At 42.2% G+C, this 72,089-nt stretch overlaps 1 protein-coding gene across 2 annotated transcripts; it reads left to right on the top strand.

The window, feature by feature from the left end:
- Window positions 1-31,080: 31,080 nt before the first annotated feature.
- CES4A (carboxylesterase 4A) lies at window positions 31,081-64,367 on the top strand. 2 transcript variants are annotated; one of them, XM_027847604.1, is made up of 14 exons: window positions 31,081-31,190; window positions 35,843-36,038; window positions 36,425-36,566; window positions 40,862-40,995; window positions 41,236-41,389; window positions 42,308-42,412; window positions 44,321-44,425; window positions 46,292-46,327; window positions 48,450-48,590; window positions 50,553-50,633; window positions 52,461-52,629; window positions 56,053-56,184; window positions 63,043-63,115; window positions 63,780-64,367. In XM_027847604.1, the coding sequence occupies exons 1-14, from the start codon at window positions 31,142-31,144 to the stop codon at window positions 63,838-63,840; spliced, it is 1,578 nt and encodes a 525-aa protein (XP_027703405.1). In that variant the 5' UTR covers window positions 31,081-31,141; the 3' UTR covers window positions 63,841-64,367. The 2 variants fall into 2 exon arrangements, with proteins under 2 accessions (XP_027703405.1, XP_027703403.1); XM_027847602.1 differs by having other exon boundaries at window positions 63,202-64,367.
- Window positions 64,368-72,089: the final 7,722 nt, after the last annotated feature.

The raw sequence follows: 72,089 nt of genomic DNA, 5'->3' as shown, positions 1-72,089 counted from the left end.
TTAATAGTACTTTATAGCCAGCTTTCTCAAAATAAAGATAAAATTGTCTTAATTATTTTTATTACTTATTACATCTTAATTAATTTACTAACTTTTTAATTACTTATGTATTTAATTGTGTACAAAGAGTGCAAATGAGGTGTTGACAGCTTGAATATGTAGAATCTAAACATGGTGGAGATAGACATCTGGGGCCAAATGTTGGAGATTTCTTTAACTGGGGATGTGATGAGCAATGTGGGTAGGAGGATCTTATGGTGATGATTCTTATTAATAACTTGAATTAATAAACTGCTTAAAATAGCAGGAAAAGGAATCCACATGGATTTGAAGTTCACCCTGAGCTCATTGCTTGCAGTAGCCAGGTGACTTTTGAAATGGGGCCCCTGGCAGCCTTCATAGTGAAGAGGAGGGGGTGGACAGGTAAGTGACCAAATGAAATGTTTTGCCCTGAGCCCTCACAACGGAAAGGCAGATGCATGGTCTGGGAGAAATAGCTAATCCCTGTTTTGGAGGAGGAGCCACATTTCAGGGCAGCCACGTGGCATCGTAGTATATAGAGCACCAGGCCTGAAGTCAGAAGACACCTCTTCCTGAGTTCAAATCTGACCTCAGACACTTACTAGCTGTGTGACCCTGGGCAAGTCACTTAACCCACTTGGCATGAGTTTCCTCATTTGCAAAATGAGCTAGAGAAGGAAATGGCAAAACACTCTATTGTCTTCGCCAAGAAAATCCCACATAGGGTCATGAAGAATCGGACGTGACTGAACCACGACAAAGTCAAGTCCAACCTTTGTCCTCCACAGCGACCAACTATTGTGGTTTCTCAGTTTATGACCCTCCGGTCAGCCATCCACAAACAATGGCCCAAAGCCTCCGCCTGGCAGGAACCCTACTCCCAGCTCAGCATCCTTTCACATTAGCCTCTTGACCCCTTGCCATAATGGACACGTCACTTTGAGCTAATGCTTCCAGAAGGCTGAGAAGGTAGAACCTGGACACATGTACCTCTCAAAAGGTCATGAATTAGTGGAACTTAGTGCTGGAGAGGTCTTTTGAAATCATTTAGTCCTGCTCTCCTCTTTTTTCAGAGGAAAAAATGAGGCTCCTAGAGGGGAAATGACTAATCCAAGGTCACACAAGGCAGCAAGTTAAGAAATAGTACCAGAATTGGAACCTAAATCCTCTGACTCCAAAGCAACTCAGCACTATATTCTTCATTAGACCCGCTGCCTCATGTCTATTGGATTTCCACAGTCTTAAGGTCCCAGATATAGGAAAGCATTTATATAGCACCTACTGTGTGCCAGGCACTGTGCTTAAGCACTTTACAAATATTATCTCATTTGATCCTCACAACAATCCTGTGACACAGGTACCGCTAACATTCCCATTTTAAAGTTGAGCAACTGAGGCAGTTAGAGGTTAAGTAATTTGCCCAGGATCACACAGCTGTCTGTCTGAGGCTGGACTTTAACTCCCCTCTTCCTGACTTCCATATCCATGGCACCCCCCAGCTGCCTACAAAAATGTGCTTCTTTTTATGCCTATAATGCAGCTTCTCAACAGGGGAATTGGTGTGGAGTTATGGAAAGAGCCTGATATGTAGAGCCAATAGACCTGAGTTCTAGTCTCACATCTGACATTCAGAACTTGTGTGATCTTGGCAAACCATTTCCTCTTTTTGGCAAAAACTATTTCCACTTTCTGGCAGAAACCATTTACTCAGTTTCCTCCTCTGGAATGTGAAGAGATTGAACCAGAGACAAGTTCTCTTTCAGCCCTATGGCCTCTGATCCTAGATCAAGGATTCATAACCTTTTCAAGTATCTCTTTTTATCAACAAAAATTTTCTCAAATCATTGATGAGATAGAGATTGAATTATCAGTGTTTGTTGAATGAGAAAACACAGAACAGCCTAAAAGTTCCTGTGAATTCAACAAAGCATTGAAGTCGATTTGTGTATGATCACTGAGAAAGCAAATTTGATCCCTCACAAAATCTGAGAATAAACAACTCACAGAAACTCAGAGAGTAAACATCCCAAGAGGGACCAAAAGTAAATCCAGAAGAAAAAAAAGGACTTTTCCATTTGGGCACAAATGAAATATCAATCACATAAAACCACAGACTCAAAGCCAATTATTCACACTACGTAATTTGTTGGAGATAAATGACAATAAAATTTTTGAGTGCATACATATTGCACCCATTGCAATACCCCCATAGCCGGGGAACCAACATTCAGATCAAATTTGATGGCGGTTGGGATCTGATGTGTCCACTAGAGGGCGGTGGGATCTTGCAAATCAAGCTCGAGAAACAATAGGAAAATAGACTTTGGGTCAGAGATACGACATGTGCAGACAGGATACCTACAGACAATGGAACTTCTTTGAAAGTAACAGAGATGCCACGTATACAAGCTACAATCATCACCATCATCATCATCATCATCATCACCATCACCTTTGTCTCCCCCAAGGGAACATCACACAGTAGATTCTTCAGATATCCCTCTCCACTTTCATGGTGCCCATAATCTTGGCAAGAAGAAAATCCCTGAGAGAATATAGGCTCCTTGAAGGCAGGGACGGTTTTTCATTTTGCTCTTTTATCCTCAACAGCACTCTTAATAGGAATGTATGGGATTGAGATCACACATACACAAAATAGAAAAATCAGGGGCTATGCAAAGAAAAGAGCATTGGATCTGGAGTTTAAAAAAAAGGACTTTGCTCTCCAAATCACAGCTCTTCAGTTTACTATATATAAGATCCTGCATATGTCACTTCACCAATCTATGCCTTGGTTTCTTCCTCTGTAAAATGAGGATAATAGACTCTATCCTGTCTTCTTCATAGGATTGTTAAAATAATCAATAACCCAGAAGCTGAATGACTTACCCAAATTCAAAGAAATATATATTTATGGTATATAAACTCATCTGAGTTCTTGACAGTTGTCTTACTCTGATTTTATTAACTCCCTATCTCATTCACCATTCATCTGATCCAAACCTCTCCTCTCCAATTTCCCCAACCCCACCTCAAACCCCACACTTACAGCAAATAATCTCGCTTCTTACTCCATGGAGAAGAGGGGAGCCTTCTGATGTGAGCTTTCTCAAGCCCCTTCCTCCATTCCCCATATCTTTTCAGTAGCACCATCCATTCTGCCCCGTTTTCCTGTAGTCATAGAAAATGAGAAATTCCCACTACCTACACTCTTGGTCCCATGGCTTCCTAGTCTAGCTCCAGCAGTCATGGCCTCTGTTTTCTTTGATGCCCAGCACATGGGGTTGAGGAGGGCAGTTTGGATAAGGAGCATCTCTCAACCCACTCCCTTCAGGGAAAGTGGGCACAATTGCTTTTTCCTGACCATGCTTATCTCCACTAACTAGAGGCTGGCTCAGGCTTGACCTTCTCCTGAGGTTTCAAACCCCCTTATCTCAGGGGAGGCAGAGAAAAACTCAGTGGCCCAAGGTGAAAAGTGACTTGTCTGCTTGGAAATAAAGAGATTAGCTCACACGAGTTTTAGTCTAGGGCAGTGTTCTCAAAATTTTTGGTGTCAGGACCCCTTTGCCTTTCTGAAAATTATTGAGGACCCCAAAGAGATTTTGCTTATGTGGGTTCTATCTATTGCTATTTATCATATTTTAAATTTAAATGGGTACATTAAATTTTATATTTGTTAATTCATTTAAAATATTACTAATATAATATAGAAGTGTTAATATTACTTACATAATATTAATGTGTTGGTATTATCAATATAATATGAGGTGTTATTGATATGTTAATAATATATTTCAAATTAAATAATATATAAGTATAACTGCACAATAATAAATAGTGTAATATATTACATATTAAATAATCCATTACATATTAAAATAGCATTTTAATTAAAACCACTGTATTTTCCAAGAGTAATAGAGGTGGTACAATGGATACAACTCTGGGCCTGGAGTCAGGAAGATCTGAGTTCAAATTCAGCCTCAGATACTTACTTGTTATGTGACTCTGGGAAAGTCACTTAACACTGTTTGCTTAGTTTCCTCATCTGTACAATGAGCTAGAGAAGGAAATGGCAAACCACTCCAATATTTTTGCCAAGAAAACCCCAAATAGGGTCATGAAGAGTCGGATACAACTGAACAACAACAAACATTTTCCAAAGTAAAAAAAAATTAGCAAGAAGTGGCATTATGTTATATATTTTTGCAAATCTCTTTAATGTTTGCTTTAATAGAAGCCAGCTGGATTGTCCTATCTGCTTTTGCTTCGGTCTATTGCAATCTGTTATTTTGGTTGACGTATGTGAAGAAAATCTGGCTTCACACAGATATGTAGTTGGAAAAAGGAGGAACATTTAATAGGCAAATAATATCTAAATATTATTATGAAAATAATTGTGACCTTGCAGACCTCCCCACAAAGGGTCTTGGAGTGTGTGAGGACCACCCTTTGACAACTTCTGGTCTAAGGCAAAGGTCCCAGGTCTACGTGAGTTCTTTGCTCTGCCAAGCTAGTGTAATGGGGCCTGGCCAATGGGAGCTCCATCCTCAAACTGTTCACCATGTCCTGCCTCTTGCCAGGCCATGTGGAAGAGGCTGGAGAGCCTGCTTCCATAATGGAAGGACCTGTTCTCTGTAATTACTTCTAGTTTGGTAATCATAAGGTGAAGATATGGATTGTAGATTGTCTGCCATGACAGAACTGGGATGCATTCAAAAGGGACCAACTGTCCAGAGCATGTCTCCGTCTCTTTCTATTTCCTGCCTAGATTTAGGTGAGGGTGGAGTCAAGGAATGCTTCAAGACTTTGAGTGGGGAGAGAGACCTCAGTCCTTTTTCTCCTCACCCAGACTTATAACTTGTGGTTCCCACAAACACATGGCCCCAGTGTTGCCTCTGTCTGTTGTGTCTCTTCTGTTCTGTTTTCAGGTGAAAGAGAATTAGAGATGGCTATCACCTTATGTACTTTCAAGGTCAGGAGATCGAGACACTTGAAATCCACAAGGTGGAGTCTATACTAGGATTTTCAGGAAGCCAAATGGGAAGGATTAAAGTTCTGAGTGACCTATTAGAGTTAAACCATCTTTGATTGAAGTCAGCTAAGAGGAAGCTACAGCAATTCACCCATCAGCGATGCCAAATTAAGAAGAGAGTTAGGTGGGGCAAATGTTACATAGAAATTGCTTTCAGTATGAGCCCACCCTCCCCAGGGACTGTGATGGTATAAGGGATAGAGTACCCCAAGGTCTTGGGGGGAAATGCTTTGTAGCTTCTCTTCTTGCTAGATCTTTGCTGTCAATATCCCTTTATAAAAGCCAACTGATACCCATTGGTTAAATTAAACTGGGATGCTAATTACTAGTAAACACACTGAAATGGAGACTCGAGATAATCCAATTAGAGAAAGGCATTCCCACCCCTTGAGGGGTACCATTAGAACCCTGAGGGGGAGATGTAACTAGTCTTGTTCAGAGATCAGACCCATCTGTGAAAGTAAGAGTTGGGATGCAATGCTCAGAGTTTTATATGGGCTTCACTAGATAGCTTTATACATGTATATACATATATAGTAAAAAGAAGAAGAAAAGAAAAGAAAAAAGAAAGAAAAGAAAAAATACATATTGTAAATAATGTTTAAAAAAATACTCTGAGACTCAAGGCATTCTGTTGATTGCCAAACTGAGAAGGCGGCCTCCCTGGCAGATGAATTTAGTTTAATCAATTATCCACAGGTTTTCATACTTTCCCTCCCCTCCCCCTCATTATACTCTCTATGGCAAAAAAATAGGAAGTAGGGATGAAATTAATCTCAGCTTTATCTAGTAAACCCTCTATTAAAAATGTAAATATCCAGTATGTCAAATTCAAAACCCAGGATCTGAGTGGCACACCTGGAGTCAAGAAGACTTATCTTTATGAGTTCAAATCTGACTTTAGATACTTACTAGCTGTGTGACTCTGGGCAAGTCACTTCATCCTGTTTGCCTCAGTTTCCTCATCTGTAAAATGAGCTGGAGAAGGAAATGGCAAACCACTCCAGAATCTTTGCCAAGAAAACCCCAAAATGGGGTCCCAAAGAGTTGGCTAAGGACTGAACAGCAAAAGTTAAACAGAGAAACGTGTCATCCATTGTATGCAGCAATCAAAACAAAGGAGAAACAGAAAGTGCTATAAATTCACCATTATTCTAGCGGTTTCTACTGAATAGCCGTAAGTTAATCATTCCCTGCTGGATTCTTTTAACAAGACAGTAAGGAAGGAAGAAGGTGCCAACCTCCATAGGGCTTAGAGTCAGTCTCCTGGAAAATGTCATCCATACACTGCTGGCTATTCCTGTCACCATGCTCTCCCTCAGAGGTTTGTTTTGTTTTGGGGGTTTGTTTTTTTTTTTCAAATTGCCACTGTAATGGAAAACTTCTCCTTCCAGTTCCAATCCCAGGATAGTTTTGCATTAAGAAATATAACTCCTAGGGTTTTAGCAATGTAGGCCACCTCCCAAGGCAGCCAGCCCAATCCTTACTGGTATGCTGGTTAGTATATGCATCTTCATTCATTCCCTGTCTGCTAGCTCCTTCCCATCATCTGTCTACTGTGAGAGTCAGGTAAGGGTTAAGTTTCCACAAAGATAGAATAGTTCTGGGAATATGAAGTAACCAAGTTGTTTCAAAGTAGAAAGAAACAGTTGAACTGTAGGTGGGCTTAGCCAATAAGTAAGTTGGTAGTTTCAACAAAAATCCAAATTTAGGATAAGGTCTGATCCCACCAAAGGGCTCAAAATGGCTACTGCACATGCTTAATTAGCTGATATAATATTAACTGACACACCCTGCATAAAATTAGAGCCTCATTAACAGATCATGGGACGCACGACCAGGGATGGGTAACATGTTAAAAAAAACATTAAGGATGGGGCCGTAAAGGGAAGATTGTAACCTAGAAGAAAGTTGGCCAACCAGCTCTCTGATGGGAGGGTTTGCGCCAGATTAACAGTATAAGGCTTCTCTCGCTTCTGTACTCAGTGCTCACTCCTCCTTGAAGGAGAGTACAGCTCGCTTCTGGCCAGAAACATAAACACCTCCTTAAGATTCTCCTGTAATAAATTTTGCTGCTTTGACATTCACCATTTATCAAGCGTGTTTCTAACACTACAAACATGCTTAGATCTTCTCAATCCTCAAAAGCCTTCCTTGGATTTTTCTGGCTAAAGGTGTTCTGGAGCCATATCCCAAAAGCCAATGGTTAAATTTTCAGTGTAAGCATTTATGCCTTGGAAATCAATAAACATTATAAATAAGGGCTTAATTTCTTGTTTTGTTGGTTGTCTAGTCTTAAGAATGTGATAGAGAAAATGCTAATGCAGATTAAACTTAAAATGCATGCACTCCATCAATTGCAGAAGAGCTGAGCAAGTTGTAGTATATGAATGTAATGGAATACTATCGTGCTATAAGAAATGGTGAGCAGGCAGATTTCAGAAAAACCTAGAAAGATTTACATGAACTGATGTTGAGTGAAGTGAGCAGAACTAGGAGAACATTGTACATGATAACAGCAACATTGTGGGATGATCAACTATGATAAAATTAGCTCTTCTCAGCAATGCAATGATTCAAGGCAATTCCAAGACTCGTGATGTCTACATCAAGTCCTGTTGATTCTGCCTCCACATTTCTTGTAAACACACTCTCCTCTACTCCTCATTCAAATCACCGTAACATACGTCATCCCTACCAGCTGCCTGGACAGAGGCAATAGCCTCCGAATCCATCTTCCCACCTCCATTTCCTCCGTCTTGTATCCTTGATACATCAGCCAGACTGATCTTTCTTAGGCATGAATCTGATGCTTTCACTCCTGTGCTCTAAAATCCTCATTAGATCATTTGCCTGGTAAGAGCCTCCCCGATCTGGTACCAACTTATTTCTCCAGCCTTATCTCATATTAACCCTCCTGTGCAAACCCTATGCTTCAGATAAACTAGACTGCTCTGTGCCCCTTCAAACACACCCTGTGCCCTCCCATTTTTTCATATGCTGTTCCTAATGCTTGAAATGTTCTCCCTCTCTTTCTTCATCTGTTGAATTTTTATCTCTCAACTCATGCCACCTCCTCTAAGAAGTCTTCACTGATTTTACCACGCTCACTTGTAACTACTTCCTTCTCTCTGTAGAACTCACACAGCAGTTTATTGTTACAAACTTGTGATGTGTTTATCACTTAATATTTTGTTTCATAATTATCTGTTTCCATCTGAATCACCTCACTAGACTGTGAGCTCCATGATCACAAAGACAGTGTCCTATTTAATTCAATTCACTTCTCCACTTTTTAAGGGTCAGCTCTGTGCATGGCACTGTTGGGCACTGGAGATATAAAGACAAAAACAAGACAATCCTTGTTCTCAAAAAGCTTACATTCTATTCCAAGGATGCAACTACACAAATGTGTACTTAAATAGCAAGTCTTCCCAGGTTTTTCTGAAACTATCCCCTTTCTCATTTCTTACAGCACAAAACCATTCCATCACTTTCATATACCACAACTTGTTTAGTCATTCCCCAAGTGAAGGCACTCCCTTATTTTCCAATTGTCTGCCACCACCAAAAGGGCTGCAATAAATATTTTTGTCCTTTCCTTCTTTCTTTGATTTCTTTGGAGTATAGACCTAGTAGCAGTATCACGGGGTCAATGGGTACATGTAGTTTAATAGCCATGAGGGCATTGTTCCAAATTGCTTCGCAGAATGGCTAGACCAGTTCACAACTCTGCCAACAATGCATTCCTCATTCAAATCACCGTAACATACGTCATCCCTACCAGCTGCCTGGACAGAGGCAATAGCCTCCGAATCCATCTTCCCACCTCCATTTCCTCCGTCTTGTATCCTTGATACATCAGCCAGACTGATCTTTCTTAGGCATGAATCTGATGCTTTCACTCCTATGCTCTAAAATCCTCATTAGATCATTTGCCTGGTAATGCATTAATGTGCCTGTTTCCCCACAGCTATTTCAGCATTTGTTATTTCTCGTTTTTGTCAACTTCGCCAGTCTGGTGGGTGTAAGGTACATCCCCAGTGATTATCATAGTGCCTGCACATAAAAGGCATTTAACAAATGTTTATTGACTTACTGATTAACCTGAATAAGTCACTAAACCTCACAGTCTCAATTTTCTCATCTGTAAAGTGGGGATAAAAATAACATCTACTTTATAGGGTTGTTGTGAAGATTGAGATAGTATTCATAAAGTGTTTTACAAACCTTAAAGTTCTATATAAATGCTAGCTACTGTGTTTGTTACTTTTCATATTTCCCATTGCACATAGTAGGTACTTAATAAATTATTATCGAATTTAACATGTTAGTCACAAAAGGCAGACAGTCAGCCTACAAGTATGATGAGACCCAATGTGGAAAGCTACAATTTTTTCAAAGGAAATTCCCCAGCCATCATGAGAAGAACCCCTTAAATCCTGGTTGGGACATGTCACAAAAGTATTGTAGCAATGATAGGGGATTCATATGAAGAAAAAGAACCCCAGAGAATCTGCTTCTGATTTCTTATGCTCCCTGAAAATACAACCAGAAGTCTTGAGACTTGAGTGTGTGGAGGGATTATTTGGACAATTGGTTGTATAAGAAGTGCACAGGACATCTATGTCAGGTTACTTGATACTGGAACGAGGTTTAGGAGTTATGATTCCCATCTGGAAAATAGAAATGGGACCTGGGGTGGGGGATGCCTCTGACCCTAAAGAACTGAATCCTGGACCATCATAATTTCCTTTCTATCTTGGCTCATAGGACCCAGACAGCATTGTGAGGATCAAATGAGGTAATATTTATAAAGTGCTTAGCATAGTGCCTGGCACATAGTAAGTACCATATAAATGCTACTTTTTGTTATTAGCATTATGATAATGAACTATAGATAAAGTCTTGCCATGCTAAACAGCATATTGTAAGTGACAATTGTAGTCCCATCATTTTAGAAGGGCAATTGAAGTACATACCACTGTAATTTACACAGAAGCTAGGTTTTTGTGGACTAAGTAAAGATAACCCATATTTGGGTTATATCATAATGAACTTGAAGTTACCCTCAGAAGTCACAGGAGTCAGTAAAATAGTTACCAAGGATTTGGTGTGTCCAGAATGGAAAATAACTCTGGAGTCTCAGTGTTGATTCAAACATTTTAAAATATTGGTAAAACATTTTAGGCAGCTAACTGGGCCTCACCATCTTGATATCTGTGCTGGTCGGGCAGTGCACTCTCCTTCTAACAGGAGCAGGCTGCCAGGGTCATACTCACCAGTCCTCGGAGCCCACCCGGATAAACATAGAGACAAGCCCATCGGGAGGTGCAAGCACTCAAACTTTATTCAGAGGCCATCACAGCAAGGCCAAGCAGGAAAGCAAGAGCAGGAGCAAGAGAGCGAGCTCCGACCCCTACCGCCCCTTATATACCTTCCTAGCCCCTCCTCCTCAGCCCGCCTACTAGTGATTGATTGTAGGATCAGATACCAGAAGGGGATGTCTGGGGTTAGCGCTGTACCAAGGGAGAGGACGTGACAAAGGAAGCTAGGCCCGGATACTGGAAGGAGACATCTGGGGTTAGCGTTGCACCTAGGGAGAGGACTAGACAAAGGGAGCTCGTTCTCTGCCGTCCCATTCCCACGTGGCACAACCCCCTGCCTCAGGAGCACATGCTCCGGCTACTTCCTAATATCCTGTTCCTACCCCAGTTCACCACAACTCCACATGGCACAGCCCCCTGCCTCGGGAGCGTAAGCTGCGGTTACTTCCTAATATCCTGTCCCTGCCCCATCTTGCCACAACCCCCATGTGGCACGTAGCCAACATCAGACAATCCCTCACAGATACCGTGACAGTTCACACCTCCTTTGTATAAACTTACAAGAAAATAAAGGCCAGTGATGACTGAGAGAAATTTTTAAAAAGCATTGAACCCTTTATGGAGCAAGAAAAATTGAACTTTGATGATTGTCCAAAGTCTGAGGAATGGAAATATAATCTGAGGAAGAAATTGTGAGATCTAGTGTTTTTCTACATGAGTGGGATATGAAGTGTGTCCAAGCAGCAACGTACACAATTCACCTCAATGATTCCAACTTTTTTGAGCTTTCTGAAAATTATACGTTCTTAATGAATTTGAAGGATTCAGAGAAACATGGGAAGATCTATTTGAACTGATGCAGAGGAATATAAGCGAAATCTAAAAAAAAAATACTCGCAATGACTACAACAATGTAAATGGAAAGATAACAAAAAGAAATTGAACTCTAAGTCATTGAATAATCAAGGAATAATGAACAAATAGTTCCCAAAAGAACTGCACGGCATTCACAACCACATGGAAAATGCTCCAACTCAGTAATAATAAGAAAAATGCAAATAAAAACAACCCTGAGGTTTCACCTCATACCCTGCAAATTGCCAAAAATGACCAAAAAATGTCGATAGTCAATGCTGGAAGGGCTGCGGAAAGATAGGCATACTAATACATTGTTGGTGCAGTTGTGAAGTATTAGAGCCATTATGGAAAACATTTTGGAGTTATGCAAATAAAGTAACTAACTGTCCACACCCTTTAAACAAAAGATTCCATCACTAGGTTTATACCCCAAGAAAGCAATGGAAAAGTCCAAAATACTTTATATTTTGTACTATGTGTACAAAAAATATACTCCAGGGGCAGCTAGATGGCATAGTGGATAGAGCACTGGCCCTGGATTCAGGAAGACCTGAGTTCAAATGTGACCTCAGACACTTGACACTTACTAGCTGTGTTATCCTGGGCAAGTCACAACCCCCACTGCCTCGCAAAACAAAAAAAAAAAAAAAAAAAAAACACGCACTCCAAAATATTTATAGCAGCTCTTTTTGTGATAGCTAAGAATTGGAAACAGAGTAGATGCTCCTCAATTGGCAAATGGTTAAACAAGTTGTGGTTACATGAATATAATGAAATATTACTGTGCTGTAAGAAATAATGCATGCAATGAATACAGAGAAGCGTGAAAAGATCTCTATGAACTGACGCAAAGTGAAGTAAGGCAACAATACACAGCACAATATAAATGAAACAACCACACAACAAAAATCACAAGTAAATGTAACAAAATTATAAAGATCAAGTGGAAATCGAATGAAGAGATGTGAGAAAACACCCCCAGTCTGCTCCTTCTTAGAGGAGAGAGGTATATAAGCATTATACATTGTACATTTTCAAACTTTTTCAAGGTATTGGTTAGTTGTGCTGACTTTTTTTTTCCTTTCTGAAAAAATACTGTCATATGGATTGGTTCTCAGAGGAGAGGGGAGGGATAAATGAGATGCTATGGTGTTATAGAAAAGAAAATATCAATAAGAACTTATTTAAAAAAGAAAAATCAAGGAATTTCTCAGAGAAAAGAGAATGAAACATACTTCCCACCCCCCACCTCATCTCAGGGCAGGCTACTGCTGGGGCTACTGGGTGAGGCTACTAGGATAGAGTAATGCATATTTTGTTGGATACAGTCTTTTTTATCAAATGTTTTTGCTTAATTATTTTCTTTTTCATAAAAGAGGATTCAAAGTGAAGGGATTGGGATTTAGAATGACTGTGGTATAAAGGCAAAAGGCATTAGCAAGACACCAATAAAACATTTCTGGTTTTTAAAAATTGTTTTGAAATGAATGCCCTCAGGAATCACCTGAAAAAATCAATAGGGTTATCATGGAGTCCCATGGTCTGAATTCCTTGCCTATAACTGTGATACAGAAGAAAAGCAGAAAAAAAATCCAGATATATGTGAATTATCAGACTTTGAATAAGAAAACTAATGTGGATCAAGGTAGATTAGTTAGCTATGCCACAAGTTCAAGACTCTCAACTGTCTGTAAGGCAGTCAATGGTTTTGGGGGGGGCCTTTGCTTAGTTCTGTCAGATAACATAGGAAGATGAGAGAAATATGCTTCATTTGCTCAGTGGGATTCTACTTTTTACTATATAAGTATATATTATATTTTATATTTATATTTTACAGATAATTAATATATGAATATATTCTACTTTTAATATGTGAATATATTATATTTCTATAATTACATTAGTTTATTGTGTGAATATTCTAATTTTAATATATGAATATATTAAATATTCATATATGAATACTTCATAGTTTGAGCATATTCTCTCTATGGTATTAGTCTTGGTTCTGGGATCTGTTGCTGGTACTTAGAAGGCTTTTGTAGAAGAGCCAATCAGTGCTGATGGCAGAATCCCAGTGGAAAAGGTGCTAATTTGTATTTAGCATCTGAGTTTAAACTCCAATTCTGTTACTTACTACTGTGTGACCTTGTGTAAATCACTTAATTTCTAAGAGCCTCAGTTTCTTCATTCGTCAAAAGAAAAGTTTGGACTAGTAAGGAAGGAAATAAGCATTTATAAGCATCTACTATGTGGAGAAGGAAAGGCAAATCATTCCAGTATCTCTGCCAAGAAAAACCCAAATGGGGTCATAAAGCGTCAGACGTGACTGAAAATGACGCAACAATAACAACAGTAAGCACCTACTATGCACGAGGCACTGTGCTCAGGCTTTACAAATATTATCTCATTTGTTCCTCACAACTCCTAGAGGTAGGTGCTATTATTATCTCCATTTTATAGGTGGGGAAACCGAGACAGACGGAAGTTAAGTGACTTGCCAAGGATCATACAGCTAGTAAGTGTCTGAGACCAGACTTGAACTCAGGTCTCCCTGACTCTAGGCCCAGAATTCTAGCCACTGCAATGCCTCCTCTAAGGTCTCCTCCAGCCCTATGATCCCTTTAATTGGTACATTCATGGCAAAGCAATATGGCTTAACTGGAGACACTCAAGGGTGCCACTGAGTGGGACTTGGGGGCAACAAGGGAAACATACTGGGGGAAGCATTGACTCCCCAATCTCGATAAAAGTTGACACCTGCAAGACTATGGCGAACGATCAAAGGATATGAAGTTTCCACCAGAAGGAATGCAAACTATCAACAACAATATGAAAGCATGTTCAAAGTAACCAATAAGAGAAATGCACATTAACACAACTCTGAGATTTCGCTTCACACCCATCAAATTGACAACAAATGACTGAATGAAAAAGTATTCATTAAGTACTTAACATGTGTCAAGCACTATGTGTGGCACTGAGGATACAAATGTAAAAGGGAAGACAGTGGCATGCCCTCAAGGAGCTTACAATCTAATAGGGACAGACAACACATATAGGAACATGTCAGCTTATGTGTGAAGTCCAGGAAGTGAAGTGGCTCAAACCTGGACCTAGTTGCAGTGGGGACTGAGGCAACCACAAATCAGGACTTCAGTGCGAGAAAGAACAGGAGAGAGGGAAGACCAAGAGCTCCAAGAATAATCTTTCAGGGCACGATTCTGGATTGGACAGTATGGTGACTGGTGTGGAGAAGTCTGAGGAGTGCAGATGACAAAAGATGGAAATTGGGATGGAAGGGCTATGGGCAGACAAAAACAGTGTTGGTGGAGCCATGAATTAGTCCTACCATTCTGAAAAATAATTTATGGTTATGCATAAAAAAAGAATTTTTTATGCCCTTTGACCCAAAGATTCTACTTTTGGGTCTACACATTAAGAATGTCAATGACAGTATGGAGTTCCTACATATTTTAAAAATAGTCATAGCAGTACCTTTTGTGGTCCCAAAGAACTGGACACAAAGTGGGCATCCATCATTGGGGAATGGCTAAATAAACAGAAATACATGAATGTAATGAAATATTATTGCACTGTAGGAAAAGATGACTATGAGGAACTCAGTGGAATATGGTTATATTTTCATAAAGTAACACAGAGTGAAGAAATTAGCACCAGAAGAATGGTATATGCAACAGCTACCATAATAGAAATGGAAACGATACTCAAAGACAATCAATCAGATTAATTACCATGACCAATCTTTACGCCAGTAAACAAATGATGAAATATACATCTCTCTTCTTGGTAGAGAAGTGTGGGACTATGGGTGCAGAATGTTGTACGTGCTGCGCTCATTTTGTCAGTCAGTTTTGCTTAACTGTTTTCCTTTGTTCCAAGAAAGGGCATATATTGGAAAACGGTTCTAGCATTTTTTAAAGAGGAAAAGCATCAGTGACACTTTCTCAAATGAGGGGAAGAGAAGGAGAAATTCTGGAGACTTAGAGAAGCGGCAGCTCCTCAAGATGGTGGAACAAATGAAGGAAGAGCACTTCGAGTCTTTTCATCCTATAGCAAGGATGATAAAAGAGCACCAGAACAAAACTAGGTAGCGATCAAGGAAAACAATATACACGGTAGCCTTAACAATGATAGGACAAGCAACAAAAACAAAATAATCAAAACAAAACTGGATGCTGCAAAATTATAATAACCAAGATGAGATATGAGAAGGTATCTCCCCCACCTCTTTGCAGAGGTATGGATCCATGGGTGTGGAACACTGCAAACAACTTCAGGCTTTTGCAATATGTTATTTTTAATGAACTTTTTTGTTTTGTCTTTTTTATTTATTATTAATTATAAGGTATGCCTTTTTGTGTTTGGGTAGTCAGAGGAATACAGTTGACAATGTAGGCAATGTAAAGTGATGCAAAAATAAAATTTTATTTTTAAAAAATGAAGTATCCAAGAGAAGGTGAAATGACCACTTTTCAACTCAGTTGTCGAAGGGATTTCTATTCATGTAGGTATTGGACTAGATGAACCTCTGAATTCCTTTTTGAATGAGATTCTATGATTCTGATTCTGTCCCCTTGGGAAAGCAACGTGTGCCATCTGCTGGAAGCTGGTGGGAATGGCAGAATTCTAAAAGTTAAGTGATATCAAAAAGACTGACTTGGCATTTAGGGGCCATTGCACAGAGAATGTGCCCAGAGAGCCCCTAGAAATTTCCAAGGAGTCCAAGCAAGGACATGGTGACTCAGTGCTTGGACTTTCTAGGGATGACAAAATTCTCGGTTGCTTTCAGCCATGTGGTGGCCCAACACTGAAAGAACTGTCAAAATGTCAAACTGGTTGTTAGCATGACATGGTAAATCAGGAATCTTCCCTTGGTCCTCTCCCCACCCCCCACATTCTGTGTTGTCTTCACAGACACACAGACACACTGACACACACACACACACACACACATATTCTGTGGCAGTAGTAGAAGGGCAAGGTGCTGGATCTGTTACTAAATGGAGGAAGGAGAGAGATAGATACACACAGAGAGAGACAGAGAAGAAGAAGAGAGGGAGAGAGAGAAGAGAGGGAGGGGAACAGAGAGAAGGGGGGAGAGGGGGAGGGAGGAAGGAGAAAGAGAGAGAGAGAGAGAGGAGAAGGAAAGAGAATGCTTGACTCCTTTGGCCTTTGGCTGTGACCCTTCTGGGTAGCAAGAAGTACAAAGTGTTTTTTAGGCTATGATCAAGGGAAATAAACAGTACTCATTCCCCCACCTTGCCCCTGTTCCCCATATTTAAGCATGGCCTCAATTAGATGAGCTTGCACCTGAGGCCCTGGCTACCTTTTCCACTTTATGTTTTCCTGAATAGGTGATTGAATATAGTTATAAAGGTAAATGTGTCTAGGCTCAGAGGCAACCTCATAAGTTTGACACATATGAAGGTCCTAGGTCCAATGGGAAGAGTGGTTGGCTGTATCAGCTAAGAGAATAGTTGTTTGTGACAAATGCAGAGGGGTTTGATTGCAGCAATGTAGGGGCAATTAACTATGGGGAGCAGCTGCGCCTGACATTCTAAGGAGGCTTAGATTTAGAATGTAGATGCAGAGCTGAGTTGAATATAAAATGTGTTATCAACAATCCCACAAACTGCTTTATGTTCTGGGTAGCAGCCTCCCAGAAGATTGTAGCAGTACCTATAAGTTAAGTTCCTAAATCCTATCTTTAAGTTGTTCTGTTAATGTAGGCTGTCATTTATATTTAATATAATTTATATTATATTTCTTTAGGGTGTAGGAATAAATTACCAGTTTTACGATAGATTAATATTTTGAATTGAGTGTCTTTTCTACTTCTTCCTTTTTATTGTTGTTTAGTCATCTCTAACTCTTTGTGACCCCTTTTGGGGGTTTTCTTGGCAAATACACTTGCCAGTTCCTTCTCCAGCTCATTTCACAGATGAAAAAACTGAGGTAAACAGAGTTAAGTGACTTGCCTAGGGTCACATAGCTAGTGTCTGAGGCCGGATTTGAACTCAGGTCTTCCTGACTTCAGGCCCAGGCCTCTGTCCACTGTACCACTTACCTCCTCTTTTTCGAGGAACCCCTAAACTTGTAAGTTATAAGTAAATCATCCCAAAGGCCAGGGTGGGGACCTAATGAGCCCAAAAGGGCTCCCAAAAGGGAGCCTAATCCCTCTAATTAGAAGCAAGTTTACCCAGGTTTGAGTCCAGTTCAAACCTGATTGCTATCTGGATTCAAAACAGGGAGCACCCTCAACTCCTCTAGTAACATAGCAGTGGTTCCTCAAGGTTAGACTGGTAAGCTAAGAGACCTTCAGGAAGGAGAGCTGTGGAGGGCAGCAACAGCAAGTTGTCAGTGTTATCCCCTGCTCTCAGTAGTTGAAAGTGAGATCTTCAGGAAACAAGCAAGACAAAAGAGCCATGGAAGGGAGCACAAATGTGGACGATCAAACCCTGAACACCCCTAGCTGTAACTTCACCCAGAAAAATGTAAATCATCAAGACTCATTAAATGGTAAGCCCTAAGGTAAGGGCTGACACCCACTATGTATATCATCACTTTTATGGGATCAACTGAGAGTCTTGATTATTTCTGTTAACTTGCAAATGAAGCTGTTAATGTTTCAAGCCTTGTGAACTGGGTGTACTTTAAAGGGAAGCTGGTTGCCACCCCTGAGCAACTGTCAGATATCGGAGTCTACAGATCATCTAAGTAGAGACAATAAGCTCTGTGATGTAAGTGTTAGAGTTGTATTCTATATTCCTTTGCAAAATAGTCGTGCCTCATGGTATATACATACATACACATAGATAGATAGATAGATAGATAGATAGATGATAGATAGATAGATATAACGTAATCACACTGGCTTGCATTTCTATTGCACCTTAAGATTTACAAAGCACTTTCTTCACATCCACTCCATAAGGAAGTGGAACAGGTAACATTCTCCCTGTTTTACAGATGAGGAAACTGACCCACGAAGAGGCTAAGTATGATATAGAATTATAGATTGTCAGAGCCAGAAGGGACCCTATAGACCATCTAATACAAACCATTCAATTTACATATGATGGTCTTCAGGTTCCTTGAAGTATACTCTGCTGTTTCTCCCCTGGTAATGAGCTGGCTGAAGTCATGCCCAAAGACATTCTCAATGACCCTTCTCAGTTTGCAAGCAGGCCAACAACACAGCTTCAATCACCGATAATCGTCACCTCTCACCCAGTCCTAAGCATTTCCCCATAGGCACACACCGGATGCACCTGGCCAGAGCTGGAACCACTCTAAGGCATTCATTCATTCATTCAATCAATCAGCAAACATTTATTAAGCATCTACTATGTGTCAAGCCCTCCCCGGTCTCTTCTAGATCACTACCTTATCTTGGTAGAAGGACTTGTGTAGCTCAATGAAACTAAGAGTTATGCCATGCAGAGTTACCCAAGACAGACAGGTCATAGTGGGGAGTTCTGACAAAAGGTGACCCACTAGAGAAGGAAATGGTAAACCACTCCAGTATCTTTACCAAGAAAACCCTGTAGACAAGGCATGGAGTGCTACAGTCCACAGGGCCATGAAAGAGGACATGACCGAATGACTGAACAGCAATGTGTCAAGCCCAGTATTACACAAGAGTGAAGCTCTCAAAAAGTTTACAAAACTATCAACAAGTATTGATTAAGTACCTGTTGTTTGCCAGACACCATGCTAAGCACTAGGGCAGTGAGGTGGCACAGTAGATAAGAGTGCTGGGCCTGGAGTCAGGAAGACCTGAGTTCAAATACAGCCTCAGAAAATTACTAGCTGTGTCACCCTGGACAAATCACCTAACCCTGTTTGCCTCAGTTTCCTCATCTGTAAAATGAGCTGGAGAAGAAAATGGCAAACCACTCTAGTATCTTTACCAAGAAAAACCCCAAATGGGGTCATGGAAAGTTGGACATGACTGAAAAAATGACTGAACAAGAACAAAAATGCTAAACACTGGGGATAAGAAGAAAGGCAAAAGACAATGCTTGCCCTCAAGGAGCTCACAGTCTTTGGGGGAGACAACATGTACATAGAGAAGTTTATATGAATGAATGAATGAAAAACATTTATTAACACTTACTGTGTGCCAAGTACTGTATATGCAGAATAAGAAAGATAATTAGGGAAGAAAAATATGAACAGGTGGGAGAATCAAGGAAAGCTTTATGTAAGAGGCTGCACTTGGGCTGCGTCTTGAAGAGAAGGATTGGGGCGGCAGGGCGGGCAGCAGCCAGCACAAACCTCAGGGAGTCAGAGAAAGGGGTTTGTCCATGAAACCGTGAATTACTTTCACATGCAGCTTGATTTTTAGAGAATATAGTAAATTTACATATAGTACCAACACTGTCCTGCTATTCTTTGTCCCCTTCTAAATTTTTTTTGCTCATTTCTGTGTATTTTTGAATGTTTCATTGATGCTTTTTTTCTTCATTAATAAATTTATTTATTTTTAGTTTTTAACATTTACTTCCACAAGATTTTGAGTTCCAAATTTTCACCCCATCTCACCCTCCCCCCACCCAAAGATGGCACACCTTCTGAATACTCCTTCCCCTAGTCTGCCTTCCCTTCTATCTCTCCCCCCTTTCTCTTATCCCCTTCCCCTTCTGTTTTCCTGTACAGCAGGATACATTTCTATATCCCATTTCCTGTATTTCTTATTTCCCAGTTGCATGTGAAAACTTTTTTTTTAAACATGTGTTTTTAAAACTTTGGGTTCCAAATTTTCTCCCTTCCTCCCTCCCCGCCCACCCTCATTGAAAAGGCAAGCAACTCAATATAGGTTGTACATGTGCAGTTATGCAAAACACTTGCACAGTAGACATGCTGTGAAAAACTAACTCTATTTCCCTTAATCCTATCCTGCCCCGCCATTTATTCTATTCTTTCTTTTGACCCTGTCCCTCCTCAGAAGTATTTGCTTCTGATTACCCCCGTCCCAATCGGCCCTCCTCTCTATCATCCCCCTACTCTCTTGTCCCCTTCCCCCACTATTTTAGAGTAAGACAGATTTCCATACCCAACTGAGTGTGTATGTTATTCCCTCCTTAAGTCAAATCCTATGAGAATAAGATTCACTCATTCTCTCTCACCTTCCCCCATTTCCCCTCCACCGTAAGAGCCTTTTCTGTTTTTTGTGAGATAATTTACCCCATTCTACCTCTCCTTTTTTCCTTCTCCTAGTATAATCCTCTCTCACCCCTTAATTTTATTCTCCAGATATTACCCCTTCATCTTCAACTCACCCTGTGCCCTCTATCTATCTATCTACCTATCTAAATACATACATACATATAATTTTTTCCCTCCAACTATCCTAATACTGACAAAGGTCTCATGAGTTACAAATATCATCTTTCCATGCAGGAATGTAAACAGTTCAACCTTAGTAAGCCTCTTATGATTTCTCTTTCATGTTTACCTCTTCATGTTCCACTTGAGTCTTGTATTGGAAAGTCAGATTTTCTATTCAGCTCTAGTCTTTTCATCAAGAATACATGAAAGTCCTCTATTTCACTGAATGACCATTTTTTTCCCTGAAGGATTATACTCAGTTTTGCTGGGTAGGTGATTCTTGGTTGTAATCCTATCTCCTTCGCCCTCCGGAATATTATATTCCATGCCCTGCAGTCCCTTAATGTAGAAGCTGCTAAATTTTGTGTTATCCTGATTGTGTTTCCACAATACTTGAATTGTTTCTTTCTGGCTGCTTGTAATATTTTCTCCTTGACCTGGGAACTCTGGAATTTGGCTACAATATTCCTAGGAGTTTTCCTTTGGGGATCTCTTTCAGGACGAGATCAGTGGATTCTTTCCATTTCTATTTTGTCCTCTGGTTCTAAAATATCAGGGCAGGTTTCCTTGATCATTTCTTGAAAGATGGTGTCTAGACTCTTTTTTTTGATCATGGCTTTCAGATAGTCCAATAACTTTTAAATTCTCTCTCCTGAATCTATTTTCCAGGTCAGTTGTTTTTCCAATGAGATATTTCACATTGTTTTCTAATTTTTCATTCTTTTGGATTTGTTTAACAGTGTCTTGATTTCTCATAAAGTCACTAGCTTCCAATTGCTCTATTCTAATTTTTAAGGAAGTATTTTCTTCAGTAATCTTTTGGACTTCCTTTTCCATTTGGCCAATTTTGCTTTTTAGGGCATTCTTCTCCTCATTGGCTTTTTGGACCTCTTTTGCCATTTGGGTTAGGCTATTTTTTAAGGTGTTATTTTCTTCAGTATTTTTTTGGGTCTCCTTTAGCAAGCTGTTGACTTGTTTCTCATGATTTTCTTGCATCACTCTCAGTTTTTCCTCTACTTCTCTTACTTGCTTCTCAAAATCCCTTTTGAGCTCTTCCAAGGCCTGGGACTGATTCATATTTTTCTTAGAGGCTTTGGATTTAGGAGCTTTGGCTTTGTTGTCTTCTTCTGGTTGTATGTTTTGATCTTCTTTGTCACCAAATTAAGATAATATAGTCTGACTCTTTTTGCGCTGCTTACTCATGATCCTGGCCAATTACTTGAGTTTTAAACTCTTTGTTAAGGTAAAAGTCTGCTTCCAATGTGAAGAGTGTACTGTCCCAAGCTTCGGGGGTTTGTACAGCTGTTTTCAGAGGTACTTCTAGGGACCTGTAAATTTTCAGTTTTCCAAGGTGCTATGATAAGGGGCGAGGTGTTTCCTCTCCACCGCCACAACAAGCTCCACCACACCAGCTTTCCTCCTCACCCCAAGACCGCCCCCCAGAACTGTGACCCAGATCCAAGCACAGGCAAAGCAAAGAGATTCCTGCCTCAGCACTGGCAAGGAGATCCCTGCACTCCCCCTCTGATCAGCCACTCGATTCCCCCTCAGTCTGTGGGCCGGAAGCTAAGAAGCCAGCTGCTGCCCCAAAGGCCGCGCTCGGAACTTGCCACTGAGACCTAGCTTCTCTCTCACCACAGTCACAGACTTTTCCCACTGACCTTCTAAGTTGTCTTTGGCGTTCGTGGGTTGAGAAGTCTGGAAACCGCCACAACTGCCCGCGATTCAGTCCTCTGAGGCCTGCTCCAGGGTCGCTGCAGCCTGTGCGCCCACACCAAACTGCGCTCCTCTCCCAGCCCAGTGCGATACACCTTTCCAATCAACCATCCAGGCTGTCTTTGGCTGGAAATTTGTTTCACTCTGTCTTTTTGTGGGTTCTGCTGCTTTAGAATTTGTTTAGAGCCATTTTTTTTACAGGTATTTGGAGGGGTTTGGGGGAGAGCTGAAGCAAGTCACTGCTTTCACTCCACCATCTTGGCTCCACCTCTCGTCTTTTCGATGCTCTTTTTTTTAAAATCACTATCATATGCTTCTTTTACAAGGCTACCCCTTCCCCAAATAAAAACCCTCCCTTTTAACAAATAATAACAGGTTTTGTTTTTCTTGTTTTTTCAATGGGAAGAGGAGGAGGAAGTGGGAGGGAGAGACCTGAAAATACAATAGAATTGAATAATCAAGGAAAACAAATCCATGGATGGGCTATATCTGCAAATGCTATGTCTCCTTCTACACCTCCAGTACATCACCTCTCTGCCTACAGTTGGCAAGTATGATTTATGGTCTGTCTTCTTTAGTCATGATCAGAGTACATCGATCATGTGTATTGATCAGAGTTTTTTCAACATTGTTTTCCTTAGGTGCAGCTAGGTGACACAATGGATAGAGGACTGGCTCTGGAGTCAGGAGGACCTGAGTTCAAATCTGGCCTCAGACCAGACACTTGACACTTACTAGCTGTGTGACCCTGGGCAAGTCACTTAACCCCAATTGCCTCATCGAAAAAAAAACAAACAACAACAACAACAAAAAACCATTGTTTTCCTTAACATTATTATAGTCATTGTATAAGTTGTTCTGGTTCTTCTCACTTCATTCTGCATCAGTTCATATAAGTCTACCTCGCTTTCTCCAAATCCATCCTTTTCATCATTTCTTTTGGTACAATAATATTCCACTACATTCATACACAGAGGCAGCTAGGTGGCTCAGTGGATAAAGTACTAGGCCTGGAGTTAGGAAGACCTGAATTCAAATTCAGCATCAGACACTCACTAGTTGTGTGACCCTAGGCAAGTCATTTTAACTCTGTTTCCCTTAACCCATTGGAGAAGGAAATGGCAAACCACTACAGTTATCTTTGCCAAGATGGGACCCCAAATGGGTTCACTGAACAACAAACATTCAGATACCATAATTTGTTCAGCCATTCCCCAATTAATGAGCATCTCCTTAGTTTCTAGTTCTTTGCCACCACAAAAAAAAAAACTGCTATAAATATTTTTTGTGCACATATGTCCTTTCCCTCTGACTTTAATCTCTTTAGGTCTGTGATTATAGTACTATTACTGGGTCAAAGGCTATGCATAGATTAGTGACTTTGGGGTGGAGCTCCAAGGTATTTTCCTGAATGGGGAAGTAGAGAGGAGGAAAGAGGGTAGGATAGCCTTACAAACTGAATTAACATAGTTTCCCTTCTTGTTTCCCTTGGATTTAGCTACTAAAAAGCAAAGTCGGAGGAAAGAAAGCATAGGGTGATATCTCTTGTATTAGCATTGAACCCTAGTAGTGCTACAATGCAATAAAAAAAAAAATCCACTCCCCCTGGAGTACTTAAGGCAAGCAGCTTGTAAGGACAGTCATAATACCTAGAGGTATAAATAACACGTATGGCCTATTTATTCCCAGAAGTATTGTGTAATAAAATGGAGACTTAGAATCAGGGAGATGTGAGTTCGAATCCTTCATAATCTCAAGTCAATTAAACTCTCTCAGCCTCAGTTTCCTCATCTGTTAAATGGGGAGAATAATAGAAGTTACCTCCCAAGGTTGTTGTGAAGATCACGTGAGTTACTATATATAAAGTTCTTCTCGAACCTCACACTGTATAAATGCTAGCTACAACGCCTCACGTTTCCACAGTGTTTGTCATGAAATGCTTTCCAGACTTCTGACCCTCACAATAATCCTCAGAGGGAGACAAGACAAGCAGTTGTTTGGAGAGATCTTAGGTCTCTTTAGAGATCATCAGTCCATAGAGTCCGACATCCTCATTTTACCAATGAAAAAACTGAGCTGAATGAGATGAAATGACTTCCCAAGGTAAATATGGCAATTGTTGCTCAGTCACATCTGATTCTTTGTGACCCCATTTGGAGGTTCCTTGGCAAAGCTACTGGAGGGATTTGTTATTTCCTTCTCTAGCTCATTTTACAGATGAGGAAACTGAAGCAAACAAAGTTAAATGACTTGCCCAGGGTCACACAGCTAGTGTCTGAGGCTGGATTTGAACCCAGGAAGATGAGTCTTCCTGACTCCAGGACTGGCATTTACCAAATGCTTTACTATCGATTGTCTCATATGCTCTTCAAAATGACCTCTTACAGGGAGATAGCCATTCAGCCTAAATTGATAAGATAGGTTCTGCTGCTGGACTGGAGCAGCTGGACTCTCACTGCTTCACTCTAAAAGGGGTCCTAACTCTGGACCAACATATATGAACCAAGTTCAGTCCCGTGGGAGTTTAGCCTCTAAAGAGATCAGAGTCTTCCTCACACTCAGTGGCTCTCTTTTTAAAATTCAAATTTGTTTTGTTTTCAGGTCTGAATTATCTTCTTCCCATCTGCCCCCATTGAGAAAGTGAGGAAAACAAAACACATGTTACAAATATGCATAGCCAAGCAAAACAAATGCCTGCACTGGCCATGTCTATCTACCTATCTATATATGTGTGTATGTTTGTATGTGTGTCTCAGTTTGCACTCTGAGTTCATCACCTAGGTGGGTAGCATGTTTCATCGTCCACTGGAATTGTGATTGGTCATTGTGTTGATGTGAGTTCCAAAGTCTTTCGAAGTTGTTTGTCTTTGCAATATTGTTGTTATTTTACAAATTGTTCTTCTGATCCTGCTCATTTCACTCTGCATCAGTTTGTACGAGTCTTCCAAGGTTTCTCTGAGACTATCCCCTCCATCATTTCTTACAGCCCAATAGTATTCCTTCACTTTTATATATCATAACTTGTTCTGCCGTTCCCCAAAATGATGGGCACCCTCTCTGTTTCCAAATCTTTGCCAGCATAAAAAGAGCTGTTATAAATATTTGTGTACATATTTTATATATATCCTCCTTCTTTAATCCCTTTGGAGTAGAGACCTAGTAGCAATATCACTGGGTCAAAGGATATATACAGATTCATATCTTTTTGGACATTGTTCCAAATTGCTTTACAGAATAGCTGAACCAGTTCGCAGCTCCACCAACAGTGCATTTATGTACCTATTTTCCCACAACTCTACTGTTTGTCATTTCTCTTTTTGGTCAACTTTGTCAATCTGATGGTAGGTAAGGTAGAACTTCAGAGTTGTTTTATTTTATATTTCTCTAATTATTAGTGATTTGGAGCATTTTTCAAATGGCTATCAATAGCTTCTTCTGAAAACCACCTGTTCATATCCTTTGATCATTTATTAATTGGGGATGGTTCTTATTCTTATTCATTTGGATCAGTTCCCTATACAGCTTAGAAATGAGACTTTATAAAAAAAGAAAAGAAAAGAAAAACTTGCTGTGAAGTTTCCTGTGTTTCTTTTCATTTTAGCTGCACTGATTTAATTTCTGCAAACACTTTGTAATTTTATGTAACCAAAATTGTCCATTTTATCAACTCGTGATCCTTTCTATATCTTGTTTGGTCATAAACTCTTCCCCTATCTGTAGATCTAATATTTTTTCCTGGATCCTCTAATTTGTTTATGATTATCAGCCTTTGTATCTAAATCTCATACCCATTTCAAACTTGTCTTGGTATATGGTGTGAGATGTTGTTCCATACCTAGTTTCTGCTGGACTACTTTCCAGTTTTCCCATCAGTTTTTGTTAAATAGTGAGTTCTTGCATCAATTGCTCCAATCTTTGGGTTTATGAAACACTAGACTACTGTAATCCTTTGCTTCTGTATTGTGTACTTAATCTGTTCATTGATCATTATCTCTATTTCCTACTCAGTCCCAAATTGTTTTGATAATTACTGCTTTGTAGTATAGTTTGAGATCTGGGGCTGCTAGGTCCTTTTCCTTCCCACTTTTCTTTCTTTTTTTTAATTCCATTAATAATTTTTGACCTTTTGTCAAATAAATTTTGTTATTAATTTTTTTTAGTTCTATAAAGTAATCTTTTGGTAGTTTCATTGGTATGGTGCTGAATAAGTTAGTCTAGGTAGTATTGTCATTTTTACTATATTGGCTTAGCCTATGCTCACTGGCTCTTTATATCCTACCCTGGGACTCCAAGGAAAAATCACATAAAGCTTAGGTTTGGGTTATATGTGAGATCTCACCAAAAGAGGGTAAGAAGATACTCAATGTACTATGTTAATTAGGTGTAGAGTTATTTACTTCCTTTACACAAAAGATATACTAAAAACACAAAAGATCCACAAGTGCACACTGACAAAGACATAAAATGGAGCAATAACTTATAACCACTATCATACACTCCCAGGAATTTGAGGCTTAATACATCAAAATAGGTACCAGTGACTTTGACTTTGATTCCTAAGAGGCCTAAAGACATGACAGAGAAGACACAGGTGTTTTGGTGTCCCATTTATCAGCCCTCTTAAGCATTCCAAAGCACATATTTTCACAGAATCCCCATTTGAACGAAACCCCCAATTGCCAGTGGTCAATTACTTGAGCCAACTTGAATATCCACCCAGCAATCTGCACTTCAGCTAAAAGGGCAGTTATTCATGTTTCTGGGAATTCATTCTTGACATGCTTCAGCGTCTCATGGAGAATGAGATAGATATTAGAGAGAAGGTCAGATTCAAATTCATGGTACCAGCATCTGCCAGCAGCCTCCCTTAGCCTAACAGCACAGAAGGAAAGAATGACCAAGCAGTCCCTAAAGGACAGGAGTTATTTGTTTGCCAACAAAGAACTAAAGGACCCTTTATGAAGTGTTTCCTTGGTGGGCCAGACTATCTCTACTTGATTGGTTTCAGTTCAATTTGACTCTTTATGGCCCCATCTGGGATTTTCTTTGCCAAGACACTGGAGTGGTTTGCCATTTCCTTCTCCGGCTCATTTTACTGATGAGGAAACTGAGGCAAACATTTTACAGATGAGGAAACAAGTTAAGTGACTTGCCCAGGGTCACATAGCAACTAAGGCCAGATTTGAACTAAGGAAGATTAGTCTTCCTGACTCAAGACCCAGTGCACTATCCATTGCACCACCTAGCTGCCCTTGACAGATTTAGGACTATCCTTAAGAAAATCAGCCTTCAGTTCTTAGTTCTGTCCTAGAAGCTTGGTGCCCTCACTAAAATTGTGGGTGTCAACAGATTTCAAATAATGATACCATTGAATGTTATAGCCAAGAAATCATAGTCACCAGACATCTTCTCCCTCTACCTCTCTCTAGTATCTAGGAACTGAGCCATGTGTGAGATGGGAGTCAGGAGACCAGGGCTTCTGGTTTCCCAATCAGATTTGGGAATAACTCACTTTTGCATTCAGTACCTAGTTATTGAGTTCCAGCTCTGTGCACAGGTTAGCTGATTTGCATAGATGAGAAGGAAGCTTCTAGACTACAGATTCAAACCTGTGGGAGATGTTTTCTCCAACATAGCATGATAGGATGTAGACAGATGAGAAGACAATGGAGCAGGGCAGAGAGTCACTCTTGGTCAATATCTTGAACTAAGGTTAAGGAGATAGGGTTTGGCCAGGTTTTAGAGGGCTTAGAATGTCAGACCTTGTGGTATGAACTTAATGTTATAGGATAAGATGTTACCTTTAAAAATACAAAATTGCAGAATCTTAGAGTAGAATCTCTGGTCCCCACCCCTCTCATTTGACAGAGGAAGAAACTGAGGCTCAAAAAGTGAAAATGACTTGCCCATGGCCATATAGCTAGTTACTAGCTGAGCAGAGACTAGAACCAGGGTCTACCTGACTCTTAGGGCCAGGCACTCAAACCCAAGTCCAGGATTCTTATTACACCATATGTTGTTGGTGGAGGTATTCTTAATACTCATGCAGACCACAACCCTCTCCAAGTTAGTAGATGGTCTGCCAGAGTTTCTGTGGTCTCAAATTAGACCATACTGTGGTACACCTGGTGACAGGGCTCTCTATTTAGCTAGGTTGAATCCTAAACATATATCTGTCTCTCAACAGACATATAGTCTGTTACTACCCATACTCGATGCCTCCACAGCTGGGCAGGACCTCCCAGAATTCATGATCCATGGATATCATTTTCAAGAACCCAATATCATCTCTGTGACAATGATGGGGCTTTAGAGGAGTACTCAAGTGAAAGAAAGTCACGTTCTTTTCTAAACAGATTCCTTTGGGGCTGTAGACTCCTGGGACTTAGCACATCAAGGGACCTTAGATATCATCTAGTACAACCCCTTCATTTTACAGATGAGGAAAATGAGGCCTGAGAAGGTTAAGTTACAGAGCTGAAGTGGGACTCAAACCCAAGCTTCCTAACTATAATCAGTATATATATATATACATATATGTATATGTGTGTATGTATATATATGGAGGGAGGGAGGGAGAGAGAGAGGGGAGGAGAGAGGGAGGGAGAAAGGGAGAAAAAGAGAGAAATGGAGAGGGGGGAATAAGGGAGGGAGAAAGAGGAAGGGAGAGACAGAGAAGAGTAGAGGGAGGGAGGGAATCAGGGAGAGAAAGAGACACAGAGAGAGAGGAGGGAAAGAAGTGAGGGAGAAAGAGGAGAAAAGAGAGATGGAGGGGGGAAAGGGAGGAAGAAAGGGAGGGAGAGATAGAGACAGAGAAGAGAAGAGGAGAAAAGAGAAGGGAAGGGAAGGGAAGAAGGGAAGGGAAGGGGAGAAATGGGGAGAGTAGGGGAGGGGAGGGGAGGGGAGAGGAGGGAAGAAGGGAAGGGGAGGGAAGAAGGGAAGGGAAGAAGGGGAGGGAAGGGGAGGGGAGGGGAAGGGAGGGAAGAAGGGAAGGGAAGAAGGGAAGGGAAGGGGAGGGGAGGGAAGAAGGGAAGGGAAGGGAGGAAGGGAAGGGAAGAAGGGAAGGGAAGGGGAGAGAAGGGGAGGGAAGGGGAGGGGAGGGGAGAGGAAAGACAGAAAGACAGAGAGAGAGAGACAAAGACAGAGAGACAGAGACAGACAGAGACAGAAAGACAGACAGAGAGGATTGAGTCTCCCTAATGTCTTGCCCAGGCTAAACACGTAGGAGCCTTTCATGGGCTTGATTCCAAAACTGCTCAGTTTTGCCTGCTGTTTTCCTGGCCTAGTGACCTGCCTTAGGAAACCTGACAACCTTGTACTCTCAGTGACAGATCCCATTTGCCCAGCTTTAGCCCTGCTGCATCCCAGAACTCCCGAACTCCAGCAATCCACCAACCTCAGACTTCCCTGGTAGCCAGGGTTACAGATGTGTGTAATTCCAACATGTATGGCTCCTCCAACCCTAAGCCCAGGGCTCTCTCTACTGTAACTATACCTTTCACAAACAGCCTCCGCCAGCTCCTTCTCTACAACTGTATGAGTTTAGGAATCTGAGAGCTCAGCTTGGAGCAGGTGGACTTGGAGGGCAGGCTGGAAGAGACTAGGAATCTTCCTCTAACCTGACAGTGGACCAGGGAGATCCCTGAATGTAACTGGCCTAGCCCTGACCTGCAAAAACCTATTCTTTTTTCTCCCTGGACCTAGTGCTTCCCTCATATACTTGTTTTCTTTTGTTGTTGGGTTTGGGGGAGGCAATGAGGTTAAATGACTTGCTCAGGGTCACGCAGCTAGGAAGTGGCTGAGATCAGATTTGAATTCAGGTCCTCCTGACCTGGGGCCAGTGCTCTATCCACTGTGTCACCTACCTGCACCTACCTACCTGTTTGTTTTTTTATATTTAAATGTTTCCCTTGGTTTCTATTTTTAGCCCAGCTTAGCCCCGGCCTGGTTGATTGGCCTGGACACTAGAAGGCACGCTTTTAGAAGGTCCTTAGTCCTTTCAATTTCGGCTGGTCCTGGTCCTGATAATGAGGCTTTTGGATTTAACAGAGACCATGATGCCCATTTGTGTAAAAGACCCGGAGATGTATCTCACCAAAAGCAAGCAGAGAAGGAAAGAGACGTCATGAGGAAAACAAGTTTAAAGAGCCTAGATGGCCTTGCAAGGTCTCTTCCAGCCTCAAGAATCTGGTTGGAGGCAACATAGTGAAAGAGAAAAACAAGCAAATCTAGAGTCCAGAGAAACCTAGGTTCAAATCCCTCCTCTGACATTGGTGGTGTGACCATGGACAGATCACTTGAGCTGTCTGAGTCTCAATTTCCTAGTCTGTTAAGTAGGTAGAATAAGGCCCTTGGTAACCATTCCACAGAGTTTCTGTGAGGATCAAGTGAAATAATGTATGTAAAAGCCCTTTGTAGACCTTCAAGCCCCATCTTATCTCAATTGTTATTATCGGAATCTGTGGGGAATGGAACAAGGAGAGAAGACTATCAAACAAAAAAAAAATTACTCCATTAAGCGGGGTTTTCTCAGTTACGATAAAGGGACTTTTCGGCTTCTTCTGTGACCTCTTTTCAAAGCTCTATGGTTATCACATCTCTGTGTTGACATCTTCCCATCACCACAGGAGGAGGAGATGCAAATTCTTGTAGGTGGAGTTTTCCAGTTTACCCAGAAGTTCTTCCCAGCTCTAGTAATAATAGAAGGCAGATAAAAGCCGGCTCCTAGCCAGAGTTCACCTGGACCGACTCTATCATCCCCTTCACTGGTGTTCTACCAACATCACCTGGAAACTCTTGGTCAAATCCTGTTTCAACCACTAGGAGAATGTTGCTGTTGGTGTGGATAAGCCTGGCCATCTGCTTCCCAGTTTTGGGTAAGATTCCTCCATACCTCCCTCAATCAGCTAGGGGAGAGGACAAAACCAAGAAAAGAGAATGAAATCTATAAAATATGAATCATAGATTACAGGACTGAGGTGTCAAACACATAGCCCATGGACCTCACGAGGCCCGGGACACTCCCAAGTGCAGGCCCAACCAGGTTAAAATATAATTGAAAATTAAATTTAATTAATTAATTAAATTTAAATAAATTAATAACATCAGATTTTATAACTAAATCAATTAAATTAAAATTAGTTAAAAACAATTAAATTAATTAAAATAAATTAAAAACAATAAAACATAGATAACATTAGATTTTATAACTAAATCAATGTGCAGCCCACAAGGATCCTTACGTACAATTTCGTGGCCTCTGTTTCTATTGGAGTTTGACACTTGACACTGCTGTAAAACACAGAATGTTTTGAATTGTTTAGCTAGAAGGGGAATTTACATATAGAAGCATAGCTTGTCTTGGCTTCCAGTAGGGGAACGTGCTCCTAATGATAGCTCCCAGCCCTGGAGTTTGGGCCATTCTCTCTACTTCCTAAAAGTTCTCCCATTTCTATAATGCTTTCAATTTAAAATTAAATTAAAATTAAATCTAAAAGTTTAAGATTTCTAAATCATTTTCCTTATGACAACCCTATGATCTAGGTAGTATAAACATAATTATTGCCATATTACAAATGAAAACTGAGACTGAGAGGTGGAATTACTTACTCAGGGTCACATAGCCAATAGAGAGCCAGGATTTGAACACAGATCATAGAATCATAAGATTTTAGAGTTTGGAATCATCTAATCTAACCTCTTCATTTTATAGATAAAGAAACTGAGGCAGAGAGGGAGACGCTGACTTACCTGAAGTCATGCTTTGCTAGTAAGTGGTAGAGCAGAAATTAGAACTCATATGTACATATCTAAGTCCAGAACTTTCCTCTTCATCGTGGGGATGTGGTCCCCCCAACCCATGTAAAATCAGGTGAAAATGAACTCCAAGAGAAGTTTGGAAAACCAATCATCACATCAACTAAGGCAGCACCTGTGTGAATAGAGAAGAAGGGGTCAGTTGTGAGAGACATTGTAGTAGTAGAACCAGCAAGATTTGACAACTGATTAAATATGTGGGATGGGGAAGAGTCAATAGTCAAGGACTCCATCCAGGCTATGAGCCTGGGAACTCAGAAGAATGGGAAATTGGGAATTTGGGGGGAGGGAAATTGCATGGGAGTGGGGATGGACAGGAAAAAAAATGAGCTCTGTTTGGGACATGTTGCATCTGAGTTGTTACCAGAACATTTAATTTGAAATGAGCAATTTGTCGTTCGTGATTCAGGACTGAAGCTCAGGGACAGACTGGTGCTGGGCTATACAGATCTGTGAGTCATCTGCTTAGAGATGATAATTATACCCATGGGAGCAGATGAGGTCATCAAGACAGAGTATACAGAGTTGTCAGATTCTCAGACCCCTGGGGTGTGTGGCCAGCAAGACTTCAGAGTATCAAAAATGATTAAGATGGGATTTGGGAAGTGTTAAACAAAAGAAATAAAAATACATTACAACATAGATAATATTCATCTGTGGTTTTCTATGTCCTGACACAAGGATCAGTTTCTACTTGAGTTTGATTCCACTGTAGATAAAAGAGTCCAGGGGGCCTAGGACAGAACTTTGAGAACCCTCACAGTTAGGAGGTATGATATGGATGACAAGCCAAGAATGGTCAGACAAGTAAGAAAAGAGCCAGGAGAGTAATGTAATAATAGTGCTTGAAGGTTTGCAGAGTGCTTTACAAATACTGCTTAATTTTTATCATCACAACAGCCTTGGGAGGCAAATGTGATTATTATTCTCATTCTACAGATCAGGAAACTGAGGCTGAGAAAGGTTCAATGACTTGCCCAGGGTCACATAGCTAGTAAGCGTCTAAGGCCAGATTTGAACTCAGGTCTCCCTGTTTCCAAGTTCAGCTCTCTATCTACTAGACCAGTGAGTAGTTTCATAAAAACACAGAAAAGAGAAAACATTCAGAAGGAGAGGCATGGTCAACAGTGTCAGATGCAGCAAAGAGATCAAGAAGGATGAAAACTGAAACAACAAAGTACATTAAACTTGATTGAGATTATTGATAACTTGGGAGGGGGCAATGTCAATTGAGTGATGAGGTTGGAAGCCAGGCTGCAAAGGGTTAAGGAGTTGGTTGAAAGGAAAGGAAGTGGATGTAATAAGTTAGACATCTTTTTTTTAAGTCTCACTGAGAAAGGGAAGGGAGATAGGGGATGGAGGGGATGGTCAGATTCAGTGAAGGTTTTTTTTAAGGATGGGGGAGATGAGTATATCTGAAGGCAGTAGGGAAGGAACCATTAATAGAGACTGAAGCCTGGGAAAAATGATTGAGGGGGTGGAGAGAAGGTGGAAGGGGATGGGATCAAGGTCACACATAGAAGATATGGACTTAGCAAGCAAAAGGGAGGAGGTATATGAGAGCTGGTTGTTAAATGTTCAGTGTTGAGCACCTAATACCTCAGAAACTGGTAAATGCTGAAAATCGGGGCTTGAATTATTCTTTTGTTGATTGTCTAGACTTAAGAAAGAGATAGATAGAGGCAACTAGGTGGCGCAGTGGATAAAGCTCTGGCCTTGGAGTCAGGAGGACCTGAGTTCAAATATGACCTCAGACACTTGACACTTACTAGCTGTGTGACTTTGGGCAAGTTACTTAGCCCCCATTGCCTCACCAAAAAAAAAAAAAAAAAGAGATGGATAAAATGTTAAGAAGGCAGATGAAACTTAACAGTGTGCTGTGGGTGCATCTTCCTCCCTAGAGCTAGCCGTTAAACATTTACTGGCACATCCCTGGAGAATGGCCAGCTCTTTGTCAAAGACTGAAGGAAAGGAGACAGTAGAGGATGATGTCAGGGAATTTGAGAGGAAGAAAAAGAAGAGGGAATGGTCTTCATTTTTCTGCAAAGGAAGAGACAAAGTCCTCAGTGGAGAGGGTAGAAGATGTGTGAGAGGCCTGAAGTTTGGAACAGCTTCTGTGGGCAGTGCGATAGGGAATCAATTGTGGAGGAGTGAGAGAATTGCCTTGCTGCAGAAAGCACCCTGTTGAAATCAGATCACAGAAATCGGCAGTGTAGCCCGTCAGCTCACTTGTGTGGCTTCCTCCCACTCCATCAGCAGCATGTGCATAGGAGAAGAGGAGGCAGATGGTGGCAGGGAGGTCGCTCCATAACAAGGAAGAGTCTGGAAGCCGAAATAGAGAGCAAGGAGTATTCTGATTTCCCCCGCCCCTGAGCTAGTGTGAAGGGGCAGAGGAGAGGGGCACCATGAAAGGGTGGATAGCCAGTGCCACAGACGATGGCCATGGGTAGAGAGAGTCATCTAGGGAAAGCCAGGTCTCTGTGAGTGCACCTAGATGGAAGGATGATGGGAAGAAGGGGTCTATCATGAAGGGAAGTATTTTCATCTTAGAAGAGGAATTACAGAGGGTCCACTAGAAGGGGCAGGCAGAGTCATGGGAGATGGAGGTCTAAAGAGGATGGGGGCTGAGGGTTCACTCCCAGGCAGCCAGCAATGAAGTAACTCCAGGAGAGGGAGAGTAACAGATGGTGAGAGTTCGGAAGCCATTCGAAGGCCAGTGGGCGGCAGAGGGATCAGAACACTCACAGCCGCCATTGCTCCAGCCACTGGGCGGGGCAGTGGTATTGCAGAGAAGCCTGGGGGTGGTGGGGTGCCAGGTTGGGGAGTATTGGTGCTTGCTCTTCCTCTCTGATCATGACTCCTTTGAAAAATGGGGATAATAATGCCTTTGTTCTCACTTTCTACACTGGGTTGTCATAGGAGATAATGTGAAGTCCTTGGCAGACTTTAAAACACCCACATATGTGTTAATTATTTTTAAGCCACTGACCAAAGTGAACTCGTAGGAGTTTGAACTGGAAGGCATTGTGGTACAGTGGAAGGGGTGCTGTCCATGGAGTCAGAGGACCTGGGCTCAGATCCCACCTCTGTTGTTTATTACTCCCTATGTGACATTGGGGAAGATGTTGCATAGCTTCCCTGGGTCTCAGTTTCCACATCTGCAAAATGTGTCTAGGAATTGCCCCATACTGTGATCACTCAGGAAATGTTTGTTGTTATTTCAAGTGGGGAAATAACCCATTAGGACCCACAACACCTGAGCAGGGCTTAGCTGATCTAACCAGCTCTCTGAGGCCTAGCAATGCACAAAGCACAGGCAAATTCTCATCCAAAAGGGAGCTGCCCTCAACTGCCCTAAAAGTAAACCTGGAGATCATCTAATTCAATTCCTCGTTTTATCTTACATAGGAGATAACTGAGACCCAGAGGGTAAGGGCAAATGACTTGCCCAAAATTACAAAGGTAATGATAATTCAGTTTTCTAGAGCACTTTAAGATGTCCAAAATGTTTTAGAAACCTGTGAGGTCGTACTATTGTTCCCACTTTACAGCTGGGGAAACCAAAGCTCAGAGAGAGAAACTTGCCAATCACCCAATAGGTAGTGGCTGTCTGAGGCAGGATTTGAACCCAAATCTCCCAACTCCAAGTGCAGTGATCCATTCACTATAGTGCACTACCTCTCCCTCTAAGCTCCTCTCCTTTCCTCCCTAGGTAACTCGGGCCGACCTGTGGCAGTCACAAAGTACGGCGTCCTCCGTGGAACGCAGACCCGTGTGGGGGGGACAATTGTCAATATTTACCTGGGGGTCCCTTTCGCTAAGCCCCCCGTGGGCAACCTGAGATTTGCTCCCCCAGAGCCTCCTGAGCCTTGGGACGACCTAAGAGATGCAGCCACCTACCCTCCTGCGTGAGATTCTCACCTTTAGCTTTTGGGGGTATTGGGGAGTGAGAAGAAACTAGGGGAGGTCACCTGACCCCATTCCCCACCTCCAGGCATAGTTGCTGCTGATCCATTAGGGAAGCTTGACATCAGCTAATAAATGAATCATCTATATCGCTTCTGGATTGGCTCTATGCAGGGCAGAGAAATAATACTGGATGCTGGGGTGATCAGAGAAGGTTTCACTGGAGGAGCTGAGCCTTGAGAATAGGTTGAATTTGAGGGGGATGGGGTGGGGGTGGGGTATCAAATTTTGCTTTACATGGGACTTTTCCAGAGCGGTGTGCTGTGTAGACACAGGGATTTTTTGGCCAGCAAATACTCGAGTTCACTACTATTTTTCTACTATTCAGGTGCCTTCAACAGTCCTGGGGCCAAATCACAAACCTGTACTTCACAAACCAAAAACACTCTCCATGGCTGCAATTCCAGGAGGATTGCCTGTACCTGAACATATACACACCAGCCCTTGCCCAGAGGGGAGGCCGGCTGCCGGTGAGTCGCTGTTCACCCCTTCCCAACCTTTTCCAGCTATCTCAGCTCAGGCATCGCCTTCGAGGCAGACAGTAGCTCGATGTCCCAGAAAGTATCCTAGACTTGGAGTCAGGAAGACCTGAATTCAAGTCCTATCTCAGACACTTCTTAGCTGTGTGACCCTGGACAAGTCACTTAACAACCCTTTGAGGTAGGTGCTATTTTTATCCTGATTTTACAGAGGGGGAAACAGATGCAAAGGTTAAGTGACTTGCCCAGGGTCAGACAGCTAGGAAGTAGTCAGGTCTTCCTGATTCCACATCCCATATTCTATCCATTGCACCGCCTACCTGCCTAGCTAGCTTTTCTCTCAAGAAAGGGGTGCTGGGAGAAAATAAGATGGCCTTCCCATAAGATTTTAGCTGCCATTCATCAATCAGATCATAGAATGTTTCAGCTGCAGGGGATGTAGAACATGGCATTTTAAAGCAGGAAGGAGCCTTAGTACACAGAATTTCAGACCTCTAAAGAGACTTTGGAACATAAAATGTTGGAAACTTTACTCCAATCTAGAGAGAAAATGACCTTGGGTAACAAGTCACTTAGCCTTCCTAAGCCTCAGCTTTCTCATCTGTAAGATATGCTCAGTACGTTGCCCAGTGCATGAGTCATTCAGAAAATATCTGTTGTTGTTATTAGAAATGAGGGAGTAGGGGCAGCTAGGTGGCGCAGTGGATAGAGCACCAGCCCTGAAGTCAGGAAGACCTGAGTTCAAATCTGCCTCAGACCAAACACTTGACACTTACTAGCTGTGTGACCCTGGGCAAGTCACTTAACTCAAATTGCCTTAAAAAAAAAAAAAAAGAAAGAAAGAAAAAAAGAAAGAAATGAGGAAGTAACCCAGTAGGTGGCAAAGCTAACAGCTCTTTGTTCAAAAGTGACAGACAAAAGTGAGCTTTCCCCCAGCTAGCCCCTATTCTGCTGGCTTGAGATTTATTTCTAGGAGTGTCTAAATCCTGAATTCACGTGCCAGCCTTGTACAGGCTAATACCATTCTCCTATTTTGTCCTAACAACTCCATGTCTCCAGATCATCTCCTGCTGGCCAAATCTTTCATCTCCCTAGAAGAAGGAACGTTCTTTCCCTTTTCCTCTCCCCGTTTGTAAGCTTTAAATAAAATACACACAGCTTAGCATTTCTGCAGGTCAATAGAATTGTATAGCAGGTTCATACAATCTAAATGAAAGACAACAGTTAAAAAAGCAGAGAAGCTACCACCACCAGCTAACGGGAAGAGGGAAATGCAGTTGTGTTAAGCAATAGAAGAGGTCCCCAGGTCAGTCCCATCCCTCCACCGGGCTCTCACTGCCCCGGAGCCACACATCCCTCTAGCTCTCTCTGGATCTCAGCACCAGATCGTTCCAGATCTTCTTAGAGCTCTCTCCTAGTTTCTCCCTAAGATGTGGCTCACTTCTATCTCTGCTTTCAAGACTCTTCTTTGTTTTTGCTTAACCGACTCTCCAGTCCCAACTTCCTGCTTGGGAATCAAGGTCAGGCACTCTCCCCAAGTCTTAAAATAAATACTATTTGAGTTGAACTGAATGCACTCACTTTGGCTAAGGGTTGAATGATGCCTTTATCAGATGCAATACATCCCACTACAGGTTGTGAAGTCCAAAAGCCACATTGCCTGCATTCTATAACAGGACATAACTGGCAGGGTAACCCACTGAGTCAGTCCATCAGTGCATACACTCATTTCATTCAACCAACCCTTAATAAGAACCTGCTATGAAGACATTGTGCTAAAAGGTAGAGATAGAAAGAAAAATGAACAAACTCTGTCCTTAAGGAGTTTACTGTCAACTAAATAGGTACTATAGATAGGCAATGATCTGGGACCCAACTTTTAAATGCCAATACTCCCCAGGAATGTTATAGCTTCCAATCATAGAATACCACCATCTCCAAAGAATCAAAGCTGATTGCAAGTGATCCCAAAAAAGTAATGGAAAGATGCCCAGTAGGTATAAGGAGACTACAGCCAATTACATATGGTGGTGTAGGCATGAGAAGTGATAGAAAAGATATTTTCAAGAGCATTTATGAAAAGTACATGGACCAGTCACATAGCAAAAGCAAGGGATGGTACTTTGTACCAAAGATAAAAAGAACCTAAGGAAAGCCTCCAGCTGATTGGCTATATACTCAATGATGGATTTGTGGATTTGTAAACAAGAATCCCATAGAGTGGAAGGGCATGGGTGGATTATGATCTAAATCAGCGACAGTGTGAGCTTCTCTGATTATGGCTCCATTAGTGTATTGTAATAATAATGATAATAATAGCAATAATAGCTTGCAATTATATACAAAATAATAAAAGTTATATACAATATAACACTTTGTGGTTTGCAAAGCTCTTTACAAATATCTTACCTTATCCTCACAACAACCATGGGAGGTAAATACTATCTCCATTTTATGGATGAGGAAATGGACAAATGGAAGTTAGATGACTTGTTTAGAATCATATAACTACTAAGGGTATGAAGCTGGATTTGAACTCAGGTCTTCTTGACTCGAGCTCCAGTGCTCTATCTACTGTGTCACCTAACTGGCTATATGGTATTGCTTTGATACTTCAATGGAGCTCATAGATGTAGATACTCCCTCCAGCAGTGCAGATTGAAACCCAGTCATGTCTTCTCATCCAGTTCCACTTTTATCTATGTCTTCCTGTAAACCCTCCACAGAGGGGGTCTGTGTAACAAGATGGGGAGCACTTCCTCTCAGTCTCTTGACATTACGTGAATGCCAATGGAACACACAACCTCTTCATTTTTTGTCCCTTATGCTTGATTAGCCCTCCTTCTTTTTACTGCATTATTCTTCTCTGATATCTTTTGTACAACTTCTTCTGTGCAATTCTTGAGATACCATTTGGATGATGAGGTACTGTAGAGATGTCTGTAGATGGTATTTTGCTGGTTGCCTCAAGCCCTGGAACATTACAAAACCTCCTAAATGAGTTCTATATTTATTCAAAAGAATTCAGTTTGGCAATCCACAGAAGAAAAACCAAGTGGATGACAACGCCAATTGAATGAATTACAAAATGCAATTGGATAAAAAGTTCATAGAGCTGGTTACTCTGTACATATATCCTGTAGAGCCACTACAGATGGACAATGAACTGTCTCTCTTCTAGTTCTAAATCTATGGCCCTATGACTCTTGATTGTACATAGGAAAAATACAGTGGATAGTGAACTTGTCCATTGGACTTGGAGTCAGAAAGACTTGAGTTCGAATCATCCCTCAGAAACAGCTTAGCTGTGTGACCTTGGGAAAATCACTTAACCTTCACCTGCCTCAATTTTCTCATCTGTAAAATAGGAATAATAATAGTACAACAACCCAGAGTTGTGAGGATTAAAAGAGGTAATAATTTGCAAACCTTAAAAAGATATAGGAATGCTAGCTATGATGATGATGAAGTGACTTTTATGTGTCAAATACTGTACTAGATGCTATGGATACAAGTACAAAAAATGAAACAATCCCTATTCACAATAAGGTTATGTTCAAAGCATTTATTAAGTACTCATTGTGTGTCAGCCATTGTGTTATACCTTTCTATAGCATGAAGATTAGAATGTAATTTGAAGGCAAAGGAAATGGACAAGTACTCATAAAGAATATAAGCAAGAGGGGCAGCTAGGTGGTGCAGTGGATAGAGCACAGCCCTGGAGTCAGGAGGATGTGAGTTCAAATCCAGCCTCAGACCCATAATACTTCCTAGTTGTGTGACTCTGGGCAAGTCACTTAATCCCAATTACCTCACCAAAAAATAAAAAAATATATTTTAAAAGAAGAATATGAGTTCCCTGAGGACAGTCTATTTTCTATACAGTGATTTGCACATGGTAGGCATTTGATAGGTGATTTTGAATTAAATTGGCATAGTTAGTCTATAACCCAAAAGTCTCTTGACTTTTGGACCAGTATGCTTTCCACAGCTTAAAATTCGATTCAATTCAATAAATATTTATTAAGTGCCTACTATGTTCTAAGCACTGTGCTAAACATTGGAGATATAAATAAGGACAGTCCTTGCCCTCAAGAAACTTACAATCAAATAGGGGGAAACAATACACAAAAGAAAGCTTGAAAGTCACTTTTAAAAAAATCCTTCATTTTAGCCTATGATGGGCAGCCAGAAAGGTCATATGGTGGCAGATGAGGCAATCCAGATGGTCAGTATGGCACAGCAGCTGTGTAGGTAGGGGCAACTGCCTGCTTGGCTCTCTGTAGGTGATGGTCTGGTTTCCTGGTGGTGCCTTTGTGGTGGGATCAGCCTCTACCTATGATGGCTCCATGCTATCTGCCCATGAGGACGTGGTGGTAGTTACCATCCAGAATCGACTTGGCATCCTGGGCTTCCTCAGGTAAGAGTTGGGAGGAATCCTGGGGGGGGGGGGGGGGGCTGGAAAAGGGATAGGTTAGGATAGAGTCCAACAGAGATGGGCAGCCTGGGACTAAGGGTGGGGCCATGTGGTACCTGGTCATGTGAGGATGGGATCAAGTAGGGTTGGGGCCATGGGGGCCAATAGAGCTGGAGGATAGTGGTAAAGTTGTACTAGAAGCAGAAGCTGGTCTCCAGACTCTGAGTGGATTTTGACTCTCAGCACTGGAGATACCCATGCCCGAGGGAACTGGGCACTGCTGGACCAGTTAGCAGCTCTGCATTGGGTGCAAGAGAATATCGCAGTTTTTGGCGGGGACCCCGGCTCTGTGACCCTGTTTGGCCAGTCCTCAGGAGCCATATGTATTTCAGGGCTGGTGAGTGGGGTAATGGGAAATGGGTTGCAAAAGGGGGATAATGAAGTTAACTCATTACTTCCAGCTCCTGGGCCCAAAGTGAAATAGTGGAAAGTGGTTCATGAGTTAGAGGACCCAACTTCAAATCAACTCTGATGCCTACTCTCCGTGTGACTCTGGGCAAGTCACATCAACTCCTTGGGTTTCATTTTCCTGAATCTATAAAATGAGATAGTTGGACTAGAATTCTGTGGTCCCTTTAAAAGTAAATTTATGATCTATAATAGGGGCAAGTTGGTCAGGACACGCCACATCCCCTGGTCAAGTGATTTCCCTCTAGCCTAGTTGATGAAATTATAGAAGGCAAAGGGAAGGTAACAGAGACAACAAAGTCTTCAGCAAAGCACAAAGATGGATCTGCACTCTTTTAGCCCTTTTTTAAGTTGTAAAGTTCTTCAGCCAAGTTCAAAGGAATTAGTGTGGATAGTTACTGGCAAATCAAAGGATTGGTCTTACCTCTATGGGCCCTTTTAAAAAGAAATCTACTCTAGGAAGTAGTCAAGGCAGAAGAGAGGTCTGAGGAGTGTGAGCTTTGGGAGGCAAAAAAAAATCAGATATTGGGGAAGGAATCATTCCTCTCCTGGGGGAGGAAAGGGATTTCCCTCTCCTCCCCCCTTCCCTAGTAGGAGATACCATACTCAGCAGGGAACAGGCCTAGCTCCTACATAGGATGTATAGCTGGAAGGAATCATAGAGCCCAAATCCCTAATTTTTTAAACAAAAGTCCAGAGAAGTTGTTACCAGAGGGTCACATAGATAGTAAGTACCCAAGTACTCTGACTCCAAATTCATCAATCTTTCCACAATAACCCCCCTCCCCTCCCACCAAAGCACACCCCTGCTCTTCACCTATGGCCTTCTTCCTCTTGGTTTCTGCAGATTCTGTCTCCCTTATCCAAGGGCCTCTTCCACCGGGCCATCTCTCAGAGTGGAACGGCCCTCATAAAGATCTTCATCTCTTATGAGCCACTGAAGATTGCCAAGGTCAGTGCCCTCAATCTCCAGAGTGACTAAAAAGGACTGTCCCTTCCCCTAAAGGAGAGTGCCATTGTTAGCCCCAACAGACAAGCCTGGTGACACTTAGAGAGCCCCCAATGCGTAAGAAGAATTGGGTGGAGAACTTAGATATACGACTTTAATTCAATTCAACAAACATTTTTAATTAATTTTTTTCAATTATTATTTATTTTTTCTCCCTCCCATCCCCCCACCATGAAAAAAAGAAAAATAAGACCCTTGTAATAAATATGCATAGTCAAGCAAAACATATTTCCATATTGATCATGTCCAAAAAATATGTAGCAAGTATTTTTATGTGCCAACTATGTGCACAGGTATAACTAGAATTTTTTTTCATTTGGGACAAAGTTGGGGGGAAGGAAGGGGAGGAGGAGCTTACCTCCCCATGGTGCAGTCACAGGATAAGTGTGAAGAAGAAGGAAGGAAGTTCATCCTAAGATATATTTTCTACGTTGCTGAAAGACTAACAGATGTTTGGGGGTAGGGGAAAATGCACCCTAGAATAAGACCAAGATCACTGAGGTGAAGAGGAGTCCACTTGGAAGAAGGATGAACAGCCCTGAATGTTGTAGTTGGTCACCTTCTAAATTTGCCCCATCCTTAACTAAGGTGGGGCAACTGGGGTTTTGTCCCACCCAAGTCAAAGCTCTCAGTATGGGTGAGGTCTTGTGCTCAACACTGGGGCGACAAAGATGAAAAATGACAATTACCACCCTCAGAAAGCATAATTAAAATATAATAGGAGAAATACAACATGTATTCAAATAACTATACAAAGCAGAATGATGACAGGCACACAGTGACATCCAGGCAAAATACCCTAAGAAAATATGAGGGGAGAGCGAACATTTTCCAGTGGCCAACTCAGGGAAGGGATCACAAGGAAGTGGTAATACAGGGAATAAGATGGGACAGGATTTTAACTGAGTCAAGGAAGTTTGGAATCTGGATAATTAGGAGGAGGATGGTGCCATCAATGGAGGTGGGGGAATTCACTGCAGTAGGGGAATTCCTTCAGCAAGGAAGATAATTAGTCCTATTCTGGACATATTGAATAGATGATAGTGCCTCTTAGAACATTTTTCTTCCCCTAGGTTGGTCTGAATTCAAACAATCCAATGGATTGGGAACTCCTCCCAGGTCTGATGATTAACTCCTAAGAACTCCCTAGACAGCCAAACCCAGACCTACTTTGGGCTGCTGGAGACATTTCCACTTAGATGTCCTCCTTAGAAATATGAATAACTCATGTGTTAAGTGTTCGGCTCAGGACAATCTGGTGAGGCAGGTATTATCAGTATTCCTGTTTCTACTTTACAGATGAAGAAACAGACTGAAGTTTAGTGACTAGTTTGCTATACAAATACAGCAAATGTCTACCCATATGATCAAGAATTGGGGCAACACAAAGTTTACCCAAGAGATGATCCCTACACAAAAGCAATTTAGGCATATCTAGGCCAAGATTCTAATCCAGGTCTCCTGACTGCATGGTATTCTTTTCATTAAACCTTATTTCCTTTCGTTAGAGAGCAAGACCTTGGCTTCATAGAAGAGATCCTGGCTCCCTGTATGAGATAGAGGGTGGAGTTTGAAAGGACAGAGGGCCTCAACCCTGCCACCGGTCAAATTTGGGGCTGTCCATCCCAAAGAATTGGGAAGTAGATGGGGATGAAGAGACTAGTCCATAGATTCCGGGACCCCCCTTCTCCAGGAAGAGAACCATCCCTGGGGCCCTTCTGGGGCCACAGAAATTGAATTCACAGCCCAGGCAATTATCCCAGAAGAAGCCATTGGAGCCAGAGAGACTCTGGGGGAGGTGGGTGAAACCAAAGAGAACTGTTGCTGACTTCTTGCTCCGTCTACCTACAGAGAATTGCTAAAGCGGCCAACTGTGCTGCTAACAGCACCCAGGCCCTGGTGCAGTGCCTTAGGTCCAGGTCAGAGAAGGAGATCCAGAAGGTGTCTGACGAGATGGTAGGTGGTCCCCGAGAGGAATACAGTCTCTCTAGTTAAGCAAGGGCTGATTCTGAACTGATGTCTCAGTCCTAGTCATGAGACTCACAAAGGATTGACCTTAGCCTGGCCCCCTTCCACTAGATTTGCCAACTCACTAAGAGTTTCCTGACATCACCAATAAATTCATAGTTCCTAGGGACATAGTTTTTCTACTCATTTCCCCCCAAAGACTTCCTAAGATCATAGGTTTAGAGGATTTGTTTATTAGGCACTGAATGTGTGCAGGACGCTATACGCTGGGGGTACAAAGAGACAATCCCTGCTCTCGAGTCAGGGACATTAGAGATCACCTACATCAACCCCTCATTTTACAGCTAAGGACCATGAGGGCCAAAGGTTAAATGACTTGATCAAGATAACCCAAGAAGCAAGCACAGTCGGGATCTGACCAGGTCCACTAAGCTATTCCAAACCCTTCTTCCATGATTCTATGTTGGCTCAGAATTGTCCTGTGTCTCTGGGAACCGTAGCTTCTTCCAGACCCCTGGTGTCCTGGTGTTCAGGTCACCTCATTGTGGGGAGGAACAGCATCATTCCTCTCCCCCAAGGCCTCCCACCCTGCTTGCAGAGGTAGCACTGCCAACTGACTATGGAGCCAGAGGACCCTGGTTTGAGTTCCAATTCTGCCCATATATATGCCATGTAGCCTACAGAAATTCTCTTTCCATCCCTGATCCTCTCAGCATCATTATTTGTAAAATGAAGGCAATGGACTAGATGATCTTTAAAGTCGCTTTCTGCTCTAAATCCAATGTCCAAAAGCCCTCGGCAGGGTTTCTGAATGGGAGCACATGGTCTCTGCCTACTGCTTCCTCCCTACAGAGCTCACTGTCCCCCATCTTGGGGACTCATTTCCTCCCCAGGAAGGAAAGGCCAGTGGTTTCTGGGGGTGGCTGGGGCTCCCTGTCTGACTTTGATTCCATCCTAGCCCCAACCTTGGCCTGGGGGCCTCAATACACTGTCCAACACAGAGGAGGCCTTAGAATTTGGCGTTCGGATTGATTTTTCAATTTGTGTCTAAGTCCTCAGTTTCTCTGTGTCTCCTTCCTTCTCCTTTTCTGTTACTCTCCTCTCTACCTCCTTTTAAATTTTGCTGGTTTTCCTAGAATCTAAGGGGTAATAGAATCCAAGGTCTCTGTCTTTCTTTCTGACGCTGTCCCTCAGTCTCTGTCTACCTCTACTTGGCTCTGCTTTCTCTATTCCTCTTTTTGTGTCTATCCACTTCTATATGTCTGTACATATCCTTGTCTGTATATCTCTTTGCCCCCAGTTTGTGTATGTGTGTGTGTGTCCCATTTCAGTTTACACATCTACCCCTCTTTTTTGTGTTTCTCTCTCTCTCTCTTCTCTCTTTCTTTCCCTGTCTCTATCTGTCTCTCTGTCTCTGTGTCTCTGTCTCTCTCTGTCTCTCTCTGTCTCTCTCTCTCCTCTCTCTCATTCTTTCCCTGTCTCTCTCTCTCTCTCTGTCTCTGTCTCTCTGTCTCTCTGTCTCTCTCTCTCTCTTCAAAAACTGACCATCCCCAACCCCCACAAGCCACCCTTCCCCCAGTACTCATATTGCCCATAATTCATCCAGAGTGAATGAACCAAACTCAAACCTGTGCCATAAAAATGGAAGGTGAAGGCTAGAGATGAGGAAGGAAGTTATCCCCCTCTTTTCCTAGGTTCCCTCCCTCCTTTCAGCTAGGCTGGGCAGTGCATGGACAGGACCCACCCTCCTCCCTTACATCTCCCATATAGGGCAAATAAACTATCCTGCTTCTTTGTCTCAGTCTAGTCCCCAAACCTGTTTATAACCCTCTTTGACCTTGTCTTCACCCACAGAAATTCTTCCAGCTGAACCCCAAAAACCCTTTGGAGGTACGTTGGCTGTGATTTCCAAACCTTATGGACTTGCCCAAGTGGTCTTTATCTGGCTCAGTGTTGGTGAGGCAGAGACCAGATGCAAAAATTACCCCTTTGCAGAGATGTCTAGGTAGGCCTGTGACAGGGTATTCAGTCCAGATCCTTGGTGTGTCTCAGGGAAGTTTTTACCATTAAAAGAATGCTGTCTTGACTAAAGTATGTTTATAAGTGTAGATAGATAGATAGATAGATAGATAGACACATACATACATACATGCATATGTGCATTTAATTATATACGTACTTGTGCATGTGTTTTGTTGTTCAGTTGTTTTCAGTGGTATCCAGCACTTTGTAATCCCATCTGGGAATTTCTTGGCAAAGGTACTGGAGTGGTTTGCCATTTCCTTCTTCAGCTCATTTTACAAGATGAGGAAACTGAGGCCAACAGGGTGAAGTGACTTGCCCAGGGTCACACAGCTAATAAGTGTCTGAGGCAGGATTTGAACTGAGGTCTTCCTGGCTCCAGGCCTGGCACTCTATTCACTGTGCCACCTGGCTACCCTTACATATATGTACACACATATATAAACACACATGTATATCTATATGCATATCTCTCTGTATTTATATATGTATATATAATATATATACACATACACACACCTGGGGGTATATATGTATGCATATTTTTATGCACATGCATGTATGTATATATATATACATGTATATCTTTATGTATATATAATCAGTGCAAACACAATTAGTATATACACACTTGTGCATATGTGTGCACATATGCATATATGCATGTAGATACAGATCTAAATCTATATGCGTACATAGTTGTATATAGATACATTGTGTATATGTGTGTACACATACATGTGTATACATACATATATTTATTCATATATTCATGTACATATACATTTGTGTGTATATGTATGTATACATATATACACTTATCTCTATATGTGTATGTATACACATATGTATACTACACACATGTATGTGTGTGTGCGTGTGTGTAACAAGGGTAGCTTGGCTACAAAGGGTTAGTCATTGAAGCATGCACAGATATTCCCTGCCTGGTCTCAGTCTGAAAGGTGATGTAAAAGCCTGGAGTGAACTTGTTTCTGGCCTTGCATTCCTGAGGAGTTGGTACTGTGTGATGATGAAAAATTTTCTAATTGGCTGCAGAGTTGGAAGGCATGATGACTCAGTGGTCAGGCACTCACAAGGAGTGACCTCCACTGCCAGTGACCACAGTCACTCTGGTGGCCGCTGCTACTACCTCCATTCAGGTTCAATCATCGATGGAACCTCTGATGGGGCCTCCAGTTGTCCCAAACACACAAGGTCACGTAAAAACTTCCCTTTACAAAAGATTCACTTACCTGAGATCTGAGAAGAAAGAGATCAAGGCAGCAATGTGCCCATAATGGGACACTGGGTTGCTGTCCCTTCTTGACCCCTCAGGAGCAGATCTAAGTAGTCTTGCCTTAAAGCCACAAGGAAAAGAGAACCACTTAGGGGCTGCTGTCCCCCACTTTCTATGCCCATTTAGTCCTGGCTCCACAATCCCTGAATCCTCAGTTCTTCTAGTGGCATCATAACTTTTGGTCATCTCACAATGCCAGCGCCTCAGTCAGATATGGCTGGAGACTGGTGCACCCCTAAGCTTCCACCTGGCTGCCTGGATTGAAACCAGGCAGGAAATACCTGCACATGCTCCAAGGATTTCTTCCCCCACCTCCAGGCCAGTCCACTCATGCTCCCCACACTGCTGTATGACTTTGGGCAGGTCACATGCCCTCTCTGGGTTTGTATCTCTTCCTCTGTAAAATGAGAGGAGGGTAGACTGGAAGAGGCACCTTCCAGCTCTAGATCTCGCTATTCAATGTTGGCCATTTCAGGCAGAAGGGCTAGTGGAGAGGTTGAGAGTAGAGCACAGGGAAGATTCCGTTTCACCGCCCACTTGCTGGAGCAGCCTGTGTCCACCAGAGGGTGCTAGTGACCCACAGACCATGAGGCCGTGGCCAGCCCCGCTCACTTTGACCAGGATGATTTGGGGAAACTGGGGCAGGACTTCAGCTCTGCTGTGGTCCGGGACTAAATCTGAGTTGTCTCATAGACCATCTGGTTTGTACCTGCCGTGGTGGACGGACTCGTTTTCACCGACAGCCCTGAAGAGCTTCTGACTCGAGGGGACTTTCAACAGATCCCCTACCTGCTGGGTGTAAACAGGATAGAATTCAACTGGCTTCTCCCTTTTGTAAGAGACAAGGGAGGGGAAGGGGCAGGGGGGAGAGAGAGAGGGAGGGGGACTTCCAGGCTCCTCAGCATCCGCAACTGAGCCAAGCTAACTCCTCCCAACACGTGAATGGGGGTTATTAAGAAAATGGAGCTGTGGATGGAGTCCTCTCTAACGCCGGAAGCCAGCCGGGTGCTGAGTTATTGAAGGCACCATGATCCAGGGGAAAGCAAACTGGACCATCAGCAGGGCTGGGTTCGAGTGTCTAATCTGCTATTTACTAATTGTGCGGCCTTGGGTAAGTTACTTCCTATCTGAGCCTCAGTGCCCTCATGTGTCAACGGAGAGGGTTAGACTAGGTGATCCCTAAGGCCCCTTCTGGCCCTCATAATCTCTATTCTAAAGTCTCTTCCAGTTCTGACATTCTGTGTTCTAAGGTCCCCCGTGTCCGACATTCTTTGTTCTAAGCTCCTTTGTTCTGAGTTCTAAGCTGATATCCTGAGATTCTACGATCTGGACCAGGAGTTCTGGAGGGGAAAGGGAGTGGCTGGAGTGTGCCTTCATGGTAGACCCATCCAGCCTGGTCCGCTGCTGGTCAGATTGTGACGTTGGCCCCAACACCCCCTTTCTGTGCCTTTCTCTCACTCTATGCTATCCTCCCCCTCTAGAACGAAAGAACCATCTCTGCCCCCCTTCTCAGGACTGAAGAACTAAAATAATGCTAGTTTCCTTTTCCATAACTCTTTACATTATCTGTTTGGGTTTAGGCAACAACATTATTATAATGCATTATTATCTCCATTATACAGCTGAGCAAACTGGAGACTCAGGGAAAGGAAGTGATTTATCCAAGGTCATACAACTAATCATTAAAAGGGCCAGGACTTGGACCCCAGTCTAGTATTCTTCCCACTCCCCACCATTTATATTTTAGGTTAACTGAACGTCAGTGTTCCTTGATGCCGTCCCTCACTGTGAAATACAGGGCTTTGTCTTTTGAGGGAGGTATTCCAGGCACCAACAAGCAGCCAGGAGAGGCGCTTTTAAATCACATGAGTCTAAAGAGAACCCCCCTCCCCGGGCCCACCTCATGGCCGCTTTTAGGCAGTAGAGACAAACCCACTCCCCTCATGTGGATCCTGCAATGCTTCTCCAAAGGTGGCACAAGGCTGTTCCCAGAGAGTAAAAGCATGTCAGAGTAGAAAGAGTCCGGGGCTTGAATCCTGCCTTAGTCCCATGTGACCATGGACAAATTATCTGTAAAATGGGAGTAATAATCCTTGCTCTCCTTTCCTCCCAGAGTTTTAGTGGGGAAAAGTGTTGAAATGTGAGCTTTTGCAAGACAGCAGGCACCTGGCCATTGTCTTTGGAATCCCTAGGAATGTGTGCTTATAGGCGGGGATGGGCTGGAGCCTGCCTCGAAGCCCATTGTTAAAATTTCAGCATGAGCAATTAGCAAAACCTCTGCAATTGGCAAATGCTCCAAATTAGAGTATGATTTATTGTTTTGTTTATTGTCTAAATTTATGAAAATGATGAAGAAAATGCTAATAATGCAAATTAAACTTAAAAGTGTGTCTTAGGTATTTTTTTTTCTGGAGAGCTGGTTGTTAAACATTTACCAGACCACCCCTGCTTATAGGCCACGGTGTGTGTCTGTCTGTTTGTATGTATTGGGAGTGGGGTGGACATTGGCTGTGTTACTTACTACTTGTGTGACCTTAGATAAATCATTGCCTGCTTGGGCCTCTTTTCCATTTCTGTAAAATGAGGGGGTGAGACTACATGATCTTATACTATCACTATAAAATCTCTTCCAGCTCTGTTCTAAACCCAGAAAACTGGAGTCTGACAGGGTGTTGCACTCCCTCCCAACAAGAGCAGACTCCCTCCTAAATCTCTTTATCTGACTTTACCCTCACTGCATGTATATGTACTTGCACCAAATCTGTGGTCACCTTAGAAATTCCGTTTCATCCTCAGATCATGAAAGTTCCGCTCAACCCTCCGATAATAACTAGATCCAAAATCGTTGATCTGCTATGGGAGTTCTGCTTGATCCTGGTAAGAAGCCATGTTCTGGGGCAGGAAGATAAGACAAGGGCGGAGGGTGTCAAGGGGCCACTTCTAGTGATGGAGCATCCCATGAGATGGGCTTCTACAACCTAATGAAGATAAGGCCATCTGGAAAGCTGGGTCAAACTGCTTTCCTTCTGGGGCACTGAGTAGCTGAGACTTCCATTTATTGGGGCCTCATTTGGCAAAGGCTCGCCTGCTTCTGTTTGGTAGAGTGAAAGGAACCCTGGGCTCAGAAGACTGAGGAACTTTGAATAAAGTACTTCCCTTCTCTAGACCTCATGCTATGAGTTTTCTTCAGGGCTTCCCAACCAACCCTAGGCTGTGCCAAGGCTGGACTTAAACTGGGTGTTGCTACAGTTAAGAAGGATTCAAATGAAGGTGGTCATTGGCATAAGAAAGTAGTGGGGAGCAGGAAGAGGAGGGCAGAGACGACTTCAGCACCAATTTAATGGGACAGCCCCTTCCCCATTCATTGTTCCCTTTTAAGGATCAAATGAGATATTTGTAAAACAGCTTAGCACAGGGCCTGGCACCAGCAGATGCTTAATTAATGTTTGTTCCCTTCTCCTTTAAAGCTGTTCCCCTGGTCATTATAACTAAATTCAGTAACCATGGCAGATGCTGCATGGTCATCTCAGAGGTGTTAGTTTGTGAAGTGGTTACATGTATTCGAATTCATATCATTCAAACTTATAATTATGTAAAATATATCCAGCCTAGTGGAAATATGCAATGCAAATTTAAATCCCTTACTTGCAACAATCAGGACCTAGCTAATGGAACAAACATGGGATTTGGAGTTAAGAGGGCCCTGGTTTGGACCTTAGCTCTTCTTTCTATGTATGTGACCTTGGTCATTGAGCCTCTAGGACCATCAGTCTGTTTTCTCATCTGTCAAATGACAGGGTTGCCCTGGATGACATCCAAGGCCAGCCACTTCCAGTTCTAAAACTGAGATACTAGGAACATTCATTAGAGTTCTCTTCTGCACAGAGTCCTGTACTGACTGCTAGAGAAGATAACAAATGTAGATAAAATAATCCCTGCCTTGCAGAGTTCTGTGCCCATCAGAGAGTTACAGTTCAATGCCTGGAGGAACCATGATTTCGTCCATGCAGTGAATCCCTCCTCCAGGGCAGATCTCAGCTCCTCTCTGATTACTCATACTGTATGATCCCTGGCCATGGCCTTCAATAAATCCTTCATAGAGAATTTAGTCAATGTGTCAGAGCCTTTTTCTAGGTCTTCCTCTTATCTGTCATGAAAGAGATAACAGCAATAGGCAATAATATATGATGAATGAATTACTAAAGAGGTGTCCAAAAAGGGGCTAAGGAATGAGGGAAATGTCATTATCAACCAGAAAGATCGAGAAAAGCTTCCTGGAGGAAATGGCCCTTCAGTTGGGCTTAAAATCTAGCCAGGAATTTGGTGGGTAAAAGGGGAGAAAGAAGGCATTCCAGACATATGAAATATTATTTTTAAAGCATGGCAGTGGGGATACTCAGGGCACATTGAGGGGAAACAAAGTAATACAACTCAACTGCACCGTAATATAGAAAGGAATGATCTAAAATCATATTGGAAAGGTGGGGCGGTGCCACATTATGAAGGACCTTGAATGCCAGGTAAGACTATTCAGTTGGCAGTTGGGAGCCAGTGAAGATGTCTGAACAAAGGACTGATATAACCATCTCTGCAGAAAGTAGATATTCTGACAATGAGTCATGGCTTGCAGGATGGATAGAATGGAGGCTGGAAGGAATTAGTCCTAGGATGTCTTAACCTCCTCTCCCTCACTTGTCCTTCCAGAACATCACCAAAGACCAAATTCCTCTGGTGATGAAGGAGTACGTGGGAGACACTATGCTCCAACATGGAAACTTTGGGCAACTGGTCCTGACTGGAAACAATATCCCGGAGCTGGTTGGAGATGCAACTTTTGTGGCATCAGCTATTCGGACGGCACGTCATCACAGAGGTGACCCCCATTCCCAAAGAGGCCCAGAGTGGGTCACTTCAGTCACCAGATACTTTTACTGAATACAACACCCAGTGCTTGGCATTGATCATGGTGAGGGGAGTGGGGAAGGGGGGGACACATATAAATTAGCAGAAAGAGTCTCTGTTCTCAGAGAGGGAGCTAGGGAGATATATATTCAAATTACTACTGCAAAAGGCAAGGCCTCAGGGGCAGGTAGGTGGCCCAGTGGATAGAGCACTAGCCCTGAAGTCAGGAGGACCTGAGTTCAAATCCAAAATCCGACCTCAGACCAATCACTTGACACTTACTAGCTGTGTGACCCTGGGCAAGTCACTTAACCCCAATTACCTAAAAATTAAAAAAAAAAATTTTTTAAATAAAAAAGACAAAGCCTCCATTTCAGGATGTGTAAACTGAGACAATTGGACTGGATTATCTGGAGGATCACTTCCAGCTCTAACATTCTGGGTCCCTAAGGTTCCTTCTACATTTCATAATCTACGCGCTAATAGTCTGTATTCTCAGGTCTCTCCCAGCATTCTACATGCTAATGTTCTATATTCAAAGGTCCCTTCCAGATCTGACATTCTATGCTTAGCTTCCTTCCAATTCCAACATTCTAGGGACCTAGCTCTAACACTCTGTGTTCTAACTTTATTCTAAAGTCCCACTCATCTAGAATATCTTATGAGCAAAGATCTCTTCCAATTTTAACAGTGTTTTCCATGTTCTGACATTCTGTGTTTTAAGGTCCTGTCCAGCTTTAATATGTGATAAGTTATATCTGAGTGGTTTGTTAGATGTTATTAGAGATGTAGGTAGAGATCACTATGGGCTAAAATGGTCAGAGGCATAGAAGGGAGACTGAGTCGGGCCTTGAAAGATGATTGGGTATCACAGGTGGAAGAGGTTAACAGGTATGACTATGGAACCTACAATGGGGTGGCTGCCCATGCCACTGGTCCCTTCCTTCAAGAGGCATTGTAGTACAATGGAAAGAATGTTAGATTTGGAGTCCAAAGAAAGTGGTTCAAACCCTAGCTCTAACATTTACTCACTATACAACCATAGAAAATCAAGCAACTTCATCTCTTAACCTTGGTGAGTTCAAGTTTCCTCCTCTAAGATGGGGATAATAAAATTTGTACCTCTTATATTCCTTCCTTCATGCAATATGCATTTATTAAGCACCTACTATGTGCAAAGAACTCTGCTAGGTGTTAAAAGACCAAAAAAAAGTCAGTATCTGTCCTCAAAGAGCTTCCTTTCTACTGTGAGGAAATAACATGGACACAGATAAGTAAATACAAAATATGTTGTTGTTGCTGTTCAGTCATTTTTCAGTTGTTTCTGACTCTTTATGCCCCCATTTGGTTTTTCTTGGCAAAGGTACTGGAGTGGTTTGTCATTTCCTTCTATAACCCATTTTACAGATGAGGAAACTGAGGCCAACAGGGTGAAGTGACTTGCCCAGTGTCACACAGCTAATAAGTGTCTGAGGCCGGATTTGAACTGAGGTCTTCCTGGCTCCATGTATGGCACTCTATCCACTGTGCCACCTGGCTGCCCTTACATATGTGGACACACATATATAAACACACAAATATATCTATATGCATATCTCTCTGTATACACACACACACACACACACACACACACACACTTGTGGGTATATATGCATGCATATATGTATGCACGTACATGTACGTACACATATGGACATGTATATCTTTATGTATATATAATCAATGCATGCACAATTATATATACACATGTGCATATGTGTGCACATATGCATATATGCATGTAGATATAGGTCTAAATCTATATGTGTACATAGTTGTATATAGATACATTGTGTATATGTGTGTACACATACATGTGTATACATACATATATATTTATTCATACATTCATGTACATATACATTTGTGTGTATATGTATGTATACATATATACACTTATCTCTGTATATGTATGTATACATATATACATACTACACACATGTATGTGTGTGTGTAACAAGGGTAGCTTGGCTACAAAGGGTTAGTCCTTGAAGAATGCACAGATATTTCCTGCCTGGTCTCAGTCCAAAAGGTGATGTAAAAGCCTGGAGTGAACTTGTTTCTGGCCTTACATTCCTGAAGAGTTGTTACTGTGTGATGATGAAAAATTTTCTAATTGGCTGCAGAGTTGGAAGAAAATTAAGGCAAACAGAGGTTAAGGGACTTGTCCAAGGTCACACAGCTAGTAAGTATCTGAGGCTGGATTTGAACTCAGGTCTTCCAGGCATGGTACTTTATGTACTGCACCACTTCCCTGCCTACAAAATATATACAAAGTAATTTATGCACATGAAGAACTGGGGTGATCAGGAAAGGCCTCTTGTGAAAAGTGGCCAAACTTTAAAGGAGCTAAGGACGCTAAGGGTAGCTAGGTGGTTCAGTGGTTAGGATGCTGGTGGGGCCTGACGTCAGGAAGACTTGCATTCAAAACCAGCCTCAGACTCTTAGTAGCTGTGTGACCTTGGGCAAGTCATTTAGCCTGTCTACCTGACCTACCTTGCAGGGTGGCTGTGAAGACCAAATGAGATAATAATTTTAAAGTACTTAGCACAGTGCCTGGCACATGGCAAGCACTATTTAAAAATTATCTATTATTATTATTTTTCCTAAGAGACAGAGATAAAGGGGGAGTATATACCAGGCCTATAGAAAGACCCAGAGGTAGGACATGGAATCTTATGCACAGAGAACAGTGAGTTGGGCCAGTTTAGCCAGAACATAGACTGTGTGAGGGGGGAGGAATATGAAGCCAATTGAAAAATAGACTTGAGCCAGATGGTAAGAACTTAACTGTCAAACAGAAGAGCTATCTTAAAAGCATTAGGGAGCCTCCAGTGTTTGCTGGGCAGAATGACATGGTCAGAGCCAGGCCTTAGGAATATGAATGTGAGGAACATCGATGTGAGGGATGGGGATGAGATCCTGCAGTAGGCTGGTGGTTACCTGAGAGCAGAGGGAGGAAAGGACGTCAGACAAGGTGCAGGCATAATCAATGCTTTGCAACTGATTGGATGTGGTCGGTGAAGGCAAATGGCACTTGAGGATGACTGAGGATTTGAACTTGAGTTGCTGGAAAGACTAGTACTTGCTCACAGGGTCATGGTGGGTAGACACACTATAAACTTTAAAAGTGTCACTAGAAGGGGCAATTAGGTGGTGAGGTGGATAGAACCCAGGCCTTGGAGTCAGGAGGACCTGAGTTCAAATCCGACCTCAGACACTTGACACTAACTAGCTATGTGACCCTGGATAAGTCACTTAACCCTGATTGCCTAATCAAAATAAAAAAGTTTCTTTTTTAAAAAAAAGTGCCACGAGATGTAAAAGATTTTCACTCGGTCTTGTATCCTGACAGATGCTGGCCTCCCAGTCTACTTCTATGAGTTCCAGCATCATTCCTCCTCTGGGATCATCATCAAAACCCGAAGCGATATGGCTGACCATGGGGATGAGATTAACTTCATTCTCGGGACTCTACTCACCAAAGGTGAGACATCCTTCCTGCCCTGTCCCTCACATAAGAAAGCGCTCTGTCCATTTGGCTGGAAAGAGTAGAGCGGAAGGAATAGAGGAATTGAGTAACAGATGTCGTGGCAATAAGAGGAAGATTGGGCACCCCATGCCCAGGGCCCGGGAGCTCAGCCCCACCTTGCTTTCAGGGGCTTACCTTCTGTACCCTGACTCTGAGTCAGTGAAGGCAAGGTCAGCGAAGACACCTGCAATTAAATGAAGCCCGCAAGAGCTCCTGTCCTCAACACCATCCCTACAGACTCCTGAGCTGGGGAGTGGCTCAGAGAGGGAGCCAAGATGAGAGAAGGAGGCAGCCCTACCCGCTGATCCTAAAGAAGGAAGGAGGAGCATGATCTAACTTGCTCTCCCGCCCATCCCCCAACCAAAACAGAAATGTCGAATCACAGAATGGTAGCCCTGAAGGGACCACAGAGTATAGAATGTCAGAGCAAAGAGGGACTTTAGACCTGAGAATATCAGAGCTGGCAAGAACCTTAGAACACAGGCTGTTCTTGAAGGGGCCTTGGAAATTATTTAATCTAGCCCTTTCATTTGACAGATAAGACGACTGAGGCCCAGAGAGAGAAGCTGAGTAGTCAATCAGTCAATAAGTATCTATTAAATGCTTACCATGTGCCAGGCATTGTGCTAAGTGCTTGGGGTACAAAGAAAGGCAAAAGACAGTCAACTCTCTTGGAGCTCATAAGCTAATAGGGGAAACAACATGAAAGCTATTATATACAGATGAGATAGAAATACGGGCTAAATTGGGCATGATCTCAGAGGGAAGGCGCTAGCACCAAGGGGGATCAGGAAACGCTTCCTATAGGAGATGGAATCTGAGCTTGCAGTTGAAGGAAGCCAGGGAAGCCAGGAAGCAGAGATATGAAGGGAAAGTATTCAGACATGATACTCTATCACTAACTGTGTGTCCTTCCCCACTTGGGTCTCAACTTCTAATCTGTAAAATGAGGTGGACTAGATCATCTCTAAAGTCATTCTTCCACCTCCCAATCCCACGATCCTAGGTGAAATGATTGACTCAAGGCTACTCTTGAATTCCAGTTTCCTAATAAAGCCAATGCTTTTTTTTCCCCAAGTTAGGCAAGGTTTTTCTTTTATCCTCTCACCCTCCCTGCCACTAAAAACCTAATGCCCTATAACTGCACTCTCAGTTACTCAAGGTACCCCATCCTAGCCTGTTCATTCAGGCTCATCTATGTCCCAGATACATCCTTTACCCAGCCTGTTCAAAGCCCTCAAGGTCAGGCTATCTAAGTCTTCTCCCCCCCAGCCCTCAGGAGAATAGTCAATGTGATTAGTTGTTCCATGATAAGATGGTAGAGGGTGCTAAAATGATTCAATGAGATGTGAAGCCAATATGATTTTGGGCAGCAAAGGAAGGGAAGGGACAATCCCACTATACTCTACCCTGGTCAGACCCTTATCGCCAATATCAAGTGTCACATTTTAGGATGGATATGGAGGCAACCAAGATGGTGAAAATCAGTCACTCAACATACATTTATTAAGTGCTAAGCACCATGCTAAGCATAAGGATACAAAGGCAAAAAACACGATCCCTACTCTCAAGGAGTTCACATTCTAATGGGAGAGACAACATGCAAATCATTAGGTACACATAAGATATATACATATATATAGGAGGACAGCTGGGTAGCACAGTGGATAGAGCACTAGGCTTGGAGTCAGGAAGACTCATCTTTTTGAGTTCAAATCTGGCCTCGCTTACTTACTAGCTGTGTGAGCCTGGACAAGCCCTTAAACCTATTAGCCTCAGTTTCCTCATCTGTAAAATGAGCTGGAGAAGGAAATGGCAAACCACTCTAGTATCTCTACCAAGAAAACTCCAAATGGGGTCACAGAAATTCGGACACAATTGAAAAAGGACCCCAACAACAAAGATAAATGTTTTAATATATTAAATGGCAGGTGGTCTCAGCAGAAAAGCACTAACAGCTGGGGCAGGGAGAGGGAGGATGGGAAAGTCCTCCAGCCCAAAGAGAGGCGTAGAGAATGCACTGTACAAGAATCAGTTGAAGAAACTGGGGATATTTAGTATAGAGAAGAGAGGATTTAGGGAAGGACACAGTCACTCCTTTTTTTTAAATAGCATTTTATTTTTTTCCCCAGTTACATATCAAGAAAATTTTTAGCATTCATTTTGACAAAATTTTGAGTTCCAAATTTTTCTCCCTCCCTCCCCTCCCCTCTTCTAAAAATGGTAGGCAGTTTGATAGAGTTTAAATATGTGCTATCATGTAAAAATATTTCCATATTAGTCAGAGTCGTGGAAAAAGAAACAGATCAAAAGGGGAAAAAACACAAGAAAGAATAAAGTAAGTGAAAAAATATGCTTCCATCTTCATTAAGAGTCAATTCTTTATCTGGATATGGATAGCATTTTCCTTCTTGAGTTCTTTGTACTTGTCTTAGATCATTGTGTTGCTGAGAAGAGCTGAGTCATTCATAATTGATCATCACATGATGTTGTTGATACTATGTACATTTTCCTGGTTCTGCTCATTTCACTTTGCATCAGTTCATATAAATCTTTCCAGATTTTTCTGAAATCCGCCTGTTCATCATTTCTTATTGCACAATAGTATTCCATTACATTCATATGCCACAGCTTGTTCAGCCATTCCCCAGTTGATGGACATCTCCTCAGTTTCCAATGTTTTGCCATCATGAAAAGGGCTGCTATAAATATTTTTGCATATGTAGGTCCTTTTCCCTTTTTTATGATTTCTTTGTGATACAGATCTAGTAGTGGTATTGCTGGATCAAAGAGTATTTACAGTTTGGTAGTCCTTTGAGCATAGCTCCAAATTGCTCTCCAGAGTGGTTGGATCAGTTCACAACTCCATGAACAGCTCATTAGTGTCCCAATTTTCCCACATTTTCTCCAGCATTTATCATTTTCTTTTTCTGTCATATTAGCCAATCTGATAGGTGTGATGTGGTACCTCAAAGTCATTTTAATTTGCATTTCTCTAATCAAAAGTGATTTAGAGCACTTCTTCATATGCCTATAGATAGCTTTGATTTCTTCATCTGAAAACTGCCTGCTCATATCCTTTGACCTTTTATCAATTGGGGAATGGCTTGTATTCTTGTAAATATGACTCAGTTCTCTACATATTTGACAAATAAGGCCCTTATCAGGGACATGTGCTGTAAAGATTATTTCTCATCTTTCTGCTTTCCTTCTAATCTTGGTTGCATTGGTTTTGCTTGTACAAAAGCTTTTTTAATTTAATATAATCAAAATTATCTATTTTATATTTTGTAATGCTCCCTACCTCTTGTTTGGTTATGAATTCTCCCCCTCCCCATAGATCTCACAGGTGGACTATTCCTTGCTCTTCTGATTTGCTTATGGTGTCACCTTTTATATCTAAACCATAACAAAGTTCTGTCATATCTAACTTTTCCAATATTCTATTTATCTCCTTAGTTTCTTTCTTGTTTATTTTTTGGTTGGATTTATTGAGCTCTGAGAGGGGACAGTTGAGGTCTCTCACTAGTATAGTTTTGTTGTCTATTTCTTCCTGTAACTCACATAATTTCTCCATTAAGAATTTGGATGCTATACCACTTGGTGCATATGTGTTTAGTATTGATATTGCTTTATTGTCTGCGTTTTAGCACAATATAATTTCCTTCCTTATCTCTTTTAATTAGGTCTATTTTTGCTTTTACTTTGTCTGAGATCAGGATTGCTACCCCTGCTTTTTTTTTCCTTTACTTCAGCTGAAGCATAATAGATTCTGCTGCAGCTCCTCACTTTTACTCTGTGTGTGTCTCTCTATTGTGTGTGTAAACAACATATTGTAGGATTCTGGTTTTTGAACCATTCTGCTATCTGTTTCTGTTTTATGGGAGAGTTCATCCCATTCACATTACAGTTATTATTACTACCTGAGTCTTTCTTTCCATCCTATTCTTCCTCCTGTCTGTCTTCTCTCTCCTTTCACCATTTCCCTCCTCACCAGTGTTTTGCTTCTGTCTACCACCTACCCTGATCTGCCCTCCCTTCCTTCAGTCCCCAACCCCCCTTTACTTAATCTCCTCGCCTCCTACTTCCCTGTCAAGTAAGATATTCCATGACCTCCGATCCTTTAATGTTGCAGCTGCCAAGTCCTGTGTAATCCTGATTGTGACTCCTTGGTATTTGAATTGTTTCTTTCTGGCCACTTGTAGTAGTTTTTCCTTGACCTGATAGTTCTGAAATTTGACTATAATGTTCCTTGGAGTTTTTATTTTGGGATCTCTTTCCTGAGGTGATCAGTGGATTCTTTCAATGCCTATTTTGCCCTCTGGTTTCAGGACATCAAGGCAGTTTTCCTTCATAATTTCTTGAAAGATGCTATCTGGGTCCTCCTTTTAATTATGACTTTCAGGTAGTCCAGTGATTCTGATATTGTCTCTTCTGGAGCTATTGTTTTTCCCATAAGGTATTTTACATTTTCTTCCATTTTTTTTTTCATTCTTTTGAATTTGCTTGATTGATTCTTGATGTCTCATAGAGTCATTAGTTTCCACTTGGCCAATTCTTGTAAGGTGTTGTTTTCCTCAATTAACTTTTGTACTTTCTTTTCCATTTGGCCAATTGTATAAGGGGTTGTTTTCTTCAATGGGTTTTTGTATCTCCTTTACCTTTTGGCCAATTCTCCTTTTTAAGCAGTTTTCCAAGTTGTTGACTCGTTTTTTCATACTTCTCTTGCATCACTCTCATGTCTTTTCTCGTTTTTTCTTCTACCTCTCATGTGACTTTTAAGTTCCTTTTTGAGCTCTTCCATGAGTTCTTTCTGGGCTTGAGACTAATTCCCATTTTTCTTTGGAGTTTTGCCCATAGGAGTTTTGACATTGTTTTCCTCTTCTGAGTTTGTGTCTTGGTCTTCCCTGTCACCATAATAAATTTCTATGATTAGATTCTCTTTTTGCTCATTTTTTTGGGGGGGGGAGGGCTTTTTCCTTTCTTTTAAATTTGAGCTCTGTATCCCAGGTGGAAGGGGTACTGTCTCAGGCTTCTTGTGCCAATGGCTACAAGTCCTGGCTGTTTACTTGGTGTTGCATTGATGTTGCCCCAAGGCCCCCAGGGGACCCCTGTGTCTGGTGCTATGCTTAGGGGTGGGGTTGGGGGATGACTGGCACTGCTGGAGGCCATAGGGGTCTAGCAGCTTACCTTGTGCTGAGCTGGGGTCCTAGTGATGATGTCTGGCATGTGTTGAGGCCCATTGGGGTGTTGTTGCATTTCCTGGGGCTACACTGAGGCACATGGAGATCTGGTCATTGGAGGATGCCTATTTACCTAGGGCTGTGCCTAAGCAAATGGAGGTCTGGCCACTAAAGGATGCCTGCCCATCTGGTGCTGTGCCAAAACATGTGGTGGTTCTAGGAGCTGGAGTCTGCCCATTCTCCTGGCTATGCTAAGGCACAGGAGGGGTCCTGGTGTTGGTATTTGTCTGCTCAACCACACTGGGGTTCAGGGTCTCCCACTGGTTTCCTGAGGTGGAGCTTACTTCTGGCTTGCTAGGACACTTTCTGTCCTGGAATGCGTTCCCCTTTTACCAGAGTGAGATGGACCATTCTTGCCAATTCTCCAAGTTTCTTGGGCTAAAAGATTATTCCACCCCATCTTTTTGCTGGTTCTGCTGTTGCAGGATTTGTTTTTGGACACTATTTTATGGTTGTTTGGAGGGGAATATGGGAATGTTAAGGTGATTTACTGCTTATTCTACCATCTTGGCTCCTAGAAGTTTGACACAGTCACTGCTTCAAAGATATGAAGACTTATCAGATGGGAAAGGAATTTGTTTTATTTTTTCTGTTTGGGTTGAGAGGAAGAAGGGGTGAAAGTTGTAAGGATACAGATTTCTGCACCTTACAATTAGAGCTCTCTGAAAATAAAATGGGCTGCCTTTCGTGGCTGGGTGGAGCAGTGGACAGAGCGCTGGGCCTGGAATCAGGAAGACCTGAGTTCAAATGTGACCTCAGACATTTATTAGTTGTGTGGCCTTGGGCAAGTCACTTAACTGCTATCTGCCTCAGTTTCCTCATCTGTAAGACAATAATAATAGCTCCTACCACTCTGGGTTGTTGTGAGGATAAGATAATATTTGTAAAGCACTTTGCAAACCTCAAATGATAACTATTATTATTGAAAGGTAGTAAGTTTCTCATCTTTGGGCTTGTTCAAGTAGAGACCAGAAAATCATCTGTGAGGCAAGTAGTCCTAGGTTCATGTGCTCCAGATGGTAGATTAGAGAGACAACATAATACAGTGGATAGAGAGGTGAACATGGAGTCAACAAGATGTAGGTGCAAATCCTGCCTCAGATACTAGCTGTGTGACCCTGGGCAAATCCCTTCCTCTCTCCATGACTCAGTTTCCCCATCTGTAAAATGAGGAGATGTGAGCTTGACCTCTCAGGTCTCTTCCAATTCTAAATTTATGATGCAACTCTCCCTTCCCATGCTAAGAGTCTGTAATTCTATGATTCTAAGGGAAAGTAACACATTTTCATTTTAACACAGACCTTTCCTGAAGACAAATGCTTAAAACCAGAGGCATGATTTCATCCTTGAGGGGTAGGAGGGAGGACATATGCAGATTTCATAGGAGTAGAAAATGTCTTGGCAGATACCTTTCCAATTATACTTCACCAGAACCCTTTTCCTGCCCACATATGTGTCTTGTGAATCTGGCTGGGTCATCAGCTTCAGAGCACTGACTGGACACGCTCCTTCCTCCAGCCTCTAACCAGACCCCCATTGCCCTCAATGCTTCTCTTGGCTCTTTCCTCAGGGTCTGCTACAGAAGAGGAGAAAAAACTCAGCAGAAACATGATGAAATACTGGGCCAATTTTGCCCGCACAGGGTGAGTGCAAAAGCTGGGCATTGAGGGCAGGGGGCTGACGAAAAAAACCTTCCCTGATGTTTGATGGCGCTCTCTCCCACTTCTAGGGACCCCAACAGCCACGGCCTGATGGAATGGCCACGCTATGGGAAGGAAGAGAAGTACCTGCTGCTGGATTTAGAACAGAGGGTGGGAATAAAACTGAAGGACAAAGAGGTGGCTTTTTGGACAAGGATCCAGAGCCAGCATCACGTCCAAGATCAGCATGAAAGGGAGGCTTGAATCTGGTGGTACTGCTGACCCTGGCTTAAGCCTAAACTAGCTGAAAAGCCAAGGGAATGCTTTGAGACCTGGTCCCTAAGGCTGGGGGATAAGGGCAATCCAAGCAGACTTTGGGAACAAAGTAATTATAGACAGAAACATTTGGAGAAACTAAGGTCCTCCTGAGATGACTATACTAATAATTAGGGGTTCATGAGGAGAGAGGTCACTGGTTTCTGTCCTCATTGGATATCTCAGTTTTTTCCTCTATAAAATGAGGGGATGGGCTAGATCATCTCCACAATCCCCTTAGACACAGGATAGCTCCCAAATACCGACTGTCATCGCCATCCTGTAGCACAGCTGCCCTGTGCTAGACTTATCTTCCTGCCCCCTTTACTATAACCTGGGTCCTTATTCCTAGGTGGCCAACATCTATCTTCTCTCCCCCTGCACTGCCTCCACTACACCTCCACCAATTTTGAGATGCCCAAGAAACCTCAAACCCACACACTGTGACTCAGTGTAGCAGATGCCCCCGGGCACTATCCACAGAGAGAGTGTCACAGCATCCCTAACTCCAGGCCCCCCCTCCAAGAACCACATACAAACGTGGGAAGTGTCCTATATACCTTGGGAGACAGTGTCATCCACAGGAAAGAACATTGGATTTGAAGGAAGAAGAACTAGGTTCAAATGCCATCTCTGCCTCTACCTACCTGTGAGCCCGTGGACAACTCAATGAACATCTCTGAGGCTCAGTTCCTGTATCTGTAGAATGATAACCTCAGAAGTCTCCTCCAGCTCTAAATCTATAATGAGCTAGGAACCTAGAAATCAAAGAGCATTTAGATTTATAATCTAAAGATCCAAACTCCAAAGAGGATTTGGAGTTATAATCTAAAGATCCAGGCTCCAAAGAGCATTTGGATTTATAATCAAAAGACCTGGGCTCCAATACCAGCCCAAACATTTACTAGCTGAGGGACTTTGAACAAATCACTTCATATTGCTGAGCCTCAGTTTCCTCTTTTGTAAGATGAGGAAGTTGGACTACATGATCTCAACCTTATAAGGACAGTTAGGTGGCACAGTGGATAGAATACTAGCCTGGAGTCAAGACCTGAGTTTGAATGCGTCCTCAGACACTTACTAGTTGTGTGACTCTGGGCAAGTCACTTAACCCTGTTTGCCTTAGTTTTCTCATCGGCAAAATGAGCTGGAGAAGGAAATGGCAAACCACTCCAGTATCTCTGCCAAGAAAACCCCAAATGGGGACATGACTGAAAAATGATTGAACAACAACAATCCAATCTCATCTCTCCTTCCCACTCATCACCAACCTTTCATACCCAATTGGCCGCTCACTGACCCTACATTTCCATATTTGCTTCTATTACTCCTTTCTTAGAATGGCCTTCCCACTATCTCCTGCCTCTCCAGATATTATCCATCTTTCAAGTTCCAGTTCATGCTTCCCCCTTTATGAAGTCTTCTCTGAACACCCCAAACCCCAGAAATCCCTTCCTCCTTTGGACCTACTACTTGTACACACAGGTTCCTGGAAGGCAGAGTGATATAGCAGAGAGAGTACAAAACTTAGGAGATCCTAACAAGGCCTTATTAATAGAGTTATGTAGAAAGGTATATATACATATATAGGGTGTCCCATAAGTGTAAGTGCAGCCGTAAGCTATAAGCTTAAGACTGAACTTAGATTTTTGGGACACCTTGTATCTATCCTATAGCAACCAATAAAAACTCATTTTACAACATTTTTCTATCAACCAACCAACATGCATTTATTAAGCACCTTCTGTGTGTGCCACAATAGTTACTATATGCTGGGAATACAAACACAGTGAATAGAACCAGCCCCACTTGAGTTTATAATCTAATGAGGGAGACAGCAAGTATGTATATAAGCACATACAGTACAAATATAAAGAGACTAAATATAAAATAATTAAATTTAAGGCAATTTAAGAGGGAGGTCACTAGCAGCTGCAGGAAAGGAGGAGAGTGTCAAGAAAGGCTTCATATAGAAAGTGGCACTTGAGCTGAGTCTTGAAGGAAGAGAAGGATTCTAGGAGGTGGAGGGGAGCACAGAACAGCCTGGTGGGCAAAGGCATGGAGGTGGGAAAGCTATGCCATGTGTAAGGAACAAGGAGAAGGTCAATTTGGCTTGATTGCCAAGTACAGGCAGTGAAGCAATAGCAATTGAATTTACAAGATTCTTAGGAGCAAAACCCTATTGGAAGGGGTCCTGAAAACCACAGAGAGGAGACAATACTGGAAACATTACAGAAAAAAAAGTTCTGTTAGTCCCGCCACAGATACTTCCTGGCTGTGTGACCCTGGACAAGTCTCCTTACCTCTCTGAGCCCTTGTCTATAAGGCAAGGATTATCATATTTGTGGTACCTACGTTGAATGATTGGTGTGATATCTCATAGAGTTGTTGTGAGAAATGTCAAGATATATCTAAGGTATTTTGCAAACTTTAAAGTGCCATGTAAATGTCAGCTATTGTTTTTTAATAATAATAAGCCCTGAAGTATCATAAAAATATGATTCATAAAAATCACAGAATGTTACACTTAGAGGGCTCTTCGAATGTAAGTTGATAGTGCATCAAACAGTAGGTCCCAACTAGGGGGGTTAGACGTGGGAAAACCACAGGTTGGGGCAGAGGGACAGGAAGGCCAAGTATACCCCCCACCATGTAACACAAGAGTTTTTATAAGGGGTCCAAAGAGACACACCATAAATATGTACCCCAAGCACTGTAATTTTTATCTTTAGCTTTAATGGATATGTATGTATTACTATTATTCAAATGTATTTAGATAATGTTATGATGAATAAAATATGAATTCATTTCAAAGAATTACATGGGTAGAGTATCTTTTGTCATTCCCTATTTTCTTAATCAATAAACACTAATGGTACAATTATCATGATGTAGATCTACCAAAAAAATTCTTCAGGGGGGTGTTCCCAAATGGCTGAAGAAATTGTAGCATATGAATGTCATGGAAAACTATTGTGCTTTATAAAATCAAGAATATGAGGATTCTGAGAAACATGAGAAGATGCGTGTGAACTGATACAAGGTGAAGAAGAACCAGTAGAACAATATATAGGACAGCAATAATATAAACAAAACACTAAAAGGCATTGGTACTCAGATTAATTGCAATGAACAATCTTGTTTCCATAGGATCAAATGGATAATATTTATAAAAAACACATGGCAAAGTGGCTGGTGCATAGTAGGCACTGTAAAAATGTTTATACCCTTTCCCCCATGGTGAAAATGATGAAATATCTAGGTGGTACAATTGGGTCAGGAAGTGCAGAAAGGGGGTATAGGTGATACACCTGGGCTTGTAGTCAGGAAAACCTGAGTTCAAATGTGGCCTCAGACACTTAATCAGCTGTGTGACCCTAAGTAAGTCACTTCACCCTGTTTGCCTCAATTTCCTCATCTGTAAAATGAGCTGGATAAAGAAATGGCAAATTATTCCAGTATCTTTGCCAAGAAAACCCCAAATGGAGTCATGAAGAGTCAGACACAACTGAAAAATGCTTGAACTCAACACTCATATAGTATAATTTGTTCAGCCATTCCCCAAATGATAGGTACCCTCTTAGTTTCCAGTTCTTTGCCACTACAAAAAGTACTGCTATAAATATTTTTGTACACATACAACCCCTTCTCATTTTACAGAGCAGGAAATTGAGGCCCACAGAGGTTGAGTGGATTGCCATATAACATTAAGTAGCAGAGCCATGAACTAACACTAGGTACCTGGCCTCCAAGGTGACTATTTCTCCTGCACCATGATGCCTCGTAGGCACCTTGTATGCAGTCTGATGGGCTGGCACAGTGCTTAAAAATGTAATGAAAATAGCTGTAGTAGGCTAGAAGCCCGAGATAAAGACAGCTAGATCACATAATGGATGATAATTAATGATAATAGCAGCTAGCATTATAAAGCACATTAAGGTTGGCAAAATACTTTACTTTTTACGTTGCCTCACAACAACCTGCATAAAATGAGAGAGGGCTGGCCTAGAGACCCAGACCCAAAATGGCAGTGAAATATGGTATAGAGCAGTGATGTCAAATTCAAATAGAAGGATCCCTACAAACCGCATAGGGACTCAGAAAACCAGAAATGAACATCATCTATGTTGCACTGTATTTTTATCTATTTTGTTTAATATTTCCCAATCACATTTTGATCTGGTTAGGGCCGTCCTCTAGCCAGGAGTTTAATACCTCTGGAGAGAATGTAGGATTTGGGGAGACAAACTTAGGTTCAAATTGCAGCTCTGTTATTATATTTTGAGGCTTTTGGCATGTCTGTGACTCAGTATCCTCATCTGTAAAATGAGAGGGTTGGACTAGAGGATAATAGCTAGCACTTCTTATAGTACTTAAAGGTTTGCCAAGCACTATACATGTGTGTACATATATATATGTATATACACATGCATGCATATATGTATATTTGTGTGTATATACATACATATGTGTGTGTATATATATGTATATATATATATATAAAATTTCATTTGATCCTTGAGACAAAGCTATGAGATAGGTGCTATTAGTATCCCTGTTTTACTGATCAGGAAACTGAGACTGAGCGTCATTAAGTGTCTTGCCCAATGTCGTGTACCTAGGATTTGGATTTAGGTCTGTCCTGCATCCAAGTCCAGAGTTCCATGCATTCTGCCACCCACATGCCACCTAAGGTCCCTCCCAATTCTAAATGGATGGCCCTATGATCAGCAAAGCTCCTTCTAGCTCTAAATTCCACAGCTTCAGGGCACGATGGTCCTAAAAGTGTGGTCAATCAGCAATTGGAGCATTTATTAAGCACCTGTTGTCATTCAGTCGTGTTTGACTCTTCATGAGCCCATTTGGGGTTTTCTTGACAAAGATACTGGAGTGGTTTGCCATTTCCTTCTCCAGCTCATTTTACAGATGAGGAAACTGAGGCAAACAGGGTTAAGTGACTTTGCCCCAGGTCACACAATTAGTAAGTGTCTGAGGCTGGGTTTGAATTTGGGAACATGAGTCTTCCTGACTCCAGGTCCAGCACTCTATCCACCACACCACCCAGCTGCCCTGCTTATGTGCCATTCACTGTGCTAAGCACTAAGAATACAAAGGAAAAAAAAACCAACAGTCCCTGTCCACAAGGAATTCATAGTCTACTGGGAGAGACAACATGCAAACAACTGTGTTACAACAAGCTACCCACAGGATAAATTGGAGATAATTAAGAGAGGGAAAGCACTAAGATTAAGTAAGACTGGGCAATGCTTCTTGTAGAAGGCGGGACTTCAGCTGAGACCTGAAGGAAGCCATGGAAGCCTGGAGGCAGAGAGTTCCAGATGTGAGTCAGAGCCAGAAAAAATGCCCTGAGTTAGCAGATAGGGTAGGAATGGTGGAAGCAACTTGAACAGCTGGTGTTAAACAGGCACACACCCTGGCAAGAAATCTGCTCACTCTAGAGCTCTGTATCACAGGTCTAGGCACAGCCTGTAGGTATTTGATGCCTAGGAATGATGATGTCATAGTCCTAAAATAGTGTAGGACAGAAGAAAGAGGGATGGATTTGGAGTCAGGAGACTTAGATTTGAATCTCAGCTTTGCCACTTAACAGTTCTATGACCTGGTGGGCATGTCTTGTAAACCACGGAGAGCCTCAATTTTCCTCATCTGTAAAATGGGGAAAACAATGCTTACACTAACTAGCTCACAGAATTGTCAGAAGGAAAGCCCTTTGTAAAAATTAGACCCTAATGTGTGATTTTGGTAAAGTCGCTCCCTGCCTCTGGGCCTCAGTTTCCACATCTGTAAAATGAGGTCTGACCACATCTCTCCGATCTCTTCTAGGCCTGTACTCTCTAAAGATGGCCTTTAGCCATGTACCTCCTAGAGACAACCCTAGATCTCACACACCCCAAGGAAGACTGAGCTGTTCCCTAGGAACCCCTCTGACCATAGCTTCCTTCAACTTTCCAGGCAAAAGGCGTTTCCTTTTAGGAAGGAGCCTGTGTCAAATGAAGCCTCACCATATCCCTGACTCCGTCCCATTCCTGAGCCCCCAATTTCCCTCACACCCTCACACACAGTACAATTCACTCTCTCCTAGCATGTGGTTTTCGTCCCCTGTAGGGCTAGTGTGGGATACTAATAAGCCGGCTTTTTACGGAAGCTCCCTCCCAGGGCCAGCCCTTAGAGAGAACAGGGTCTGATGTAAGAAGCTTAATGGACTCTAGCTGTTGTCTTTCCTGAAACCCAGAAAGGCTTCGCGGAATCCATTTACCTGAAATGGCTCCAGGCCCCCCCACCCTCCTGCCTGCCTCTAGGCCCAGGGCCCTGCCTAAATGCCTGGGATGGCCCCTCCCTAAGACCAGGGGAGATCACAGCCTCATCTGACCCCCTCCTCCTCAAAGGGAGAAGCTCTGAGCTCTTTGTCTCACTGTTTGAAAAAACTCTGCCTTGCTTTGCTCGCCCAAGACAGGCCTTTCAGAATGGGTTCAGGACCTCTCCAATGTGAGTCTTCATTAATTCCATGTTGATGGTGTCACTGCTAATTAGCTGGTCCACCCAATCCTCTCAGGCACCTCGGGGCTGACTTTGGGGCTATGGTGATGTTTCCCACTCCCTTTCATCCTCTCATTGGCCAGTCTGCTCACTTGTTTTTCAGACAGCCTCCTCCAGAGGCCCACACTCAGGTCCTTATGCCTCTCATTATCTCATACTCCAGTCCGATTTTTCTATCGAACAAGGCAAAGAACACTTTCCTAAAGTTTAGTAACTAAGTCACTTCTCTTTTCTGGGCCTCAGTCTCCTCATTTGTAAAATGAAAGAGAAAGGAGAGATGGTCTCTAAGATCCCCTTCCAGCTTTAACCTACTTTCTTTATTCTAACATTCTGTGTTCTTAACCTCTTTCTTTTCACATTCTTTGTTCTAAGCCTCTTTATTCTATCATTCTAAGTCTCTTTATGCTAACATTCTATGTTCTAAGCTCCTAGCTCTGATATTCTATATCCTACCATTTTATGTCTTGAGATCCTTTCTGTTTCTAACAAGAAACGTTCTTAACATTTTAAGTTCCAAATATTCTATGTTCCAAGGTTCCTTCCATGTCTAATATTCTAGGCTTCTGTGAGTCTATTCCTTTGAGGAAAAGAAACACACACCCACTGACCCACACTTAGTCTGCACCTCTCCTCCTCATTTCCAGCCCCAGCTGCCATCCTGAGACACACTGCAATAATTCACCTCTCCATAGCACTAGATCAAGTGCCAGCTGTGGAGTTAGGAAGACCTGAGTTCAAATCCAGCCTCAGGTACTTACTAGCTGTATGACCCTGGGAAAGTCACTTAAGCCCTATCTGCTTCAGTTTCTTTAACTGTAAAATGGGGATAGTAATAGCACCTCCCTCCCAAAGTTTTTATGGGATTAAATGAGATCATATTTCTAAATTGCTTAGCACAATGCCTGGCACATAGTAGGTGCTTAATAAATGTTCATTTCCTTCTTTCCTTCCATATCTAAGATTCTTTCCACCTTACTCTGCTCCCTCACCACAACCTCATAAGGTAGAATGTGCAGGTATTATGCTCCCAATTTGATAGATAAGGAAAGTGACTCTCAGTGGGGTGGAAGTGATTAGGCCAAGGTCACATAGCAGGTAAGGGATGGAATTAAGATTGCAACCCTGGCCTGATTCCAAATCCAGCCTTCTTTACGCTGGGAAACGAGCAAGCAAGCACATGTATCTTCTGAGATGATAATAGCTGGCATTTACGTAAAATGTTATAGATTTCAGAGCATTTTACATACATTGTCTCATTTGACCCTTACAATGGCCCTTGGAAGCCTGTAATTCAAATGTTGTTCCCATTTTACAGATTAAAAAAAAAAACAACCTAGGATCCAAAGAGATAATTAGCCCCACTGAAGAGCACACAATGAGTCAGTGGCAGAGCAGGGAGTTTAGGCCATACCCCGGAATTCCAAGCCCACTGCCCCTTCACACACCTCTATTCATGCCCACTTGTCCATCTATGCCCCACGGGGGCTGAGCTCTGCCCTCCAAAGTCAAAGAACGCTTCGATTCCCAGAGGCAGTCTCTGGGGAAAATGCCTCATGCCCTCCCCTCTCTCCGGCTGCTGTAATTATCCATGCCTGGGAGAGAGGAGAGGAGGCTCCGGGAAGGTCCAATTAGACCAAATGTAGAATATGAGCTGTCATTCCATTAGTAACCCAGAGATGAGAAACAAACCACATTGTTGGCTGCTCAGGGCTACTCAGGGCTGCTCATTCCACTAGCGTCAATTTGATAAATCTCAAGGCTCTTAATGAGACGCTTGGGGAGAAGGGTAGCGAGAGGGAGTTAGCAAAAATAAATTTTTTAAAATAAAAATAAAACGCAAGAGGTGGATATTCATCAGAGCTGGCCTCCTTGCCAATGGCAGACAGATCACAGGTTCCCAGATCAGACTTTGGTCAATGGAAGATGGCCACCCTGGGGATGCCTCATTCAACTTTAAATGATTACTCCTAGTTTGCCAACAACCCAGCAAACCCACCGGCCCCTAACTGGCTGTGGATTTTAGTCAAGTAACTTCCCCCTACCTCAGGACCTCAGTTTCCTCATCTGTGAATGCAGAGAATTACAGAATGTTGGAACAAGAAGA

The sequence above is a fragment of the Vombatus ursinus genome, unplaced genomic scaffold (assembly GCF_900497805.2).
Source record: "Vombatus ursinus unplaced genomic scaffold, bare-nosed wombat genome assembly UNPS02005286.1, whole genome shotgun sequence".
Lineage (NCBI taxonomy): Eukaryota > Metazoa > Chordata > Mammalia > Diprotodontia > Vombatidae > Vombatus > Vombatus ursinus.
This window is presented reverse-complemented; position numbering and strand designations above follow the sequence as displayed.

What these genes read in the sequence shown, in the direction of transcription:
- CES4A (XM_027847602.1), top strand. Translation starts at nt 31,142, where the DNA reads ATGTTGCTGTTGGTGTGGATAAGCCTGGCCATCTGCTTCCCAGTTTTG. An exon ending in GGCATCCTGGGCTTCCTCAG is followed by an intron (nt 40,996 to 41,235) that starts GTAAGAGTTGGG and finishes TTTGACTCTCAG; the next exon opens with CACTGGAGATACCCATGCCC. An exon ending in CGGGACTCTACTCACCAAAG is followed by an intron (nt 56,185 to 63,042) that starts GTGAGACATCCT and finishes CTCTTTCCTCAG; the next exon opens with GGTCTGCTACAGAAGAGGAG.